Source organism: Gasterosteus aculeatus, chromosome 3, assembly GCF_964276395.1.
Source record: "Gasterosteus aculeatus chromosome 3, fGasAcu3.hap1.1, whole genome shotgun sequence".
NCBI classification, from domain to species: domain Eukaryota; kingdom Metazoa; phylum Chordata; class Actinopteri; order Perciformes; family Gasterosteidae; genus Gasterosteus; species Gasterosteus aculeatus.
Window position 1 is genome coordinate 16,902,738 of NC_135690.1, and position 70,013 is coordinate 16,972,750.

Genomic DNA, 70,013 nt, shown 5'->3' on the forward strand with positions numbered 1-70,013 from the left:
ACCCACACCTCCACCTCTTTCTCCACCACCAATCACCTCCATCTCATCCCCTTGTTCACATGTGAAGTCGTTCTGTGGATTATGGCTCCTCTCATTTCTTGGCACTGACATGTATTATCATATTAGTGGAGGATGACGTAATGCGTCTCAGGACATTTGTCCTTCACACACACTCTGTCCCTCCGCAGATGACGTCACTGGCTTTGTGTCCTAAAGGGTTTTTTTCACGTTTGATAACGTCGCCATCTGGTGGCGGTAGAGCGGTATTGATGAATTAAAGGGAAGAAAAGGAGTAAATAGGGTGGAGCGATGATTCCTGATGGAGTCCTGATGGATGTCCTTGGCTGTAGCTGTAGTCACGTGGTCTGTGGGGTCAGAGACGCAACGATGGAGCCACACAGTTCAGGTACGACTCGATTACTAATCAGGGGCCCACCGAGATGTTTGGGAGCTCGTTGCCAATGACGCGATTGTTGGAGGAAAGTCATCGATAATAAATAATCAATAATGTAAAACTTTTAACTATATTAAGAATTGTATTATTAATAATATATCATTTATAATGTAACCTTGATCCTACATGGATTCAGCCGAATGTCCGGTTTCCTCAAATTAAAATATAATCACAAAACTAAAAAGTTTAATATTTGAAGAATTTAAGATCAATCCCTTCGACCCGACAACAGAACAAAGGACAACAAATGTTTTATGACTTACTATAGTGTGACTTTTATGTTTTTTCATGCTATACTATGGAATTTTTCAATATTCATGTCAAAATATGCATCTGGGGGTTAATTGTATGTGTGAATGTTTGTGTCTGTGTGTCAGAGACTCTTCCTCCTCACGTCCTCCTTAACGTCTCTGAACAGACTGCAACAAACATCAAGTTTGGCAACCAGCTTTTATTTATTTAGCTCTTTTAAATGTTGCTTCTAGCTGCAGTTTATTGCACATATTAAGACCAACCTTGAGGTAGTTGGTCCTCTCGTGCAGAACTGTGGACCGAACACCGTTTACAAAAAAAAGGACAGACAAGAGAAAGAAAAAGTCACGCCTGAACAGTGGGACCACTTTTGTTTTGTGATGCAAAAAGTTGTGTGTCGTGTGTTGTAATGTTTCCAGTGTGAAGTGTTAGTTTGTGACCTGATGAATCTCTTGTGAAGAACTGGCTTAAGAAGCATTTACAGAGGAATAAATCTACCATGCGTGTGTTCACTGTGGTGTGTTCCTGGTGAAGATGGTGGTGTTCTCTGTGGGTCTGATCATCATGGTGTCTGCCGTCATCACTGTTCACCTCGTGGACTTCAAGAAGCACCAACAAAGAAATGGATGTCAAACACGTCACGCTGCCCGGGAGGAAAGCTCCCACTTAAAGGTCACCTTCTAAACCCGTGATGATGTTCCACTGACTCACAGCTGGTGGCAGCAACACACCAGGAGAAGAAAAGAGGAAGACGAGCGCAGAGCAGCAAACATGGACGCAAACTATTTAGGATTTAAAGGATTTATAAATTCAGCTTTGCAGATATTTCCTGGTGAAGGAAAGACATTAAAAACGTGGACTCAAAGATGCATTTTGGCAAGAAAAAACTTCATGGTAACATTTTTACAAGAAAGCAATAATCCATTGATTACACACAATATATCACACACACAAGACCATGTCAATGTGTGTTTGGTGAATGTCATCTTGAATGTTTAATCAAGACCAACTATATGTAAGCGAATAACTTTAAATATACCGTATAATACTGCATACGGTTCAATTTACAATGATAAAATACACATTGCCTATTTATCTGGATGTACGGTATTTATTGAACATAATTCTGTTCCGCAGGTTTAATTTTGTTTTTACCAAATTATCAATATGTGATGATATTAAAATAAAGACACTTGATACACTGATGAAAAAAATCGTTTCACATATTTGTCACAGTTGAAAAGATGAGTCCTTTTTTTGTCTGAAAAATAAAATAAAAATATATAACAGAAGCACCCTGCATCATGCAGCTTAAATCTCACCCATCAGGTGAAGCCTTAAAAGTCTAAATGTAATAATGTAGGAAATGATCAGATTAAAAGTGACATGAAGAATCAAACCAGGAACCAAAGCTGAAGCTTCCTGCAGGACAACAACATTTTTATTACTTTTCTAAGTTGACCTTCAATATAAAATATGTAATTAAAATATCTCCAACTGTGATGCTAAAAAAAGCTGCTTGTGTGTGATGCTTAGTAACATTTAATCATTGATTTTTAATCTCTCCAATGACACGTTTGTGTGGAGGAGAATCTTTCAGCATTAAAGCAGATCACATGAAATAAAACATAGAAAGCTTCAATAACGCTGCAAACTACCAGCAGAATTTGGGGATTTGGGAAAACCTTCCTCTTTAATTGTCAATCTTCTCCACCAATTCGTAGCCGGTCTACGGATCAGTCGGTTCAGCGGCAGACTGGACGGAGCTGTAGGAGGGACCTGAAGCGTCTGCTGGGCTCATGTTCTCCGGTGGTGCTGGTATCGCATTCGGACCTTTTACTAAGCACTGCAGGATAAATCACAAACGTAAGAAAAGGTTTCTTGCTGCTTCTTTGTAATGGAGCTATTTTCCACGTGGGGAATCATCTCCTGATGATTAACAGTCACTGATTTAATTACTTCTGTCTCTTTGTGTTAAAAATAATGAGTCTGTTTTTTCTAAAATGCATTAAACTGCTACAAAACACATATACGGTCTCTTTTCACAAAGAGTTCAGATGAATCTCTCGGGGTAGAAAGCACATCACACTGCAGCATGAGCCATAAATAAAGCAGCTAGAACTTTAACACCATGTAGAGTTGGTTCCTCTTTCACACTGTAAATGATACTTGTTCTGTGTCTCTGGACTTGTTCTCTGTGTAAAAGGAGCTTTTTAAAACAAGTAAGAAGCAGAAAACCATCGGCTCAGGAGGAAAGTGGCTAACTGGTGTGAGCCAACACGTGGAAGCAAAGGAGGGTCACGTGACCACGTAGTGGACGTCATGTGACTACCAACATGTGGCCTCATTTAAATCACATTGTTTCAGTATTTCAGACACCAGCGTGGGATTTGATCTCCGCACAACGAGTTTTTAAGGTTTTGACATGTTGCTGTCGGGCGAAGTGGGAAAATGTGGATGACGGACTGAGACACAAACAAACAACACGTGCACAGCAGGAAGAAACACGGCTGAAGAGGACTAATGGCCACAAGAGACCCGGTTTGGAACCACGGATCATCAGGTTCCTCCCAGCGGATCTGAGCACAAGCAGCAGGTGTGTGCACGCAGCAGGTGTGTGCACGTAGCAGGTGTGTGCACGTAGCAGGTGTGTGCACGTAGCAGCACGAAGCCACCTGGAAAACACCTTTGATTCTAAAAACATTTCTTAAATTTGTTTAAAAGAAAATACAACGCTTACCCGAACAACTTGTTGCAGAATAGCTTCCTTTTTCCGTTTTAAACCTGCAGGTCAGTGATGGAAGAAGAACAAACAGCCCTTTAAAGATCTGAACTGTTGTACATTTACTTTACTTGAGCTGCAGATAAAGTGACTCCATCTTTTGGGTGGTGTCTAATTTACTCCATCCTCAAACAGAAGCACATGTTGACGTGTTGGATTTGATGTGTTGGGATGTTTGTATCAAAACAGCAAATCATGACAATCCCAGTGAGATAAAAAGCACCTTTTGGTAAAATATCACATGTATATTTTAACAGACGTGTTTCCTGATCTGATGCAGTAAAAGACGTCCTGTGTTGTACAGATTGTTCAGCGCTCGGAGGCAAACTGTGATTTGTGATATTGGGCTATTTAACCAAACAGGTGGGTACATAGTTATGGAGGACTTGGAGACATTGAGTTTCTATGTAGAGGAAACAAAGAGGATTTTACAGATGTTGAGATTATTTGTTGGAACGTTTACTTGGACTTACTGATTAATCTCTTTCGATCAATACAAAGCCAGACGATTAGAACCACAACTATGAAAGTGAGAATCCAAGTAGTAATCACCCAGCCAGGGGGAGGGGGAGGATCTGTAAAACAGAACAAGAACCAGATCAGAAGAGTCTTCCTGGTTTAAATGACGCAGCACAGCTGAGAATGTGTCACATGTTCACAGCCTGATGTGCTTCTGACGGACTGAAGTTTGGATTGTGAAAACATCTTTAACGTGATCTATAGTAAGAAATCATTTAATTCCTCCAATTAAAACAGAATTTAGTGATGACATTTATAGTCATGAATGGTTGAAACTATAAAGCCTCGTTTATGCTTCTGCGTTTTCAGAGCGACGCTAGACCCCCTCGCGTGTCCCTTGCGTGTCTTTTCACACCTCTTTGCGTCCTTGCGTGTGTCGACCCATTTTTCTACGCTTGAGTCAAAAGCGACGCAGCCTCCCGCAGCGCAGCAGGCTGCGATTGGTCCGCTAACTACGTCCTTTAAGGAGTCTCACATTTCCGCTTTCATAGCACAACACCAACATTATTAAAACGAAGAATGTTTACGAGAGAACGGATCAGATTTAAGAACTTTTGACGGAAGAAACGTGTAAATATGACCGCTTATACAAGCCGTCATTGGCGGGTTGGATTCACGGAGGGAGATCGCCGCAAACGCCGGTTTGCCGGTCGAGAGGAACAAAGTTGTGGAGGAAAATACGGGACAAATGTGTCCGCGATGAAAAGCAGCAGTGTGGATGCACGGGGCAATAAAGTCTATGATAAATAAATAAACAGATAAATAAATAGACGTGACTCTCTAGGTCGTCTTCAACAAAACCACATTACTCCACCTGTTGTTCTGGCGGTGAATCGCTCTGCAACACACGCAGGACTTTTAGATCAAGCGTTCATGAATTGAAACGAGTGCGTCGACGCAACGACGCAGAAGAATGCGCCGGCCTTAAGGTGTGTTTTGTTAAAGGGGCAGAGGGGTCATTATTATCATGAAGTCGTCTCCTCTTTCAGTCTTACCAGTACCTGGGTAGCAAAGTTGTTCAGCAGGAATCAAGTCCTGGGTCCTGTGAACCTGGTTGTTATGGTTACAGATGATCACGTTGTTCAACAGGTAGACCTGGAGAGAAGCCCCAGAGGTCGTGACCTCTGATCGCTCTCCTCCCTCCTGATTGCAGACCCGGTCGACACATCTGAAAGTGCTGCTGATGTTTGAGTTGTGAGTCCTGCAGGTCACATGGAGGTCACATGACTCTGAGCTGCTGGAGTCCACTCGGTCCACGGTCAGTTTAACTGGAGACACTGGTCCTGAGGGGGGGGGAGGTTTCTGTGAAGAGTTTATGAAACATGGCGGCAGAAACTATCAGTGAAATGTTTACAGACTCACCTTGAACTGTGACCTTGTATTCAGATACTAGTTTGCCTCCAGTATCTGTTGCTGCTTCAGCAGAATAAACTCCACTGTCGACCTCTTGTACATTCTTCAATATCACAGAGAATTTATTCTCACCAAACTCAAACCCTCCAGTGACATTATGAAGGACAGTTGCTTCTCCACTAGGTTTAAATCTTACTAAATCGACTGTTTTATTGATTTTCCAGTCAACATATGAAACCCCCTCAGGAGGATCAGCATGAAGCTTGAGGAGCAGATCACGTCCCTTCAGCACAAACACAGGAGTCACAATGGTTCCTGTAAAAACAGTAGACACATGATACAATAAACATCACACACAATATGTGATGAATCATTCACTGCTGAATGTTCCTCCATCACTACACTTTATTTATTACACATTGAACCAGCGGTTCACCTTCAGCTCATCACTGCTTAACATGAAGTGACAGAAGTCTCTTCAAATGTCTCACGTCGTCTCTTCCTGAGGACACAGAGAAGCTTAACAGCAGAAACTAAACCCACTGAGAGCAAGTTGCTGCTCAAAGTTCTTCTTCTTGACGTGACAAAGTATTTCCATTCTGTCTCTTTGTCCTCTTTCCCTCCGTCTCACCACACTAATGTCCCCCAGCATCAGCTACACTGAACATGGACGACTTTAGAAAATAAGACGTCCACAGACTGAACGCTGAAGGAGTCAAACTCTGAGAGGAGTAAAGGTCAACATTTGTCTTGGAGGGAAAGAAGCGTTCAGCCCGTTTCAACAAGTGGTGAGAAAGTGTCTAAAAGCACCTGAATGTTTCCTCTGAATCACACACGTCTTCTGTTGGAACACTCAGAATATTCACTGAATACAACGTGGAGATTACAGAAGATTTTTAAATGAAAATAGTAAACTAATACTGAGACTATTTCCTGCCTCTGAGCTCCGTACAAGAAGAACAACACGAATCCTGATTAACCACAAAGAAACACAGAAAGATTCAAAAATATGTTTTTAACCCAACTTCTATTGGAGAAATAGTGCTGCGGTATAAAAGCTTTGACCCAAAATATATAAATCAAGTTCTCACCTTGTGCTTCACATAATGTGAGCAGAGAAGCAAAGAGAAGAACGACGCACGACCTCATTGTGCAGAATGGAAGCTGGACGATGAAACCAGGAAGTGAAGAAAGTTTCACTTCCTGTTTCTCCGGTTTGACTCACGAGGAAACAAAAGGAAACAAAAAAACACAAAAGTAAAGAGTGAAAGAAAAGAGTTTTTATGGATCCAGATCCGCTTGAGGACGCTTCTCTGGCGGATTGTGCGTTGCGGATGAAGGGTGGAGGTGAACTAAAGGGTGGAGGTGAACTAAAGGGTGGGGTCGCTTCTCTCGGAGGGTAAATGGAGGCGAGCTGGGTGGAACCAGCTGGACTAGTTGGTTCAGATCAGATAACGAGAATAGAAGCAACGACTCGTGAAGAGAAATAGAAACACGAGTTTCTCTCAATCCGCTGTGCGACAAAATGAGATAAGAAGCTGAAGGTGGAGGCCAGAGGAAGGTGGTGCTGAGCCAAAGCACCGAAGCTGGTGGAGGATTATTTGAAGGAAAACGAGCAGAAAGTTCAAAACTAAGACATAAAGAAGAAAAACATCATATCCGACTCAAGAATGTCGCTGGTCTTCTTTGGAGGAATCCAGGAGCGATTTGCACGAAAACGAGTTGAGATCAAAAGTGAACAATGTTGCTACAAAATGTCCGGAGAAGTTACTGGAAACGGGTCGATTCTTCTTCTTCTTCTGCTTCTTCTTCTTCTTCTTCCTCTTCTGCTCATATTTAATGGCGGACTGCAACCAACGTTTAGGTGCATGCCGCCACCTACTGTACTGGAGTGTATAGTCATGTCATTTAAACTCTACTCCACATCCCTGAGTCTTTTAAAAAGGTAATTCGAGCCTTCCTTGTAGTTCTTATTCCTTCTCCTTCTGATTCCAGTATCCCTACCAGATCCACTCTCTCCCTGCCTCCTGAACCTTATATTTAGGCACCTGCCTTTCCACTTCATTCAATTTACAGTTCAGTATTACATGTTCAGCATTTTCTTTAACCCCACAGTTTTCACAGTTCTCACTATTCCTTTTCCCCATTAAAAGCAATGTGCCATCCAGCCCTGTGTGATCCACTCTCAGTCTTGCCGTTGCAATTTCCTCACGCCTGGTATTTTCCATGTAGTTCTTTATGCTGACACTTTTTTGTATTTTATAGTATCTCCCACCTTTCCTGTCTTCCTCCCATCGTTTCTGCCATATTTCAAGACCTTTCCTTTTAACCACTGCTTTACCTTCGTCTTTTCTTGGTGGGATTGTAATTATAATTGCTTTAAGCAGTGCCTCTCTGGTCAGTCTATCTGCCATCTCGTTCCCTTTAACTTCCTCATGTGCTGGTACCCAACAAAACTGAATCTCTATGCCACCCTGATGCAATCTAAATAAGCTGTTAAACAGTTCTATTAGTAGATCTTCTCTTATTGATGTTAATGACTGCATACTTTTGATTACGGCCAAAGAGTCTGTGCACAGCACCACCCTATCAGGTCGAACCTCTTCTACCCACTGTAGTGCAATAATGACTGCTACTATTTCTGCTGTGTACACTGATAACCGGTCAGATAGTCTTTTAGAGATATGGATTTTAAATTCTGGTGTATATATTACATTATATTCCAACTCCCACACATTCCTGTTTATTCTTAGGTCTGTATAAATCTTTAAGTAATTATAGTAACTGTTTCTTATGTAGATGTTTGTTTTGACTCCTATATTTCCTCCATTCTCCATTCCCTTTTCTTTTCCAATATATTAATATCAACCTTTACTTCTGGAAAGAGCCATGGTGGAATTCTACTGACTGGGTTGGCCATGGTGAAATTTATGGCTTCCATTTCATATTCCCTCTCTCTCATTTCTCTCCCATCCAAACCCGAACCCCTGAAACTTTGTATACTCTCAACATTCCTGTATTGTTTCTTTTGCTGGGTTTTCTTTCCCACTTCCTTTCAATCTAATCCAATACGGCAGCGCTTCCCAAACTCAAGAATGCCCACTTTGAAATCTGAAAATCTTTCGCGGCCCAAACCTTTAATCACAACTCTGATCAAAACATGATGATTAAATGACAAGAATTTAACCAAAATCAAACATCCGTGAGCAAAAGTTGGTCTCCGCGAGGTATTTGCTCGCTTGTGAAACGTGAACTTCGTTGCTCGCGAGGAGAATCTCTGCTCGCGCTCGAAGGAGTTTTCTACGCGCTCGCTGTGGTTCTGTTTGACAGTGAGGTGGAGACGGTGCGTTCAGGGTCCGATCGATGCCGCGAGGTGCGTCCGCTCCCGCCGCCCCTTCGCCATCCACGCCTTAAATCTTTTTCTGCTTTTAGAATAACTTATGTTCCCCGTTAAGATGGTTGAGCTTCTGTAGAGAAAAGGGCGCCGTCTCTTGCTCTTTAATCTCATTAAATGCTCGGAGAGAACGACAGCTTTGTTTCTCCGACGCGCCCTGAAAGCAGCTCCGTATCTCACGCGCTTGAGCGCCGCTCAGCATCTCGCCGTCGTAGACGAGCTTTGGCGTGTTTGGCAGAGTGTACAACCAGTATGGATCAACCCATTAACCAATTGATCCATATATATAAGGCGCTCCGGATTATAAGGCACTGTCGTTTTTTGAGAAAATTAAAGGCTTTTAATTGCGCCTTGGAGTGCGGAAAATGCGGTATATTTACTTTAATACCACAAGAGGGCGCCCTGTTTGTTGAACAACGACAGACAACAAGAGCAGCCTTATTGTTTTATTAATCTGTCTGTTTAAATTGTTTGTGCTTCATCAACTAATGTTTCACATAACTAATGTGCCGCATCATAAATATTTTTATATTAATTTCAAACTTTTAAAAATTGAAAATTAAAAAACTATTTATTTATTGTAAATGACCAAACTTTGGGAATCGCTGCAATACGCCATCGCCAGTTTCTCTCTTCTTAATTCTAAATCTCTCCAGCTCACTGGGCGGTTTCTTAGATACTGTTTCCCCAGCTTTAGGAAAAAGGCGCTCACGCGACACGATGAGGCAGGAATGCTCATAAGATTACGTGCGAATACAAATAGATGTGGGTACTGTAGGATATAAGAAACAAATTGACGATCCGGTTCATAAAATTAATAAAATGCATATAGTTTACACCAGAATACACCCATGATTCTGAAACTGTGTGATCAATAAAGTAATGACAATATTGTAAAACCACTGTAATTCTGCAACTGTAATAGAATAATACCAATGTAGTTATGATTGTATTTGATGTAATGTAATCAACCTGAATGCATGCATGTAATACTTGCACCACAACTGATATTGACTAAGGATCATTCGAAATCCGAGTTACATTGAACTCACCAGAAGACCACTCCCAGAGGTGTGGACACTGACTTTCACACCTTTAAGCACTGTTATAAATACCTGTAGGAACCATTGTTCTCGAGTTCGCTGGTGGAGGCGACAGACGGGCACTAGGGAGGGTCAAAGGACTGACCTGGGGCCTGTTGGTCGCTGAGACCAGCGGCTCCTCAGCTGAGATGTTCTTTTTACCACAACGCCATCTCCTTTATTAAATACATTTGATTTTAAATTTTAACCTTTTGACCAGCGATGACCTCTGTCCGTCCGGCGTTTCTTCATTTTTGAACACAACAGTACACATGTTTGTGTTTGACCCAATATTTTAGCGGGTCTTCACTCCGATGAATGTTTGATTCAGCCAAATATCGGGTGGTCTCCACAATAAAAATAAACATCCATAATTCCACAATACAAATGACACTTTGCCTGCCTATTGCCAACCTTGTTAGAGGAAATCAAATTGAAGTGCTGCCTGTTAGGGATTTAAGCCAGAAGTGCACCCCTAGTCAGGGAATTTGTAGTACGTGTAATAATGTTTAGTGATAGAATTATAGTTTGTGTGATGTTAGATTAGTTATTACATTAACATGTTAGATGAAGTGAATACAATGTGAATCAAACACAGTTTATAGTCTTTTAAATCGTAGAAACACACTACACATTTACATTCTGTTACAATGTGATGTTAAAACCTGGGGACGGATGCCATTTGCCGTTCTTTATGGATTTCTCCCAATTTTATCCCCAAAAAGGGTTTTTTGGGAGTTTTTTCTCCTGTCAGGTAATAAATGAACAACTTAATGTAAGGCAGCCGACTGAGGCAAAGGTCTTGAGAATTGAACCACATGAACTGTTTTAGATCTTATGATGAAATGTGATGAACGGTGATCATTAATGATGGGTTGTTGTAATGAAAGTGTACTAGTTATAAGATGAAGACTTAAACGATGTATGCTTTGTTGGGTTCACTCATTGAGGCATAAAGCCACTGTATCTGCATTGAGTGCATTGGAATTTGAGGGACAGCTAGGACAGAGAGGTTTCAGGTTACAGCTGCAGCTTCACACCTCGACGTGAAGGGGACAATGGAGGAGGTGACCCTTTGGAGAAGAGGCCAATGACATTCAAATGCACCAAAGAAGACACACCTCAAGAGTTTTCAAAGGACCAAAGCGGGGAAAGACTGTTAGAACTTCTCCTGCAGCCGCGTTGATAAGTCACTTCAGACTTGCTCAGAGGATTCTCTATTTCGCGAAATATTCCACTGTTCGCTTAGTATTTCACTTTGTAATTGTAATCCCTATTACGTTGTTCAGTTATTAAATAACTTTTGATTTTTGAATTTAAACGAATTGACTCATTCGTGTCCTCGTTTCCGGCCGGGACGAGAACAAAGGATTGAGTCCTCCCTCGAGAGCTTCCGAAACCTTAACAGTTGGCGCCCAACGTGGGGCTCTCGTTGGGGGAAGGCGTTGCTGAGAGGTTTGACTGCAAGTACCACGGGTACAAACAAGGTAAAACCACCTTTTTCATGAATTCTGTGATAGGTAGGTTTAGGAAGATTTAGAGTGGTGCTGGCAGTCGGCCATGAGGCAAGGCCTTAGATGCTAAATACTAAAGGCTAGTACATTAATGACTTGGGTGAATATAATAAGCTGATAGTGAATAACAGTGGGGACATACTTTTGCAAAGTGAATGCGAATGGGAGCCGGCTTTTAGAAATTCCAAACACGCGCGTTTGGTGCGTTCAGGTACACACTTAGAGCGTTAGAAAAATCCAGGCGGCGAACTGGTCTGCTGAGACATAAAGACCAGCAGGATAAAATCATACAAGTAGACCCGTATGGGATTGGTTAGGGGGTTCGCATGAGGTGTGACGATGCGCATGTTGTCCACTAGGTTTCCCACAATAATTACGGCGTCTTTAGAGAAGACTCTTCTCTTCATTTCCCCTCTCTGTGCATAAAGTCCTTCACAATTAGGTATTGCAGGATTTAATAGATTGGGGGGGGGGAGCTTGCTCTACGGGATTGGCTTATGCGAAAATCCAGCGGCGACTGGTTGAGTTTATGGTTAAAGGTAATCCAGCGGCGACTGGTTAAAGGTAATCCAGCGGCGACTGGTGGAGGTTATAGTAAAGGAGAAATCCAGCGGCGACTGGTAAGATCTGCTTAACATTTTCCACCCTCTAGAAATCCTATGAATTAGGTATATAGGTTGTCTAGAAGGGGGTGGGTGGCGGATATGCGCTTTAGTGTAAATGATAGTGTATATACATCTGAATGCTGGTGTGAGTGTGAGTGAGTGTTAGTACGTGGTGCGTGAGTGTTTGAGTTGCGGGGTGCATGTGCTTGATTGATGTATGGATGTTCCAAATTATGTTTTAATACGTGTATGTGATTGTTTAACAGTGTATATATATGTATAGAATCCGAACCGGAGACTGATCATCTCCGGCGTCGGGTTGTAAAACCGTAGCATATTAAGGTGTTGGTGAGTAGTCCAACCCGGACCACGTGGGCTGCCTTGCTAGCGGCTAACGGGGTCTCATTGGTAATTCCACTGGGGAAATAGCGGGGCTAGCGGGGTGCTGATAGCTTGACCACGTTGTGGGTTAGCAGTTAGCTTGAGCCCATTGTTCTTTGCTACGCCGGCACACAGCGTTTTACGATCCATGTGCTGAGTTGTGAGGCACTTCCTCTTTGGTAGTTCTGTGTTCGATCTTCAGCTATCGGCTGAACAGCGCCACATGTGGTTGGAGTAAGTGCACATCGTGAGGGGAAGCCCCTGAGTGTGCCATCTGGTGGGTGTAAGAGGGAATTACAAGAGGGGGAGTTCAATTTCTTCACTTGCCGTGTTCGGACGTTGACTTTGATGCACATTTGCCTTTGCTTACTAGGATAGAGTTAAGATCGATAAGATAACTTGACGGATATCTGGGTTGGTGTTGACGTTTATTTGAAACATTAAAGTGCTGTAATGTTACGTTGAATTTGGTTTGTACTATAGTTCTGCATCGATTTTGGATTGAAATTGGAGGTTGACTTAATTTTGATGTGGTGCTTTTGAGGACCTGTTATGAATTGTTTGATTTCGATCCCTAATGTTTAACTGATTCCGGATTGACTGTTTTTGGATTGTCTCTGGGTTGGGGGTGGATCATTGTTTATATTGCGGTATAATCTCTGGCGGCATTTGTGGGGGAGTGCTTCTGCTCTACTTCCTGATTTATATTGCCGGCAGTTTGACTGTATCATCATAACTTTGATTAATTTTGTAACCTTGATTAATAATTTGGAGTAATTCATTTTTAGACATCAAGATTAACTTTATTGAAGTTTAATTTTTAGACTTTTGAATTTTGAATGAAGATTGTGTTTTGATTTGAGATATAATTAATTCTTTCTCTTTTTCCTCTATTTAATTGTACTCATAGTCTTTGGCATTGATCATTGATTATACTAATTTTTACAGTTCCGTGATTGATTTGATTTTGAGGTTAGAGGTAATGATAAGTTGATTTAACCTAGTGGTCTAACAAGATAGTTTAGTAAAGTACACGGCAGTTATTGGACTGATTTGATGTTGTAAATTGCCCTCCTTACTTTTTAGATTTGGTTATTTGTTTTACTGTGTCGATTCTGGTCGATGGTTCGATTTGACATTTCCTCGGACAGCTGTTGGAAGTGACTTGGTTTGGTTTTTCCTGCTGTTAGTGACAGAGTAACACCCAGGACAGAAGGGACAGCTTAGCGGTTGTTTAGAGTATTCCAGGTTGCATGATGGCTGCGCTTACGACTCAGGAACTGCTTGTCAGGGCCAGAGAGGAGGAAGCAGGTAGCTGTGAACATGGCCGTAAAACACCAAGTGAATACCAGGAGGCCGCAGAGGAGCTGTATATTACTTCAGGACTCCTGTCTATCAGAATACACGTGCAGAGGACCCATCCAAACAACGACAAAGAAGGAGAGGTTGCTGATGGAGGATGTCATCACAATAGGCATTGTATCCTGGTGAAGAAGACTCCAGACCGCTATGCAGACTATATTCTCCCTATAAGAAATGAGCCACCTGCAGCCTCCCCTGTCCCACAGTGCCCACTACTGAGGAAAGCCAATGGTTAGAGCGAGTTTGTGCCCTGGAGTCATCGGGACATGGAAGCGCTGGAGAAGGCACTGCCGCCATTGGGAGAAGGAGCTAACCCATGGATCCTGCTCTTTGAAAAATACACAATAGGTGATGAGTTGGCTCTTGGAGATATGAGAGCCTTAATAGCCCGTCTAGAGGGAACAGTCAACCTAAGAGCCTAAGAAGCAAGAGCGGGAACCACCAACCAAGAGGATGAGGCTCAATTTGATAAGGTCAGAGGAGTATTTTGGGCCACAATGCGAAACATCTGGCCTACAAAGCCAAGTATGTCCATCCTGATGGGTCTGAGTATGGAACAAGGTGAAGACATGTCTCAATATCTGAGGAGAGCAGAAACAGAATGGCATTTGGCCACAGGAGAAAGACACGACAATAACAAATCTACTGCAGTAATCTGGCGACACACTGTGCAGCAAGGCTTGCCCCAGGCTGTTCAAACAGCATTGGAGGGAGTAGTGGGACTGGACGACATGGATGAAAGCACATGGAGAGACCATCTAACCCACTTATACAAAATACAGAGAGCTGCGGAGACAAGGAGGCAAGAAGAACTGGGGACGATGACGCATCGACTCCTGAAGATCCAACTGGCAGCAGCAGATGCAGAAGCAACGAAAAGACAGAGAGTCAGGAAACAACTGTCGGTGAGAGATGAACAACCTCAATACCCTGTTCCTCCAGAAGCCACACATCCAACCGTAGGTCCAGCAGTGAGAAACCAATTGAGAGGATACCAGCGACCACCAAAGTACAGAGGCAGAGGACGTGGAAATAATAGGGGAAGAGGAGATGAATGCTACTTATGCGGACAGACGGGTCATTGGTCAAGAATATGTCCGACGAACATGCAGTTCAGTGCAGCTCCTCCACGGTCTTCCCGTCAAATGCAGCCCAGGCAGAACCAGAGGTTGGGCACACCCCAGCCTCCACCTCCCCATATGTGGTGACCACAGCAACAGATGCCACTTGCTTTGATGGAGACAAAGCAGACGAGCCCTAAACAACTAACTGGTGACACACCGACCCCCGCTGCTTTCCAACAACTCAGATAAGCACCCTCAGTCTCTACGGTTTACGACTCACATTCCAGGTAGAGGAGACTAGAGATTATACACTGCTGAGAGTGTCAGCTGAAACTAGACTTAAACCCGTAGGGAAGATTGATTTTAAAAAGGAAATCAGACATTGAAAATTAAGAGATAAGGTTGTGTAAGATTTAAATGAGGAATGAAGGTGATAAGGAATTAGGAGAGTTGTTGTATATATTGTCGATTTTTTGGATTAATGTTTGTAGTTTTTCGAGTTTTCTCCTGAATTCAGAGATGGGCGGTAAATTGTTGAGTGCTGTTATTAGGTGTATAGTGCACGATACACTTGATACAGTATCTTGATGATTGAAGCAAATGTCTGATCAAAGGAACATTTATAGCACCAGTACACGAAATATGGAAATTTGTTACAGACGGTCATCCTGTAATGTGCAAAAAGTAGTACACCCTTACATTTGGATACGCTAACCATGAGAGGTTGGTGATCTATCAGTAATGAATGAATGGATTGGATCAAACTAAGCATGAGCTGAGTTTGTGTTTGCAGGTAACAGACACGTCTCCCACCCTCTGCTTTGCTTTTGGGCTGAAGAGCAATAAAAGTGGAGATTAACACTGGAGGGTGGGGTCTGGAACAGATGGGTCTGATGCCAAGTTGATTTATTATCTCCTGATACTTTTTGGGATCAAGGGACTTACACTCTTCATTGTTGATTTATGACCCTGAAGGGTTTGGAGAACCTTTGTTGATATCACCGGGGTTTGGGGTTCACATTCTGATACATTGATTGAAGTTTTAGAGACTGATACTGCAAATGCTCGACCACTTGTGAAAGTGGTCACACTTTCACAAATTGACTGTAATGATGGAGGCCTTCAGTGAGGCCATCGAATGGTTTATTTTAATGGGGAAGTAAGCAAAAATGGGAAAAACAGGTTGAAGAGTTATGCAGTAATGCATAGGTTTTCAAAGGTGATGACACATCATGACAGAGCAAACAGGCTGAAGGTAAAAGGAGAAGAAATTGACTGTGAGAGTGAGAATGTGGGGTAACATTTTTGTGTATACTAGGAATGAGCAGATTGCTTTGAGGTTAGAATGAACAAAGAGAACTGGGTTGGTCAATTAGTTGATGAAGACATGGAACAGTCATACACTGTGAGGGTGAGACCTACAAGCAAGAACTCAAAGAGATCATTGAACGGGGACACGAAGGCAATGTTGGTGTTAATTTTTCATGAGTTGACTATGGGGGTCCATAATCAGTTATGTCGGAGATTTAAATTTCTATAATAAATGGCTCCTCAAATCGGTTGGAAACAAGGCCGTTTGAGAAAGGCAATTTTCCAAAACAATGTGTAAATACTCTAGGAGCAGATAAAGATATGCAGAGGCATTCTTTACGTCAACGCATCACATTCTTCATTCAGCTGAGGCTCTAATTCAAAAGCGATTTGCAGGAAGTGAATTTGAACAAGAGGGAACAGAACCAAAACAGCAAGAACAAAGAAGGGATTTCTCCTTCTGAGAAAGCAACATTTGTGAGTGTCATCCAGGTGCTAATTCTTCAGTTGTAGTAGTAGGTAGGTATGTGTGTTTATTATGTTCATTAGGGAACTCCTTCCACCATCAGGTGAACATCAGGAGTCAGGACAAATGATGACTTTGTTGGGAGTTTAGCTCCCAGTAAAAGAAACAACAGGCAGATGCTGAGATGCGAGTGAATTAGGGACGAGGATAGATTTCAAAGGGGATGCAGAGGTTGAAAGGGGATGGCGACTCATGGTCGAGGAGGGAGTGAGCAGACCTCCCTAAAACAACAACTGATAAGAGGAGGAATCCTGGGGAAGTGTCGGAGCCATAAAATCCATCCACAGGTTGTATTTCATCTCAGAGTCACCCAACAGGTTTAAGAATCACACACGGTTGGTATGGGGGGAATTATTTCACTATGATAAATTTACTGACACATTTTTCCTCGAATACATGTGCATGGCAATTGATAACTATGTTTTGCTTTTCAGTAGGAACAGGCGACTCCAATGCGAGACGGTCCAGATCGGCAACGACACCCAGTAGAAACGGCGTTGTGGGGGTTTTACGACGTTGTTGGATAAGCCAGGAGGTGGCCTGGGGGTGATTAGCATCACCAAAGGCTATGTGAAGGGATGCTTTTACACCTACCTCAACATGAGGGACTGGGGGAGAACAGAATACAACTAGAGTATCTGCCGATTTGGGAACATTATTGCATGCAGAGAAAAACACAATCATAAGATTCCAACCAACAGAGATGTGTAGATGACATAGATTTAAGGTGTTAAGAAGAACATACAGTCGTTCTATCAATGAAACAACTCACAAATTGATTAGAATGTTTTTAGGAAAACACTAGATGTTAGAGTTTAGCTACTCAAGTGGCATTTTTGGGATAACAGCAGACGATGGCCAATGCAGGAAGATCCAACCTGACTTTTCTTCCTGGAACGAATGTGTAATGACATTGCTCTTTCATACACAGACACAAGGACAGATGTGACACACAGATGATACAATTACTCCACATTAAAAGAAAACGCTAAAACTAGGAAATAAGTGGGTAAAAGGTTGAGTTCCAGTTATGTTTAAATATGCACACACTAGATGGTAGAACTTGTTTGCTTGAAGAGTTTGGTAAACCAGAAGAAAGAGCAACATGAATTGGGAGAACACACACACACACACACACGCACATCTAGACACACCTACACATACGCACACATAGCTGCACCGCTTGTGCTTCTCTATTCAACAGCCGATTGGGGAATCTTGTCCTAATGGGACCTCCGGTTAGCAGAGTAGTCTGCTCACAGGAACTGAGGTGATCCGAGGTCCAAGGAGGGAGCGTGAAGCTTAATCACACGTCTAGGATGACAGCTACGTGTCATCTGACCAAACCGCTGACAACAACAGATGTTCCAGCAGAGGAACATCAAGGAGGAGAAGTATAGGCACACATACAACGAAGACATCCACAAACACTGAGCTAATGTGACACAATTTCCAGATTAGAGAAGGAACGGGAACTGCTGGGACACTTGATAAACACATATGATAAAAATGTTCAGGATGCAAACATACGCCAACGATATTACAGTAACAGAACTTGAGGATTTTGAATTCAGAGCGGCTATTCGGTTGCAATGACCAATCATTACCAAGATAAAACTAAGTAGCATTAGACACATTCACGGGGAACATTTGGACAGAAGGAGGAGAGAGAAGTCCACCATTTCATAGAATTGTGCCTATTCAGATAACTACAGCATTGTCTCGGTTGAAAGGCATATATCATAGTAAGAATTGAAAATAAGAATTGTTTTTAGGAGGCTGGGAGTTCTTGTATGTGTTGTTTCTATTTCACTCCAAACAGAGCTGAGATCATTATTCAATGCAGGTGGATCCACACGACAACAAGTGGAGAGATGGTGTCCATTTATGGAGGGAGAGTAAACTATGAAGGGCAGGGTCTCAACAATTGACCCACTGGTTATGTTCTCCTCCTCAACATGTGTTTTCAACTTGAAGCATCACTGTGGCACCGCCACATATAGAGCAGTTATTCTGTTTGTTGATGTTATCCCTCCAGAAACAAACAGGAATGGGAGCATCAATTGAAAGACACATCCAGAGCTGCCCCTGGGGGGGGGGGTAAAATATATGTCCTATAGTGTTTTTCCTTTAGTTTCAGACACCTTGTCCCTATATAATGTGTTGATACGTGTTGAACTTTAAGCGACGGAGACCAGATTCACTAAGAGATCCAGGGGGACATCTTCAGGAGGGTTTCCAACAGCAGCCATGTGGGAGAAAGATTGAATAAGGAATTATGTGTTACAAACTACACCGATTCCTCAGGGGAAACTCACGGTTTACCAATGACACTGATGCGGTTAACAGTAGACACAGTTACTGGTAGTTAAGATCACATCACCAGGAATAAACACCACCAGAGAAAGCCTTAAGAAGAAAGACAGATCTACATTAGTCTGAAGGTCACATAAATAAGCGAAAAGGATGCTGAGAAGGTGCCAAGGAGGGTGCCAGATGATGTTGAATTCCAGAATCAGATCACAGCTGGGTGTGGATTAAGGCCCATAAGCGCAAGTGGAGTGATCCAAGGTGGACCGGTCCTTGGGAGGTAGTATTGGCAACGTCACACTCGGTAAAGGTGAAAGGTAAAGCGGGAGCCACTTGGCATCATCTCACACATTGTGCACCTGCTAAGGCACCAAGCCAGACCCATGCGGAGACCCGATTAAATACCAGGCAAGTTAATTCAGAGCCAAAAGACACAGGAGGGAACAAAGCAGCAGAAAATGTCTCGCCCACAGCGTAAGTATCAGTTGGTAGTAGGGAGTTCAAGTTCAGCTTGGGGAAGTGCAGCTGTTCACACAGGTGACGATGACATGACGTCTGTAAGTGATCTATCCCATCCCAGTCGACAAGATGTTTCCTTACCACCTAACATCCAAGCAGCAATCGCTCTCACGTTGACATTCAAGGAAAATATAACTGCATCTGTTCAATTTGATTATTGTGATATTGCAGCCTGCGGAGTCCAAGACCTCAGGTTTTGGAGGTCGGACCAATACTTGTGTTCCACCACCAACCGATGTGGACCAGGAGTCAGGTTTGGTAAGCCAGTGGAGCAGTACGTCTGTGACTGCGAGGAGGCAGAATGGAAGTTCGCACACACTGGTAGATGGAAGTCATCTAAAACTGGTCCTAAACCTGGGCTGCAAACCCGTTTAACGATGCGGAAAAACCGATATCCAGATTTGGCTAAATGTGGGGGGGGGTTGTGCAATCCACTAATAATCACATTAGAAAATCCAGAATTGGGGGACAGTGGACTATACGTGTTGAAAGGAGGGACATACGATATTGAAAGCCCACAAGGGTTGTTTAAGATTGTTGCTAAACCCTCTGCTAACAAACAGGAATCCACTGCTGATCAGGTTGGAGCTGAAGCTGACACTTCTTGGGAGGGTGTGGTAAGACGGGAAACTGGATTCTCGGAGTCTAATCTATGGCTCCAATGGGTACAGTATACTGCCACAAACATGCACAGTACAGATTGTATAGTGTGTTCTCAACCTAGGCCTATGCCCACTCCTATACGTTCCAGATTCAGACCAATAAGCCCTATATTCAAATGTATACTGGAGCTCTTTGTCCTGCAGACTCAGCCTGTCCACCATACTTGTTTAGAGTTCCAATGGGATTATCCGCCAGCTACCTTGAGCACGCCACCTCCATTTATGGTTCCAGATGGTACATTTGATTGCATAGTATCAGAGATAACGGGAGGGATAAAAGTAGGTGACATTGCAGGAGTAAACTGTACCACAGTTCAGTTTGCTAATGTCACTCGATATTCAAGTGTGTTGAATCAGACGATTTCCAGAGCCGACCTCTGGTGGTGGTGTGGAACTAAGGTTATTTATCCAACGCTGCCAGCTAATTGGACGGGTACTTGTGCATTAGTGCAGCTTATCATGCCATTCTATGTCTTTCCAGTAAAGGAGACCACATTTCAAGACTTGATTTCACCACATCCTCACGTCGCCAGGAGAGCGAAGAGATCCACTAGTCCTGCGGGCTCATTTGATAGTCATGTGTACTTAGATGCCATTGGGGTGCCCAGAGGGGTGCCTGATGAGTTTAAAGCCAGGAATCAAATTGCGAGCGGCATAGAATCCTTTTTCTTCTGGTGGGTGACAATCAATAAAAATGTAGACTGGATTAATTACATATACTACAACCAGCAGCGATTCATAAATTTCACCCGGGATGCCATAACAGGGCTCCACGAGCAGTTGGATAAGACTAGTTTGATGGCATGGCAAAATAGAATGGCACTGGACATGATCTTGGCAGAGAAGGGAGGAGTCTGTAGAATGTTTGGATCTGCCTGTTGTACTTTCATTCCCAATAACACAGCTCCTGGTGGCTTGGTGACCAGAACACAAGCCCCACTAACAGCTTGAACCAGCAGCTGGCAGACTGCTAAGGCGACGACAATCCTCTCACCAACGGGTTTGTCAGTATTATAGCACAACGGAAAAGTGCATTCCTGTCTGCGTTAACCCTTCTTGTGTTACAGTCATGATCTAGTCCACTACGGATGAAGCTGCATCTCCTGCATCCTTGGATTCCTGCAGGGATTGATCGATATTGTGTTTAGTGAGACTAGTATACAGGGAAATCGGTAGCGAGTAGATGATGAGGGACAATCACTGTTGACGGATGTGACTGTATGATAATTTTTCTGTCTTTGAGAGATGCTCACAGTGAACTGTGAGCAAGGAGGGAATTGTTAGGGATTTAAGCCAGAAGTGCACCCCTAGTCAGGGAATTTGTAGTACGTGTAATAATGTTTAGTGATAGAATTATAGTTTGTGTGATGTTAGATTAGTTATTACATTAACATGTTAGATGAAGTGAATACAATGTGAATCAAACACAGTTTATAGTCTTTTAAATCGTAGAAACACACTACACATTTACATTCTGTTACAATGTGATGTTAAAACCTGGGGACGGATGCCATTTGCCGTTCTTTATGGATTTCTCCCAATTTTATCCCCAAAAAGGGTTTTTTGGGAGTTTTTTCTCCTGTCAGGTAATAAATGAACAACTTAATGTAAGGCAGCCGACTGAGGCAAAGGTCTTGAGAATTGAACCACATGAACTGTTTTAGATCTTATGATGAAATGTGATGAACGGTGATCATTAATGATGGGTTGTTGTAATGAAAGTGTACTAGTTATAAGATGAAGACTTAAACGATGTATGCTTTGTTGGGTTCACTCATTGAGGCATAAAGCCACTGTATCTGCATTGAGTGCATTGGAATTTGAGGGACAGCTAGGACAGAGAGGTTTCAGGTTACAGCTGCAGCTTCACACCTCGACGTGAAGGGGACAATGGAGGAGGTGACCCTTTGGAGAAGAGGCCAATGACATTCAAATGCACCAAAGAAGACACACCTCAAGAGTTTTCAAAGGACCAAAGCGGGGAAAGACTGTTAGAACTTCTCCTGCAGCCGCGTTGATAAGTCACTTCAGACTTGCTCAGAGGATTCTCTATTTCGCGAAATATTCCACTGTTCGCTTAGTATTTTACTTTGTAATTGTAATCCCTATTACGTTGTTCAGTTATTAAATAAGTTTTGATTTTTGAATTTAAACGAATTGACTCATTCGTGTCCTCGTTTCCGGCCGGGACGAGAACAAAGGATTGAGTCCTCCCTCGAGAGCTTCCGAAACCTTAACATGCCACATCTCGGAGCGACCTCTCTCTGCCACAGGTTCCATTGGAAATTTGCTCTTTGCTACTACTACTACAACTACTAGTACTACTAATACTACAACTACTACTCCAACAACAACAACACTGAATTTGATTGTATCAAACAGACCAGCCCGAACCCTGTTTCCAGCCCATTTGAATCAAATATTGGGAAAAATCCCAGATTATTACAAAATTCCACACGTTGTAGATGTTAGAGCTAAAGTGCAGTAAATCAGGAATCAGGAAACATTTATTGGCCAAAATATGTCAAACATACAAGGAATTTGTCTTGGCGGTTAGTGCGCGACAGTAGACAGACAAGACAACAGTGCACAGGTAATAAAATAAAGTGGAGTGAAATGCTAATGCAATGGGTTAGTAAGAATAAGGCTAAGGCTATGGGTTAGTAAAAAAACAAGGGAATAAAGTTAAACAAATTTTAAATATTAAAAAGAAAAGTATTAGGCATAAAGTGCACTAACAAACAAGTAACAGACAAGAGACAAAGTGACAAGTGACAAAGTGATGAATTGCAGTTAAAGTGACATGTGCAGTATGAGGGGGAGTGACCGGTGGAGTGTTATAGTCAGGCAGTGGGGGATCAGGCTCTGTTGATGAGCCCGACTGCCGACGGGAAGAAACTGTTCGTGTGGCGGGAGGTCGTAGTCCTGATGGACCTCAGCCTCCTGCCAGATGGAAGGGGCACAAACAGTTTATGTCCGGGGTGGGAGGGGTCGGCCGTGATCTTTTTAGCTCGCTTCAGAGACCTGGAAGCGAACAAGTCCTCCAGGGACGGCAGATTGCAGCCGATCACCCTCTCTGCAGAGCGGATGACACGCTGCAGCCTGCCCTTGTCCTTGGCTGTGGCTGCAGCGTACCAGACGGTGATGAAGGAGCAGAGGATGGACTCGATGATGGCCGTGTAGAAGTGGACCATCATCGTCTTTGGCAGGTTGAGTTTCTTCAGCTGCCTCAGGAAGAACAACCTCTGCTGAGGTGATGGAGCTGATGTTCAGCTCCCACTTGAGGTCCTGGGTGATGATGGAGCCCAGGAAACGGAAGGAATCCACAATAGTGACGGGGGAGTCACACAGGGTGATGGGGGAGGGTGGGGCTCTGTTCCGCCGGAAATCCACAACCATCTCCACTGTCTTTAGAGCGTTGAGCTCCAGGTTGTTCTGGCTGCACCACGACACCAGATGGTCAGACTCCCACCTGTAGGCGGACTCGTCCCCACCAGAGATCAGTCCAATGAGGGTGGTGTCATCCGCAAACTTCAGGAGCTTGACGGACTGGTGGCTGGAGGTGCAGCTGTTGGTGTACAGGGAGAAGAGCAGAGGGGAAAGAACGCAGCCTTGGGGGGAACCAGTGCTGATGGTCCGAGAGGCTGAGACATGTTTCCCCAGCTTCACGTGCTGCTTCCTGTCAGACAGGAAGTCTGTGATCCACTTGCAGGTGGAGTCGGGCACGTGCAGCTGGGAGAGTTTGTCCTGCAGCAGAGACGGGATGATGGTGTTGAAGGCAGAGCTGAAGTCCACAAACAGGATCCTGGCGTAGGTTCCTGGGGAGTTCAGATGCTGGAGGATGTAGTGGAGGGCCATGTTGACAGCATCGTCCACAGACCTGTTGGCTCTGTAGGCGAACTGCAGGGGGTCCAGGAGGGGGTCGGTGAGGGACTTCAGGTGGGTCAGGACTAGCCGTTCAAAAGACTTCATGACTACAGAGGTCAGGGCGACGGGCCTGTAGTCATTGAGTCCTGTGATCCTGGGCTTCTTGGGAACAGGGATGATGGTAGAGGCCTTGAAGCAGGCTGGTACGTGGCATGTCTCCAGGGAGGTGTTGAAGATGTCAGTGAACACCGGAGACAGCTGGTCAGCACAATGCTTCAGGGAGTGAGGGGAGACGGAGTCCGGACCGGCTGCCTTACGGGGATTTAGTCTTCTAAAGAGCCGGTTAACGTCTCTCTCCAGAATAGAGAGGGTCGTTGCTGGTGGGGGAGGGGAAGGTGATATAGTTGAAGAGGCGTGAGCACCTGATGGGCTGGGGGAGGGAGGGGAGAGGGACTGCAGCAGGTTGGTGGAGCTGTGGGGGATGGGATCAGGACGTCTTTCAAATCTGCAGTAGAACTCATTGAGCTCGTCTGCCAGGCGGAGGTCATTCATGGAGTGGGGGGTTTTTGGCTTGTAGTTGGTGAGGTGTTTGAGGCCTCTCCAAACCGAAGCAGAGTCACTTGCTGAGAACTGTTGTTGGAGTTTCTCAGAGTACAGTCGTTTAGCGTCTCTCACCGCCTTGCTAAACTTGTATTTTGCCTCTGTGTACAAGTCTTTGTCCCCACTCCTAAATGCCTGATCCTTCTGCAGGCGTAGTGTTCTGAGTTCCGCTGTGAACCAGGGTTTGTCGTTGTTGTAACTCACCCTGGTGCATGATGGTACACAGCTGTCCTCACAGAAGCTAATGTAAGAAGTTACAGCCTCTGTGAACTCATCCAGACTGTCAGTAGCTGCAAACATCCCAGTCTGTGCAGTCAAAGCACGCCTGAAGATCCTCCAGCGCCTCACTGGTCCACTTCTTGAATTCCCTCACCACAGGTTTGCAGAGCTTTAGTTTCTGCCTGTATGCAGGAATCAGATGGACCATGACGTGGTCAGAGAGTCCCAGTGCAGCACGAGGGACGGCGTGATGAGCCCTGCTTACTGTGGTGTAGCAGTGATCCAGCGTGTTCTCCTCTCTGGTGGGCATTTAATAAACTGTCTGTATTTAGGGAGTTCATGGGTGAGATTTCCTTTGTTAAAGTCCCCGAGGACAATAACTAAAGAGTCCGGGTTGGTCCGCTCCACACGCCGTATCTGGTCGGCGAGTGTCCGCTGTGCCTCGTGCACGTTGCCCGCCGGCGGCATGTAAACACCGACCAGGATGAATGAAGCGAACTCACGGGGGGAATAAAAGGGTTTGCAGTGAATGAAAAAAGTTTCCAGATCAGGAGAACAGTGTTGTAGGATCACCGTTACGTCGTTGCACCAGCTGTTGTTGTAGTAGAAGCAGATTCCTCCACCCTTCGTCTTGCTGGAGAGCTCCGTGTCGCGGTCCGCTCGGAGCAGCTGGAAGCCCGCCAGCTGGAGCGCGGAGTCCGGTATCGATCCGCAGAGCCACGTCTCCGTGAAGCACAAGACGGAGGATGTAGAGAAGTCTCTGTCGCTCCTCATCAGCAGCTGGATTTCCTCCAGTTTGTTGCACGGTGAGCGCACGTTGGAGAGAAAGATGCCTGGCAGCGGAGTGCGAGAACCACGCTTGCGGAGTCTCACCAGCGAGCCGGCCCGTTTTTCTCTCCTACGGCGTCTCACCGCGTGACGAAAGGTGAGTAGAAACCAGAGGAGGATTTACTGGCCCCTGACCTTCTATGGTCAAAGACCTGCGCCTCCAAGAGAACCAGAACCCCCAGCAATCCCGGCCAATCCCCTCTATGCACCAGAGAACCCCAGTTGCACAGTTGCACTATATATATATATATATATATATATATATATATATATATATATATATATATATATATAGACAGTTACCACTGTCGCCTCTCAGCAACAAGGTCGTGGGTTCGACTCCGCCCAGTGGCCTTTCTGTGTGGAGTCTGCATGTTCTCCCCGTGTCTGCGTGGGTTCTCTGTGGGTTCTCCTGTCTCTCGCCCGGAACTGGCCCCCCACGACCCTGTGTGCAGGATAAGCGTTTTGAAGATGTTTAGCATAACAGTAAAGTAAATGCAATCATTTATAATATGAACATTTACTGTATATTTGAATTTGGTTTATATTTAGTAAATATTTAGGTAAAATCGATTTATATTTACTAAATATTTGAGTGAAATTGACTGTTATATACTAATAATCTTGATCAAATTGAATTTGATTTACTTAATAAAATTAGTTATATCAACTCACATTTTAGCACATTGTTAATTAATTCAACACATTCCCATTGCCATTCTGGACTACTACTACATTTATATTACAACACAAAAAAACTGTATTAAAACTAAATAGGCAAACCTAAACTTCTCAATGTGAATCTTAAAAATATATTTAACAAGTATTGAACAATAGTGATGGCAAAGTGAAGCTTTCTGAACCAGTGAAGCTTTCCAGCCAATTGTATCGGGAAAAGGTTCATTCATTCAATGCATCGCAAACTCTATGATGACCTCTGCTGTTGAAAACTTGTAGTGCAAATGTATCGAATAGCCCACCAGTATATTTTGGCCCAATCTCTGATTATGAAAAGTTGAACCAATAAATCATCTAATAAATACATGGATTCCTATATTAATACAACTATTGTTTTTCAGCTTTGAATTGTGTCCTTGTTTGTGTATTTCAATTCTCTGTACATTGAAAAGAAGTGGAACAAACACTTATCTATGTCTTTCTGCACCTTTGTGCATGTATGTTTGTGATCATACTAGCAGAATAATTAATAGAATATATATATATATATATATATATATATATATATATATATATATGTTATATGTAGGTAATATCATTTAAAATACCAGCAAGTGCTTCCTACTTATGACCTATGAACTGCACATGAAGTAGCAGTTCATGGCAGTCATATGTACACATAGTTTTGTGTGGTGGAAATATAATATTAGTATTAATCAACACGGCGACTCCTCGTAATCAACTGAGACGACAAACACAAATTACGTATGAAATTTAAAGACAGGAAATGATTCCATCAGTTAAATTCATCTTTACAAGGTAACTTTGTTTATCGTCTAGAGAAGTAAAGAAGCGAAACAACGTGTTTATTCTAATGGACAGAAACACACATTCAAAGTCCTAAAAGTCTGAAGAATTCTAACTTCAAACCTCCTCAAAAGAGCGGGAAAACGTAACGGGCCGAAAAGGCCTTTTCCACCCGATAAACGCTGCGCGTTGACTTGGTTTAGAGGAGTTACACACTGTTGGTGAGGCAGGAGACGGAGGGAAGGAGACGGAGGGCAGGAGACGGAGGGAAGGAGACATGGCGTGGCCTTAAGACACCAGCGCAGCTCGTCCCTCGTCCAGCTGCTCTCTGCAACACCTGCACGAGGGAGCAGGACTGATGTTCGGCTTGGCGTCGCTGGGCGTGAGGACGCTGGTCGGGACGTCCTGAAGGACTCGTGTTGCTCGTGAGGACGTGGAGGTGTGAGGACGTGTTTCCATCAGCATTTATTCTCCACGCTGCAACTCTTTACTTTATCCCCATGTATTGTTCACAGGTGGATTATGTTCATGTTGATTTACTGCTTTTCCCTTTTATTCGAGGAAAATTCAAATGTCCTTTTAATGTCATTTAACGTTTGTTTGAACATATTGTTTAATTTTCTTTTTTAAATGTATGTAATTATTTTTCCACAGTGTGACAGAAAATAAAAAGACAACAGCAGGAAATGTTCCTTTATTTGTCATTTATTTATCATCTGGAAACAAAAGAGTCAGATTTCGTATTTTCAGACTATTTGTGTTTCATCTCTGGAGTTTGATCCGTATTATTTATTCAGATCAAACGCTGCTGAGCCGAAGTGTGTGTCTGTGTTGTGTGTGTGTTGTGTGCGTGTTGTGTCTGTGTTGTGTGTGTGTTGTGTGCGTGTTGTGTCTGTGTTGTGTGTGTGTTGTGTGCGTGTTGTGTGTTGTGTCTGCTGTGTCTGTGTTGTGTGTTGTGTCTGTGTTGTGTGTCCGTGTCTGTGTTGTGTCTGTGTTGTGTGTCTGTGTTGTGTGTTGTGTGTCTGTGTTGTGTCTGTGTTGTGTGTGTGTTGTGTGCGTGTTGTGTGTTGTGTCTGTGTTGTGTGTGCGTTGTTTGTGTGTTGTGTGTTGTGTCTGTATTGCGTGTGCGTTGTGTGTGTGTTGTGTCTGTGTTGTGTGTATGTTTTGTCTGTGTTATGTGTGTGTGTGTGTTGTGTTGTGTGTCTGTGTTGTGTCTGATAGTGTGTGTGTTGTGTCTGTATTGTGTCTGTGTTGTTTGTTGTGTTGTGTGTGTGTGTGTGTTGTGTCTGTGTTGTGTGTTGTGTGTCTGTGTTGTGTCTGATAGTGTGTGTGTTGTGTCTGTATTGTGTGTGTCTTGTGTCTGTGCTGTGTGTCTGTTGTGTTGTGTGTTGTGTCTGCTGTGTCTGTGTTGTGTGTCTGTGTTGTGTCTGTGTTGTGTGTCCGTGTCTGTGTTGTGTCTGTGTTGTGTGTTGTGTGTTGTGTGTTGTGTTGTGTGTGTGTGTTGTGTCTGTGTTGTGTGTTGTGTCTGTATTGTGTCTGTGTTGTGTCTGATAGTGTGTGTGTGTGTGTGTTGTGTCTGATAGTGTGTGTGTTGTGTCTGTATTGTGTGTCTGTGTTGTGTGTCCGTGTCTGTGTTGTGTCTGTGTTGTGTGTCTGTGTTGTGTGTTGTGTCTGTGTTGTGTGTCCGTGTCTGTGTTGTGTCTGTGTTGTGTGTCTGTGTTGTGTGTTGTGTGTTGTGTCTGTATTGTGTCTGTGTTGTGTCTGATAGTGTTTGTGTTGTGTCTGTGTTGTGTGTGTCTTGTGTCTGTGTTGTGTGTCTGTTGTGTTGTGTGTTGTGTCTGCTGTGTCTGTTGTGTTGTGTGTTGTGTCTGCTGTGTCTGTGTTGTGTGTCTGTGTTGTGTGTTGTGTCTGTGTTGTGTGTCCGTGTCTGTGTTGTGTCTGTGTTGTGTGTCTGTGTTGTGTGTTGTGTGTGTGTTGTGTGTGTTGTGTCTGTATTGTGTGTGCGTTGTGTGTGTGTTGTGTGTTGTGTCTGTGTTGTGTGTATGTTGTGTCTGTGTTGTGTGTCTGTGTTGTGTCTGTGTTGTGTGTCTGTGTTGTGTCGTGTGTCTGTGTTGTGTCTGTGTTGTGTTGTGTGTCTGTGTTGTGTGTTGTGTCTGTATTGTGTGTGTGTTGTGTCTGTATTGTGTGTGTGTTGTGTGTGTTGTGTGTTGTGTCTGTGTTGTGTGTCTGTGTTGTGTGTCTGTGGATCGTGACATTTAAAACTCATGTGTCTTTTTCTCTTCTTCTTTGTCTCTTTGTCTCTTTTCCTGTCACTCTTTTTAATGTGAAATATTGTCCCGATGTCCTCTGGACGTCTTTCCTTCCTGCCGTCCTCGGTTCTCCTCGAGTCTCTTTGTTCTTTCCTCAAATCATCCCGTCCATCCTTCTCTCTCGTTAACACTGTTTCCTTTCCTCTTTGCCTCCTTCTCCTCTCCTCCCTCACTTATCTTCTCCTCTTCTTTCCTTTCCTTAGTCCATCCTCTCTCCTGTCCTCTCCTCCTCTCTCCTTAGTCCATCCTCTCTCCTGTCCTCTCCTCCTCTCTCCTTAGTCCATCCTCTCTCCTGTCCTCTCCTCCTCTCTCCTTAGTCCATCCTCTCTCCTGTCCTCTCCTCCTCTCTCCTTAGTCCATCCTCTCTCCTGTCCTCTCCTCCTCTCTCCTCTCTCCATCACCTTTCCTGAGTCCTCCATCACATCTTCTCCTCTCCTCATGTCTTCTCCTCAGCCATGCAGTCACTTTTCCTCCTCTACTTCTTCTCTCCTCTCCTGTTTTGCCTCCTATCTCCTACCACCTCCCTTCCTCTCCTCTCCATCTCTCTCTCCCTCTTCTGTGTCCTCCTTTCAAAATGTATCCTCTCCTCCCCCCCTACATCCTCTACAGTCGTCTATTTCCTCTTTCCTCACCTCTCTCACCCTTTGTCCCCTTTTTTCTCCCCCATTCCAGCAGTTCTCGTGTCCCTTTCTTCTGTTTTATTGGTTGCATTTGATTCTTTTGTTCCCTCGTTTCCTTCTTGACGTCTCCTCACCGCTCCGCTCTTTTTTCCTCCTGTCCTCAAATTCACGCATCGCTTCCAATTCACCTTTTCATTCTTCAGACCTTCCCCCTCTCTGCAACCATCTTACTCGTCTTTGTCTCATTTCTCCTCACCGTTGACCTCCTCAGTCCTTCTCTCCTCTGAAGGACAGGGGGAGAAAATGAGGACAAAGCCAAAAAGAAATAAGAGACATCTGGAAAAGAAAGAGCAGGACAGAAGACAGTCTCTCGTCTTTACTCAGTGTGTAACAGTGATCATCTTCTCCTCCTTCCTTCTGCTCTCATTGAGGAATAATGTCTGGAACAACCTTCATCACTGCACTCCAGACTCAAGGGAGAAGCCCCCCCACCACCACCACCACCACCACCCACACCTCCACCTCTTTCTCCACCACCAATCACCTCCATCTCATCCCCTTGTTCACATGTGAAGTCGTTCTGTGGATTATGGCTCCTCTCATTTCTTGGCACTGAGATGTATTATCATATTAGTGGAGGATGACGTAATGCGTCTCAGGACATTTGTCCTTCACACACACTCTGTCCCTCCGCAGATGACGTCACTGGCTTTGTGTCCTAAAGGTTTTTTTCACGTTCGATGGCGTCGCCATCTGGTGGCGGTAGAGCGGTATTGATGAATTAACGGGAAGAAAAGGAGTAAATAGGGTGGAGCGATGATTCCTGATGGAGTCCTGATGGATGTCCTTGGCTGTAGCTGTAGTCACGTGGTCTGTGGGGTCAGAGACGCAACGATGGAGCCACACAGTTCAGGTACGACTCGATTACTAATCAGGGGCCCACCGAGATGTTTGGGAGCTCGTTGCCAATGACGCGATTGTTGGAGGAAAGTCATCCATTGTTTTAGATCAATAATGTAAAACTTTTGACTATATTAAGAATTATATTAATAATAATAATATAATATAATTTATAATGTAACCTTGATCCTACATGGATTCAGCCGCATGTCCGGTTTCCTCAAATTAAAATATAATCACAAAACTAAAAAGTTGAATATTTGAAGAAATTCAGATCAATCCCTTCGACCCGACAACAGAACAAAGGACAAAAAATGTTTTATGACTTACTATAGTGTGACTTTTATGTTTTTTCATGCTATACTATGGAATTTTTCAATATTCATGTCAAAATATGCATCTGGGGGTTAATTGTATGTGTGAATGTTTGTGTCTGTGTGTCAGAGACTCTTCCTCCTCACGTCCTCCTTAACGTCTCTGAACAGACTGCAACAAACATCAAGTTTGGCAACCAGCTTTTTACTTATTTAGCCCTTTAAATGTTGCTTCTAGCTGCAGTTTATTGCACATATTAAGACTAACCTTGAGGTAGTTGGTCCTCTCGTGCAGAACTGTGGACCGAACACCATTTACAAAAAAAAAGAAAGACAGAAGAGAAAGAAAAAGTCACGCCTGAACAGTGTGACCACTTTTGTTTTGTATGTGATGCAAAAAGTTGTGTGTCGTGTGTTGTAATGTTTCCAGTGTGAAGTGTTAGTTTGTGACCTGATGAATCAATTGTGAAGAACTGGCTTAAGAAGCATTTACAGAGGAATAAATCTACCATGCGTGTGTTCACTGTGGTGTGTTCCTGGTGAAGATGGTGGTGTTCTCTGTGGGTCTGATCATCATGGTGTCTGCCGTCATCACTGTTCACCTCGTGGACTTCAAGAAGCACCAACAAAGAAATGGATGTCAAACCCGTCACGCTGCCCGGGAGGAAAGCTCCCACTTAAAGGTCACCTTCTAAACCCGTGATGATGTTCCACTGACTCACAGCTGGTGGCAGCAACACACCAGGAGAAGAAAAGAGGAAGACGAGCGCAGAGCAGCAAACATGGACGCAAACTATTTAGGATTTAAAGGATTTATAAATTCAGCTTTGCAGATATTTCCTGGTGAAGGAAAGACATTAAAAACGTAACTCAAAGATGCATTTTGGCAAGAAACAAACTTCATGGTAACATTTTTACAAGAAAGCAATAATCCATTGATTACACACAATATATCACACACACAAGACCATGTCAATGTGTTTTTGGTGAATGTCATCTTGAATGTATAATCAAGACCAACTATATGTAAGCGAATAACTTTAAATATACCGTATAATACTGCATACGGTTCAATTTACAATGATTAAATATACATTGCATATTTATCTGCATGTACGGTATTTATTGAACATAATTCTGTTCCGCAGGTTTAATTTTGTTTTTACCAAATTATCAATATGTGATGATATTAAAATAAAGACACTTGATACACTGATGAAAAAAATCGTTTCACATATTTGTCACAGTTGAAAAGATGAGTCCTTTTTTTGTCTGAAAAATAAAATAAAAATATATAACAGAAGCACCCTGCATCACGCAGCTTAAATCTCACCCATCAGGTGAAGCCTTAAAAGTCTAAATGTAATAATGTAGGAAATGATCAGATTAAAAGTCACATGAAGAATCAAACCAGGAACCAAAGCTGAAGCTTCCTGCAGGACAACAACATTTTTATTACTTTTTCTAAGTTGACCTTCAATATAAAAGATGTAATTAAAATATCTCCAAATGTGATGCTAAAAAAAGCTGCTTGTGTGTGATGCTTAGTAACATTTAATCATTGATTTTTAATCTCTCCAATGACACGTTTGTGTGGAGGAGAATCTTTCAGCATTAAAGCAGATCACATGAAATAAAACACAGAAAGCTTCAATAACGCTGCAAACTACCAGCAGAATTTGGGGATTTGGGAAAACCTTCCTCTTTAATTGTCAATCTTCTCCACCAATTCGTAGCCGGTCTACGGATCAGTCGGTTCAGCGGCAGACGGCACGGAGCTGTTGGAGGGACCTGAAGCGCCTGCTGGGCTCATGTTCTCCGGTGGTGGTGATTTCACATTCTGATCTTTCCAATTTTTCCCATAGACCTGCAGGATAAATCACATACGTAAGAAAAGGTTACTTGCTACTTCTTTGTAAAGGAGCTATTTTCCACGTGGGGAATCATCTCCTGATGATTAACAGTCACTGATTTAATTACTTCTGTCTCTTTGTGTTAAAAATAATGAGTCTGTTTTTTCTAAAATGCATTAAACTGCTACAAAACACATATACGGTCTCTTTTCACAAAGAGTTCAGATGAATCTCTCGGGGTAGAAAGCACATCACACTGCAGCATGAGCCATAAATAAAGCAGCTAGAACTTTAACACCATGTAGAGTTGGTTCCTCTTTCACACTGTAAATGATACTTGTTCTGTGTCTCTGGACTTGTTCTCTGTGTAAAAGGAGCTTTTTAAAACAAGTAAGAAGCAGAAAACCATCGGCTCAGGAGGAAAGTGGCTAACTGGTGTGAGCCAACACGTGGAAGCAAAGGAGGGTCACGTGACCACGTAGTGGACGTCATGTGACTACCAACATGTGGCCTCATTTAAATCACATTGTTTCAGTATTTCAGACACCAGCGTGGGATTTGATCTCCGCACAACGAGTTTTTAAGGTTTTGACATGTTGCTGTTGGGCGAAGTGGGAAAATGTGGATGACGGACAGAGACACAAACAAACAACACGTGCACAGCAGGAAGAAACACGGCTGAAGAGGACTAATGGCCACAAGAGACCCGGTTTGGATCCACGGATCATCAGGTTCCTCCCAGCGGATCTGAGCACAAGCAGCAGGTGTGTGCACGTAGCAGGTGTGTGCACGTAGCAGGTGTGTGCACGTAGCAGCACGAAGCCACCTGGAAAACCTGGAAACAACCTTGGCACAAGGTTTGGATTCTTATACATTTCTTAAATTTGTTTAAAACAAACACGTAATGCTTACCTTAGCAAGTGCTACCTGAGCAACTTGATATCCCTCTAGTGAACCTGCAGGTCAGTGATGGAAGAAGAACAAACAGCCCTTTAAAGATCTGAACTGTTGTACATTTACTTTACTTGAGCTGCAGATAAAGTGACTCCATCTTTTGGGTGGTGTCTAATTTACTCCATCCTCAAACAGAAGCACATGTTGACGTGTTGGATTTGATGTGTTGGGATGTTTGTATCAAAACAGAAAATCATGACAATCCCAGTGAGATAAAAAGCACCTTTTGGTAAAATATCACATGTATATTTTAACAGACGTGTTTCCTTATCTGAGGCAGTAAAAGACGTCCTGTGTTGTACAGATTGTTCAGCGCTCGGAGGCAAACTGTGATTTGTGATATTGGGCTATTTAACCAAACAGGTGGGTACATAGTTATGGAGGACTTGGAGACATTGAGTTTCTATGTAGAGGAAACAAAGAGGATTTTACAGATGTTGAGATTATTTGTTGGAATATTTACTTGGACTTACCGATTCTTCTCTTTCGATATATATAAAGCCAGACGATTAGAACCACGACTATGACAGTGAGAATGCAACTAGCCATCCACCAGCCAGGGTGAGAGAGAGGATCTGTAAAACAAAACAAGAACCGGATCAGAAGAGTCTTCCTGGTTTAAATGACGCAGCACAGCTGAGAATGTGTCACATGTTCACAGCCTGATGTGCTTCTGACGGACTGAACGTGATCTATAGTAAGAAATCATTTAATTTCTTCAATTAAAACATAATTTAGTTTTACCAACTTTCATCGTCATCACTTGTTGCCACTATAAGGTGTTTTTTGGGGCAGAGGGTTCATTATTATCAGGAAGTCGTCGTCTCTTTCAGTCTTACCAGCATATTTGGGGCAAAGTTGTTCAGCATGAATCAAGTCTTGCATCCTGTGAACCTGGTTGTTATGGTTACAGATGATCACGTTGTTCAACAGGTAGACCTGGAGAGAAGCCCCAGAGGTCGTGACCTCTGGTCGCTCTCCTCCCTCCTGATTGCAGACCCGGTCGACACAACTGAAAGTGCTGCTGATGTGAGAGTTGTGAGTCCTGCAGGTCACATGGAGGTCACATGACTCTGAGCTGCTGGAGTCCACTCGGTCCACGATCAGTTCAACTGGAGACACTGGTCCTGAGGGGGGGGGAGGTTTCTGTGAAGAGTTTATGAAACATGGCGGCAGAAACTATCAGTAAAATGTTTACAGACTCACCTTCAACTGTGACCTTGTATTCAGTCAGTAGTTTGTCTCCTGTAGGTGTTACTGCTTCAGCAGAATAAAGTCCACTGTCGACCTCTTGTACATTCTTCAATATCACAGAGAATTTATTCTCAGGAAACTCAAACCCTCCAGTGACATTATGAAGGACAGTTGGTTTTCCATTAGGATCAAATCTTACTAAAGTGACTGTTTTATTGATTTTCCAGTCAACATATAAAACCCCCTCAGGAGGATCAGCATGAAGCTTGAGGAGCAGATCACGTCCCTTCAGCACAAACACAGGAGTCACAATGGTTCCTGTAAAAACAGTAGACACATGATACAATAAACATCACACACAATATGTGATGAATCATTCACTGCTGAATGTTCCTCCATCACTACACTTTATTTATTACACATTGAACCAGCGGTTCACCTTCAGCTCATCACTGCTTAACATGAAGTGACAGAAGTCTCTTCAAATGTCTCACGTCGTCTCTTCCTGAGGACACAGAGAAGCTTAACAGCAGAAACTAAACCCACTGAGAGCAAGTTGCTGCTCAAAGTTCTTCTTCTTGACGTGACAAAGTATTTCCATTCTGTCTCTTTGTCCTCTTTCCCTCCGTCTCACCACACTAATGTCCCCCAGCATCAGCTACACTGAACATGGACCACTTTAGAAAATAAGACGTCCACAGACTGAACGCTGAAGGAGTTAAACTCTGAGAGGAGTAAAGGTCAACATTTGTCTTGGAGGGAAAGAAGCGTTCAGCCCGTTTCAACAAGTGGTGAGAAAGTGTCTAAAAGCACCTGAATGTTTCCTCTGAATCACACACGTCTTCTGTTGGGACACTTAGAATATTCACTGAAATAATACGTGGAAATTAAGGAATGAAAGAGAACTTAAGGAAGTATTTCCCTCGGAAGCTGAATGTGTTTATGTAAATTATGAAAAAACATTAAATAATCTTGTTAACTGGCTGAGAGCAATGATATTCTTCTACTAACATTTGCACAGTTCATCTTCAAACCTCTGATTCTTTATACTGAGACAACTTCCTGCCTCTGAGCTCAGAACAAGAAGAACACGAATCCTGATTAACCACAAAAAAAACTGTTCAAAAATGGAGAAATAGTGCTGCGGTATAAAAGCTTTGACCCGAAATATATAAATCAAGTTCTCACCTTGTGCTTCACATAATGTGAGCAGAGAAGCAAAGAGAAGAACGACGCACGACCTCATTGTGCAGAATGGAAGCTGGACGATGAAACCAGGAAGTGAAGAAAGTTTCACTTCCTGTTTCTCCGGTTTGACTCACGAGGAAACAAAAAAACACAAAAGTAAAGAGTGAAAGAAAAGAGTTTTTATGGATCCAGATCCGCTTGAGGACGCTTCTCTGGCGGATTGTGCGTTGCGGATGAAGGGTGGAGGTGAACTAAAGGGTGGAGGTGAACTAAAGGGTGGGGTCGCTTCTCTCGGAGGGTAAATGGAGGCGAGCTGGGTGGAACCAGCTGGACTAGTTGGTTCAGATCAGATAACGAGAATAGAAGCAACGACTCCGTGAAGAGAAATAGAAACACGAGTTTCTCTCAATCCGCTGTGCGACAAAATGCGATAAGAAGCTGAAGGTGGAGGCCACAGGAAGGTGGTGCTGAGCCAAAACACTGAAGCTGGTGGAGGATTATATGAAGGAAAACGAGCAGAAAGTTCAAAACTAAGACATAAAGAAGAAAAAAATCATATCCGACTCAAGAATGTCGCTGGTCTTCTTTAGAGGAATCCAGGAGCGATTTGCACGAAAACGAGTTGAGATCAAAAGTGAACAATGTTGCTACAAAATGTCCGGAGAAGTTACTGGAAACGGGTCGATTCTTCCTCTTCTGCTTCTTCTTCCTCTTCTTCTTCTTCTCTTCTTATTCTTCTTCTCTTCTGGTTTGAATCGTGTGTATTTGCACACCGCCACCTGCTGTCCGGAGTGCACATTCAGGGTCCACTGCTCAAATGCCGATTGTGAAATGTCGCACGTTCTAAAGTCCTGCGCAGTTTTGGTACATTTAGCATTATTATGTGAAAAAAAGCAAAAAGCGACAATATTCTCCTGTGCCCCCCCGCATGACTTCAACGTGGACAGTATGTGGCCCCCTTCCTAAAATGAGTTTGACACCCTGCTCTATAACAACAGCTGATTCATCCGGACTTGCCAGCTTGTGTTGCTGCGGCGTGAATTACCGTAAACATTGTAATGTTCAGTCGTCAAGTCTGACATGTAGAGTGAACATTTAATAACATATATTATTCAACAACTTTGTTGTGTTCGGACAAACATTATCATTGGAAAAGTTATTGCATGAATTAACATGAATTTCTCTCTAAATGTTTGAAAAAGTGACACGTGAATATTGTCATGCTTTTTTTTCATATAATAATGCTAAATGTACCAAAACTTGATTTTAGAACGTTCAACATTTTACAAACGGTGCCTCATAAAATGAACTACCGTTGCCCACTAGATCCTACGACTTGGTCCCGTCTCTTTTACAAACTGTATCAGTGGCCAAAACCTCCCTTTGTATGACTTTACATCTATGGATTTCTGTATGTTATCATAGTTCCTTCCTTTAGTTCCTTCACTGCCTCCCTTTACCAAATGGAATATTTAGTTTTTCCCGCCACATATGAACACAAACACTCTTTGGAGTCTCAGCATTAACAGCGATATTTCCAGCACCAAATCCTCTCAGGTCCTCCCAGATGACCCCTCTCTGATGGCCCCAAGATCATTGCTGTCATTTCAGCGCTGAAGACGGACAGTCTGTCATTAATTATTTAGCATATAGACCTATTGAATTCTGTTGTGAAAACCCACGTGCCCACTCCCATTGTTTTTCAATCCATCAGTGTATATTTGCAGGTATTTATAATACGTATTGTTAATGTACTCTTGAGTCTGATAGCCAATATCACACGTTTTTCCCATAAATTTTTCCCTCTGTTCTATTAGTGTTAGATCCACATTGTTTGCTGGAAAAATCCACGGCGGAACATTTCCCCACGTTACATTGGGACTAAACTCATACCCATTTAACCCAAACTCTTTCACTACTGATCTGATACTCCAACAAAACCTTTTCCCACTAGTTTCACTCAATTTGGCGTAGCTCATTTTGATGGGCTTAGAGGCAACTCGTCCATCTCTACCAGGAGTGTGTTGTTTAGGGTAGATTTAATGCTTTGTTGCTTTGTTATTAGATATAATCAGATATAACATATTGAACTATTGAACAGCTACACGTTACACATAACAATTTGATTTTTGTCTTATTAAACCTACACACTCTGAACAATTATGGTTTAAAGCAGTCTATTGGTAGTTAGTTAACATAATACCAAACTGTGGTGGAAATTTGTGGATTTAGCCCATGTGAGAAATCAAAAGTATCTTGAGCTTGCTTTGTGATTAAGTATTTATTACTAACTAGAATATAGGAAAAAGATAAAGAATACAGAAATCATCAGCACAAGTCGTAAGCACAGACAGAAGTCAAATGACTACAATTCAGCTGAAAAGGGACAGAGGTTCCTTCCCCCAAAAGGAGCAGGAAGATCTGACAAAGTTGAAGAGGAGAACAGGAGGTTTTATACACTTCAGGGAGGTTTGTGCTGCCTCAGGACAGGAGAGCCCACCCCTCAAGAGGAGTGTTGGAAAAGTACCAGATGATGTAGGGGTGACCCCGTGACCCTCCCTTTATGGACCCAGACAATCAACAACATCTAAAAGGTCAGCCAGGGCACGTATGGTTTCATCTGTGTCTTATCTCACCCTGGACTGCCTTAAGTCACCGGCTCACATCAAAGGTCACATTCCTGAGAGCCTCACCCCTCGCAGGCTCAACAATTTTCCCCCAACACAAACAAATCAACAATTATAGATACAAGCTAAGTGTAGGAGCCATTTATGTTGATTGTTGGTATGATATTTTGTTTGGATACATTTATATTAGTATTTTGGACATGTCACAGGCCGGCTCATAGCCTGTGGCAAGAATGAGGGGACACAAACACCAAGTATAGGCCAATCAAAAGAAGAGTTTATTATAAATCAAAAACTAGTAACTTTAAACAAAGAAAAGGAATGAGGTGTGCGAATGTCATAGTGTAAGGTGTATGTAAGGTGCATGGTTGAGTGAATCTGTATGTGTAAACATGACAACGTAAAACCTTCAGAGGAACAAACAAAACAGGAACATACCTGGAGGAGCCGAGACAAAAAAAAAGTGGTTAGAGGCCTTCTTATACCTCGAGCCCAGGTGGCTCCAATCGCTAAAGACCCTCCTCTGCCTGCAGGAGGAACCGCCCCTGCAAGGCCGAGGAGGAGCCGTGACAGACACTAGGTGGCAGTGATTGGTTCCACATGGTTGTATATAAGGGGCATAGGTGACAGGAAGTGGGGGACACAGATAGGGGGAGCACACACAGTTCTCACCACACCACAGACCATAGATCATAGACCACGAATTGGAGTCCACAGATCAAAATCAACCGGTATCTGTTTATACTATTTACTGCAATAAAACCACAAATCTCAACTGCAATAATCGTTGGAAAGTCTTTGTGTGTCTGCGTAATAACTTCACTCCTACCTGTGCACGATGGCAAAGATACATTAGTTGGAAAGAAGGCTAAAGGTACAGCAAAGCAAAGATTTCCAGTACACTAATAATAAGGTGTATATGCTATTTTATTGAACAGGCAACTTCAATTCAAGTCAAATAATGATGTGAGCGTCTCTGTCCAGTTGTCTGCAGGTTGTTGTGCAGCAGACTGCTGCCTGTGCAGAGCTGAGCGCCTGCTGCTGAAGTCACTCACAGTGCACTTTTGTCGCCATGCAGATGTTGTTTTTGTGTAATTTAGAGGGAAACTGCGTTGATTTTAGCATCAACAATTATAGGTTCAAGCTAATAATAATGCGGTCGACGAAAGCGTTCTTAAATGCAGCCTAGTGACTCAAAGACTCAGCTATTCAGACACAGCTTGAAAGTGAAGAACTGGAGGATGAAGTGACAAAAACAAGCAGAGGTGTAGGAGCCATACATTGGGTTTGATTATTCTTTTCTATTATTTCTTCTTTCCTTTTACATTGTTGGTATGTGCACGTGTGGTGTGACGTCATTGGTATCTACGACACCATAAGGGGGTGTGGTGTGTATATTAGCGTGTCTGTTCACCTGTGGGGGTCGGCGGATTGTTTGGAGCATGGCTGCAGGGTGAGCATGGGGAACAAACTATCTTTTGACCGTCATCGTCACCGTCACTGGGGTAATTATTGTCACTACGAAGTTTTATGCACTGTTGATCCTCTCTTGACCGATGAGAGGCATCTATCGAGTAAGTGATTGGCGTGTTTCTGCTGGTGAAACGGAGTAATAAACATGATGATAAAATACTTCAGTGCGACGCGTCTTGAGTATAATCTCCTCATGTCTTAGCCTGCTGTGGCTTTTGTTTTTTTGTGTATAAGCCGCTATAAGAGGCATACAAAGAATCCTTCCCCTCTTCTGGCTCGCAACGCCCCTGCGTGAAGGTATCCGGGAGATCACAGCCCCCTCCTCCGTACCGTGACTCAGAGCAACGAGGGAGGGGTCACCCCACATAGGGACCCTCACACATTCAATGTCTGTGTTAATGGTCAAACACCTGTTACATTAAAGCCATCGGGGCGAACGGAGGGAACGTGTTCGGACGCATGTTCTGTCATAAACAAAAATCACTGTCCAGTGCGCTGTGTCTTTTAGTCATTTTAATCCGTGCTCCACATTTACGCCACAATTACTAATGTCAATGTCCTTGCATCACATCACCTTTGTCGGTTACAAAAACCACAGCATAAGACGCCAACTCGTTTACACAACACGTTGACACTACGTCAAAAACCGTCTGCTTCCCATTCACACCTGTCCTCATTAGCAGACTCTCAATCCCTAAGAGGGAGAGAACGGACATGCGTTCCTGCAAGAACAGACTCAGGAGACGAACTCTGGAGTCCTGACTCACGGGCAGGGAACAACGGTCATTTCGGCAATTGGAACAGCAGCTGACTTGATGAAATCACCGTGTCAGCTAGTCTTGCTAATGCATTTTAATACAGTTCTTGACTTAAGTCTTACTATTATCAAGCTTTTTTTTACATTTTCTTTAATTAATTTTATATTAAAACCGGAAATTTGAAACCGGAAATGTGAGACTCCGGAAAGGATGTAGTTAGCAGACCAATCGCAGCCTTGCGGGCTGCAGGAGGCTTGCGTAGCTTTTGACGCTTGTCTGGAAAAATGGGTCGACGAACACGCAAACACGCAAGGGGCTCTTGCGTCTGCGTGTTCTTGTGTCTATCTGAAAACGCAGAAGCATAAACTAGATTCATTTGCGCTCTCAAATTTTGACATACATACATACGGATTTCTATGGTAATGTGCCACCCTGTGTTCAAATGTAGGAACTGCATGTCCCAATTCACCCAGTGATTCCCTCAAAAGAAACAAAAGCTGCATTATGGCTCCAACACCCCTTGAGTGGTCCAAAGGGGCCAGAAGCACAGAGCCTCCATCTGCTGGTGAACAAGATGTTTCACCACGTGTAAATCTCCAGGCTCCCCAGCGACCTACACCTGTGCACAGTCTCCATCTAGTGGACAACAAGAGGTATCACAAGAAGCAAACACATCACACCACCGGCACACCGGAGCCCCACGAGAGCAGTGACATGCAGGTGGACAGTGATGCGCGCTGAGGCTCGTGGCTGCGGAGGCTCTGACTCTTTAAAGGTCATGTAGAAGCCATTCCACTACATTTGTATTGTGCATAATGAAACTGCCTTTTCTGTTGATTTATTTGTGGTGATGTAATGATGACGTCAGGGGGCGTCGGCTATTTAAATGTCACCTGAGTAAGGCCAGGTGTGTTTTCTATTTCGAGAGCGGAAGGAGATACTATTTTTGACCGCATTACGCATTGAATTCTCCGTTTATTATGAGTGTGATTTAGGTTGTTTTTGCCGAACAATGAATAAAAGAATATTGAAGTGACAATACGAGCAAATGCGCGTTGATTTTACCGACCGCTCCTACAGGTCACATTCACAAATATATGAATTCAACAGAGAAGCATAAATGCACCATTCTACTGGCTGCTTCCACATTGACTGCAGGTTATGTTTCATGTCCGTATCGTATATTATTTTATAATACAGGTAGATGAAATCAAGCATTCTGATTGGTTGAGAGTGAGTCATGGGGTGTACCGCATTGAGCCATAATGCATTGTACCTGTTTACATTGACCTGAACACCCTGAGATGTATTATATTAGTGGAGGATGACGTAATGCGTTTCAATACATTTGTCCTTCACACACATTCTGTCCCTCCACAGATGACGTCACTGCCTTTGTGTCGCCGAAGCAGAGAAGTCGGAAAGGGTTTCGTTTTTCATGTTCGATGATGTCGCCATCTTGTGGCGGTAGAGCGGTATTGATCCATTAACGGGAAGAAAAAGAAAAGGAGCGGAGGAAATAAGAAGTCGTCTATTGTTTCAGATCAATAATGTAGAACTTTGAACCGTACTAGGCCCAACCACGGCCGCAGCCTGTTCCAGGCGAAGCCTCTCATTGTCGACCTTCAACTGGGCGACTTAATCCCTCAACTCTTGCAGCTCTTGCTCCATACTTACCCCAACCGTTTAAGGGGGGAACCCTACCGTTATGAGACGGGGGTGAAGAGAGAGAGCACCGGCTGCTGTTTTGCCTATGACACACAAAAACAAAGAAAACAAAAAGAAACAAACGAAGCACTGGACCACAAACGAGCAGATAAACAGAAAAAAAACAAAAAGCAAATCCAATTGAACACACGTATTGGCTTTTGAAATTTTCAAAGCCCTGCCAGCAACGCCAATTTGTGGCAGCACGAGATTACATAATCGCGCCAAGTTATGGCAATTTTACTACAGCGCCACCTTGTGGCAGAACAGGGACCAGCAACGCCACCCTGAGAGTTTCACCCAGAGAATACTAACTAATAAGGTCACGCAGGTAAGTATCACAAAAGATGCCAAAGACGTGGTTCAATGTACAAAAGGGAGTTATAAGTTTATTACAATGAAATACCAGGAGCCATAAAACAATTTAAAACACGCTCACAATCTCCACAACAAAAGGGGAATTAATGGGGGTAATAATGGTAAAAATAATAAACAAAATAATGAACGCTGAGGCTTACCAGTGGTTGTGGAGGGACACGAGGGCAGCGGGGGAGGTTTCAAGGAAAGACACTCGGGAACACAAAAACAAAATAGTGAGCACAGCAAAACAAATGAAAACGAAAGACCACAGCAAACGAGCAAAGGGACACCACACCACCGGGACACCACACCACCGGGACACCACACCACCGGGACACCACACCACCGGGACACCACACCACCGGGACACCACACCACGGGGACACCACACCACCGGGACACCACACCACCGGGACACCACACCACCGGGACACCACATCACCACCTTCGGCGTTCAGCTCTAAAAAGAATAAACAAACAACAAAACGTTAAACACGCGTACATACGACCGGGGTCACTCACCCGGTTATAAAGAAACAAAAATACACAACAAACTAAACAATAAAGAAAAAAAAGATAACTCCGTCGACCCAATAAGTCAAGGGGAAGATCGAACATCACGCTAAAATTGTTCATCCGGGTAAAGCCGTCCGAGCAGAACGGTGCAGGCGGTCCGGCCCAAAACAATTGAGGCAACGCAGTCCAAAAAACACATGTACGCAAACCAAGGGAGGCAGAAGGCGTGAAGGCAAAACAGCAGCTAGTTGGACTGCTAACGGTGGCCAAGATCCTCCGGTACGACCGCCCAGTCCCACTCGAACCGGTTACTGACGTCGCCGTGAAGGAGACAGCTCGGGCGATCACGCCGCTCGGCGAGCTTCGTGGCGGTCGCTCTGTGTTAGGGAGCTACGCGGCTCCGACAGCCGGGGATCTGTAGCAGCGACGAGCAACCACGCAGGGTGAGTGACGCGGAAGACTGACACACTTCCGTCACCTGGCCAAGAGGGCGACAGGAGGGAGGAGACTACTGTTGTTGTTTTTTTATACCGGTCAGAGCACAGAGCACAGAGAACTATATTTTAGCAAAGAAAAACATATTCCGTGCGCGCAGTTTACTCAGGTGTCCTCTCCACAAACTGGTTTTCGGCGCGCAGGCAGCCGGTGCTGCGCTCTCTCTCCACCTCTTCACGCTGCGCTCGCTCGACTTGCAGCAGCGTTGTATTTGTGCCACAAAACCAACCAATCAGAGAATTAAAGAAGGTCAATTGTGATTGGCTGTTGGTCTCCAATCACAACGCTTCCTAAAGAAGACGAAAACAAGTGATATTAGAAGTCCGGCTAGCCACCATCAGACATGACCGAAGCAAATGATGAGAACAGCAAGTGTTTTAATCCAGGCCATTAGCATTTAGCACGAATGCTGCAAACTTCAACAACTCGCTGAGCTTCTGCGACGCTGTAGGTAGTTCTACTAGCGTTGTGATTGGAGACCAACAGCCAAAAAGACACAGAAAAAATCTCACGGCACACCAACAACCGGAAATGATATGAAAATCAAACCCAAACATAGTTTCAGCATGAGCATAATATACTCTAAGAAATTAGGGAAACGCGTGTTCTATGTGCTTTATTAAACTTAACATCATCCTAATGCCAAGATGGCACAGGCTTTATGCCCAGGTATCTCTTAAGCCTAGTTTATGCTTCTGCGTTGTCCCTTGCGTCGCTTTTCACACCTCCTTGCGTCCTTGCGTGTGTCGAGACGTTCGTCGAAAGCGACGCAGCCTCCCGCAGCGCACCGGGCTGCCATTGGTCCGCTAACTACGTCCTTTACGGAGTCTCACATTTCCGCTTTCATAGCCCGACACCGCCATTATTAAAACAGAGGATGTTTACGAGAGAAACGGATCAGATTGAAGAACTTTTGTCGGAAGAAATGCGTAAATATGACCGCTTATTCAAGCCGTCATTGGCGGGTTGGATTCACGGAGGGAGATCGCCGCAAACGCCGGTCGAGAGGTGCACAAAGTTGTGGAGGAAAATACGGGACAAATGTGTCCGCGATGAAAAGCAGCAGTGTGGATGCACGGGGCAATAAAGTCTATGATAAATAAATAAATAGACGTGACTCTCTAGGTCGTCTTCAACAAAACATGTCACTCTGCCTGTGGTTCTAGCGGTGAATCGCTCTGCAACACACGCAGAACCATGAAGTGAAGCGAGTGCGTCGACGCAACGACGCAAACACAGAAGCATGCGCCAGCCAATCTCACTTTTTTAAATTGTCGCCTCAGCAAATCTGCCTATAAATTACTCTGCGTAGCGCCACCCACAGGCAGAGGGGAGTATTGAGCCTTCATACCACCAACAGCGCGACGACACACACACACAAACATAAGTTGGCTCTTTTTTTTCACCAATGAAGTGACAGTATGTAAAAAAAGTTTTTTTTCACGGCACACCTGACTGGTTGAAAAAACACTGCAGTAGAGTAACAGCCGCAGGGATGAAGCTGTTCCTGAACCTGCTGGTCCGGGAACGGAGCTCCCTGTAGCGCCTCCCAGAGGAGAGGAGGCCACTTCTGTTAGCCACTTCTTTCCTTCATGTCAGCTACTTTACGTTTTGTATACGTTTGTAAATACGTTTTGTATTTTTATATTGTAGATTTAAATTTTATTTATATGCAAACATTTTTTTCTGCCATTAGACGCTGCTCATCAGAATCATTTAATGTGCAGGATGATTTCTGAGAAAAGTTTCTTTTGCAGGTTCCTCTTTCTTTGACACGTTCTCTGTTGTCACGGAACATTTCAAATATGGACCTATAGAGGAAGTGGTCGTCTTTGCGAGTGCAGTGAGCTACCAAGATAAGTTAAAGGTGTTAAACTGAAGCAAAACGTCAACTAACACACACAGTACAGCACTTTATATTCATACAGTGTATTGACACAAATTATTGACATAATAATGTTTGGTCCTTTTTATTCTCTCAAATGTTGGTTTTGTTCCAGGGAGCAGAGATGAAAAGCTTCCTCTATGACACACTCACATGATATGAATAAGGCCTTTAAAGTGGAGCAGGTGAGGTACTTTGTGGCGTGGTGCTCGTCCTCTGGCTCACGTCCACTTGCTGTGTGCAAAAACCCAGGTGCTGGAAGTCGACCTTGGATGTAGATGATTATCTTTGGCACCACAAGATTAAAAAAACACCGACGCACAAAAATCTTGATTATCAGATGACTCAGAACAACATGTGACTATGTGAAAGAACACAGACTCTCTGTCGTACTAAAGTGGAACAATAATATAATAAATAATAGTTTTTCCAACAAAAAGAAGTAGATTTCTGAAAACATTGAGGGGAAGTTAATATGAATCTTATAAAGTTTGTTTTAGACTTTTTGAAGGGTAAAAAAAAATCTGCTTCCTGACTTGAATGAAAAAAAAAATTCCCTTTTGCAAAAAATTCATTTTTCTTTTCAACACTAAGAATTAGAGCCAAAGAATCAGTAGAACAATTTAAGTGATTAAATAAACGGTACCAAAATCTTATTAGGATGCTAAAATAAATGTTATAATAGGAAGCCTTAACAATACAAACACAATAAAAGTTGAAACACTTTTGTCAACAACGTTTTCTTCTTATTTAAACACATAAAGAAGCAGAAAAGGATCGAAGCTAGTAAACAATCACACAAGCTTTACTCGTGTTACTCCCTCAGTCTGCAGTCTGTGGAAATAATCACTTGTCTGATTTTCTAAATACATTCATGGCTTCTCTGATTAAAGCGTGAGGAAAAATAGTTTGGGTGAAGGACAAGGTGAAAGAAAGTCCACAGGTTTTCATTTTTTGAAATTGCAAAAACTTTAAAACATTTGTTCCACCTCTTTAAATGTTTCACTGAGGACGAGAGACATTTAAAGAGACGTCTTGCAACCATTGAGAGGTGATGAGCTGAAGGTGAACCGCTGGTTCAATGTGTAATAAAGTGTAGTGATGGAGTAACATTCAGCAGTGAATGATCATCACATATTGTGTGTGATGTTTATTGTATCATGTGTCTACTGTACAACAGATACGGTTACCATGTTTAGGTACACAGGACGGAAGCCTTCCCCCCCTCCTCCCTCAGCGCTCCAGTTTGTCCAGTAAGGTGAATTAGTGTCGCACCGTAACACATTGTATAATACTGCACACGGTTGAACACGGTTCAATTTACAATCATGATAAATACTCATTGCATATATGTCTGCATGTACAGTATTTATCCATCCATCCATCCATTGTCAAACCGCTTATCCTGCACACAGGGTCGCGGGGTCGCTGGAGTCATCCCAGCTTCGGGCGATAGACAGGGTACACCCTGGATTGGTCGCCAGCCAATCGCAGGGCTACACAGAGACACACAACCATTCACACTCACATTCACACACCTACGGGCAATTTAAAGTCCCCAATTAACCTGATCCCCAGCGCATGTCTTTGGACTGTGGGAGGAAGCCGGAGAACCCGGAGAGAACCCACACAGACACGGGGAGAACATGCAGACTCCACAGAAAGGCCACTGGGCGGAATTGAACCCAGGACCTTCTTGCTGTGAGGCGACAGTGCTAACCACCACGCCACCGTGCCGCCCCTTGTACAGTATTTACTTGTACATAATTCTGTTCAGCAGGTTTTGTTTTGGGTGGAAACTTAGAACTTGTTAAAGCTTCATACTGATCTTGTGTTCCAGTGATTAAAAGGTCTCGTGTTCCTCTCTGGTTTACTGTGAGTTTTTACCAAAGAATCAATATGTGATGTTATTATAGTAAAGACACTTGAAACACTGAATGATGACGAAATACGTTATGGAAAAATAAAACATTTAATGCCAATCAAGCTTTTTTCCTCTGTTGTTTCACACATTCATCACAGTTTTGATTTGATTACTTTTTTTTCTCCAAGTAAAAATACTTAACAGAAGCATCATGCAGCTTAAATCTCACCAATCAGGTGAAGCCTTAAAAGTCTAAAGTGTAAATCGTTGCTCTTTAGGAAATGATCAGATGAAAAGTGACATGAAGAATCAAACCAGGAACCAAAGCTGAAGCTTCCTGCAGGACAACAACATGTTTATTACTTTTTCTACATTGATCTTAAATGTTAAATATCTAATTACTAAGACCTTGAATTGTGATGCTAAAAAAAGGTACTTTTAAATGTGTGTGATGTTTAGTAACATTTAATGATTTTTAATCTCTCCAATGACACGTTTGTGTGGATGAGAATTTTTCAGCATTAAAGCAGATCACATGAACTAAAACACAGAAAGCTTCAATAACTCTGCAAACTACCAGCAGAATTCCAGGATTTGGGGAAACATTCCTCTTTAATCGTTGAAGGACCTGCCGGGTTTCTTCACCTCAGCGTAGAGGCTCTCTGACTGATTCCTGCCTGTCGCCGCGGCTGCCTGAGGAGATCGAGCGTGAAACTTCACCGAGCTGTAGGTGACGTCGTTTGTTGGGTTCTGAGGTGCAGATGTTTCGTCCTGCAGGATGAATCACATACGTAAGAAAAGGTTACTTGCTACTTCTTAATGGAGCTATCTTCCTCGTGGGGAATCATCTCCTGATGATTAACAGTCACTGATTTAAATACTTCGCTCTCTGTGGACAAACCTGGAAACAACTTTGACACAAAGTTTTGATTCTAAAATCATTTCTCAATTTTGATGTTAAAAGACGTAACGCTTACCTGAGCAGCTTCATAAATGACATTATCAACGCTCCTTCTTGAACCTGCAGGTCAGTGATAGAAGAAGAACAAACAGCCCTTTAAAGATCTGAACTGTTGTACATTTACTTTACTTGAGCTGCAGATAAAGTGACTCCATCTTTTGGGTGGTGTCTAATTTACTCCATCCTCAAACAGAAGCACATGTTGACGTGTTGGATTTGATGTGTTGGGATGTTTGTATCAAAACAGCAAATCATGACAATCCCAGTGAGATAAAAAGCACCTTTTGGTAAAATATCACATGTATATTTTAACAGACGTGTTTCCTTATCTGATGCAGTAAAAGACGTCCTGTGTTGTACAGATTGTTCAGCGCTCGGAGGCAAACTGTGATTTGTGATATTGGGCTATTTAACCAAACAGGTGGGTACATAGTTATGGAGGACTTGGAGACATTGAGTTTCTATGTAGAGGAAACAAAGAGGATTTTACAGATGTTGAGATTATTTGTTGGAACGTTAACTTGGACTTACTGATTCTTCTCCTTCGATCAATACAAAGCCAGACGATTAGAACCACAATTAGGATGAGAGTCAGAGCAGCAGTGCAAACAGCAATCACCCAGACAAGGAGAGGATCTGTAAAACAAAACAAGAACCAGATCAGAAGAGTCTTCCTGGTTTAAATGACGCAGCACAGCTGAGAATGTGTCACATGTTCACAGCCTGATGTGCTTCTGACGGACTGAAATTTGGATTGTGAAAACATCTTTAACGTGATCTATAGTAAGAAATCATTTGATTTCTTCAATTAAAACATTTTTCTACCGACCTTTATAGTGATTAATGGTTGAAGCTGTTTTATGATACAGGGAGATGAACTCCAGCATTGTGATTGAGAGTGATTGTTCCGTATCACTGCGCACTCAAAGTAACAGGTTAGCTTTTGCACAACCGTTAGTTGACATCTTAGCTTTTAGCTCGGTGGCGATTGCCCAAAAAAAAGACCCGGAAATCCCTCAAAGTGTCAGGCAATGCGAGCTTTCGCAAGCGGACAATTAAGGTAAAAGCAATAAGGTACTTGAGGGTGTACTTTGTCGTCCAATAATGTAACCGTTGGGGGTGTTGTTATTCATGAAGTCGTCTCTTTCAGTCTTACCAGTATTTGAGGAGCAAAAATGTTCAGTCGTATTGAAGTCGTGGGTCCAGTGAACCTGGTTGCTATGGTTACAGATGATCACGTTGTGCAACAGGTAGACCTGGAGAGAAGCCCCAGAGGTCGTGACCTCTGGTCGCTCTCTTCCCCCTTGAATGCAGACCCGGACGACACATCTGAAAGTGCTGCTGATGTGAGAGTTGTGAGTCCTGCAGGTCACATGGAGGTCACATGACTCTGAGCTGTTGTCCACTCGGTCCACGATCAGTTCAACTGGAGACACTGGTCCTGAGGGGGGGGGGGAGGTTTCTGTGAAGAGTTTATGAAACATGGCGGCAGAAACTATCAGTGAAATGTTTACAGACTCACCTTGAACTGTGACCTTGTATTCAGTCAGTAGTTTGTCTCCTTCAAGTGTTCCTGCTACAGCAGAATAAACTCCACTGTCGACCTCTTGTACATTCTTCAATATCACAGAGAATTTATTCTCAGGAAACTCAAACCCTCCAGTGACATTATGAATGACAGTTCGTTTCCCACTAGGATCAAATCTTACTAAAGTGACTGTTTTATTGATTTTCCAGTTAACAAGTAAAAACTTCTCAGGAGGATCAGCATGAAGCTTGAGGAGCAGATCACGTCCCTTCAGCACAAACACAGGAGTCACAATGGTTCCTGTAAAAACAGTAGACACATGATACAATAAACATCACACACAATATGTGATGAATCATTCACTGCTGAATGTTCCTCCATCACTACACTTTATTCATTACACATTGAACCAGCGGTTCACCTTCAGCTCATCACTGCTTAACATGAAGTGACAGAAGTCTCTTCAAATGTCTCACGTCGTCTCTTCCTGAGGACACAGAGAAGCTTAACAGCAGAAACTAAACCCACTGAGAGCAAGTTGCTGCTCAAAGTTCTTCTTCTAGACGTGACAAAGTATTTCCATTCTGTCTCTTTGTCCTCTGTCCCTCCGTCTCACCACACTAATGTCCCCCAGCATCAGCTACACTGAACATGGACGACTTAAGACGTCCATGTTCAGACGAAAATAAGACGTCCACAGACTGAACGCTGAAGGAGTTAAACTCTGAGAGGAGTAAAGGTCAACATTTGTCTTGGAGGGAAAGAAGCGTTCAGCCCGTTTCAACAAGTGGTGAGAAAGTGTCTAAAAGCACCTGAATGTTTCCTCTGAATCACACACGTCTTCTGTTGGGACACTTAGAATATTCACTGAATACAACGTGGAGATTACGGAAGATTTTTAAATGAAAATAGTAAACTAATACTGAGACTATTTCCTGCCTCTGAGCTCAGTACAAGAAGGAACAACACGAATCCTGATTAACCACAAAGAAACACAGAAAGATTCAAAAATATGTTTTTAACTCAACTTGTAGAAATAGTGCTGCGGTATAAAAGCTTTGACCTTGAAAACCAATCGACAACAAAATACATATAAAATAAAGTCCTCACCTTGTGCTTCACATAATGTCAGCAGAGAAACAAAGAGAAGCTCGACGCACGACTTCATTGTGCAGAATGAAAGTATGATGATGAAACGAGTGGAGAACTTTTTACTTCCCTTCAAAGCAACAACCAATTACTTCAAAGATTGTTAAAATGAAGCCATATATGTCTCTATGTGGTTGACTTGTAACTACCGTCAAATCATGACGTGGGCTCATATTTTAATATTAATGGTCTCTTCACAACATCAGCTCCGACTGCTCGTCTGTAGGAACTCTGTACGGCCACCAAACAAAATACTTTTGTATTAAACCAGAGAAATGTGTCCATCTGCACTAAACACTATAAACATTCCACAGCTTGATGTTAATTCAATCAAATATCATTTATCAAATACAAACGATTTCCTACATATTTAACTCCATCATCTTCATCAGTGCTTCATCATCATCACACATTTCCAGTAGAACATCATCACCACCTTTGACTCAAAGATCACTTTCACATCCTCAGCACTCACCTCTGGTCCTCATCGCGTCCTTGTTGCCTCGACGGGGAAATTTAATAGGATTCCACTAAATATTCGTTAATTCAATGTTAGTAATAAGAAATAGAAGTAGGGTTCCATGTCACACAGAGAGGAGAGCTTCTAATAATAAAGTAACTGCTGCAAACCACAATGACCTGATGTTTATATTCAGGTCGCAGACGTTTGAGACTTTTTCTACTTTTGTCGTTACTTTAAAGCTGCTGAGACACAAAAAGAAAATCCACATAAGCTTCGTTGGAATGAAACGTCTATTCAAATGTGTGTGACCGCTTCAAATTTAATGTTGTTTAATATCAAAGTGTTTTAGTCGCATCAAAAAGCTCATCTTCCTACATTAAGGTCCCAAGTTCAGCAGCTGATCCTCCAAAGGTGCAAATGTACATCAGGTGTTTATATGACATGATATAAAGTGCTAACTGTCAATAACAGACAAACCATCGACAGACTCAGTCGAGGCTTCAACACAAATATATTCAATCTGAAGTTTGTAGTTCTACATTAACAGAAAGTGCTTTATTTAACATTTTACAGTGCGTTGTCATTTTGTCTTTAACTCGAGGTCTTCTGTCGTTGTACAACAGGAAATATAAAAATACCATGAGAGTGTTTTGGGGTTTTGTGAAACTTGCCTTAACATCACTCATTTGTGTTTTTATATTATAAACAGAGAATTGAGAAGAAACTAAAATTCATAAGACTATAAATGTGTGGAGCATGTGTGTATTAATCATGATTATTTTATAGGAATTATTGTAGGTTGAACCCGTCTGTGTAAACTTACGGGTTATTCTCTTTTTGGTTTGACTTTTGGAAAAAAGGGGAGGAGCCAAACGAATCGGGTTCACCTGCAGCTCCCTGATTAGATCACTGTTTTATTTGTTTTGATGGGGAGGTTTACTGTGAAAATTAAAAACTCCACCTGCTATTGCCTTTGTTATAAAGTGTGTGTGTGAGGTGTGTGTGCACTCGCCACACTGAAATAGAAGCAGTAGCTGCAGTCAGCAGTGTGTTAGGCCTTCATATGAGTTACAGTCGTCCTCCATGTTTTATCTCCCCAGACGTCGTCCAGAGGTTCCATTCAGTCTAAAAGTGTCCGAGCTGTTTCCACGTGATGTTTCCTTCCACTCCGTCACCGTTCACACGTTGCTGATGCGAACACTGAGGGGAGTGTCTCTCGCCCGGCCTCGTTCCCCCCCTCTGTCCCGGTAGTTCTGCTCCAGACGGATCTTCTCTGGATCGGACACATCTGGCACGGGCCCGGCCCCGTTGCTCTGGTACGCGCGCTGCGGGCTGCACGGTTTGAAGACGGCCGCCGTCTTGGTCTTGGCCACTTTGTCGAAGAAACCGAAGTCCGCCACGTACTTCCCCGATGGGGAGAGGGAGACCACGGGGGGGAACTCGTAGCCCCAGAGGATCTCATCCGGCAGGTAGGAGGTGCGCACCTGGCAGGTGGCCGAGGTCGGCTCAATCGTGGCGCTCATGATCACCAGCAGCTCGAAGTCCGCCAACTCTGGATCCGTCCAGCCCCCACCTGGTGGAGGGGGGGAGAAATGTGATGGGGGTGCGTGTGAGGTGGCGAGTGTGAGTTGGATAATCCAGAGAGTCAGGAGAGGTGTTTCTGCACGGACTTATCTTTCCTGATCGACACGTCGAGCCGTAGTCCAGGGCGGTCCAAAAGGTCTCTCCGGTCGATTCTTCCTCTGGCAGTATCCAGCAGGTCCTTTTGAGGATTCCTCTCGTAGGACACCACAGGTCCAGCTACCAGCAATCTGCTGTTTTGTTTGTCCCTACAAATTCCCCGGTTTCCCCTGTCGCCCTCCGCGGCTTGGGAGAACTCCTCCAGCCAGCCGGATCATTACCTCTCCCTCCAGCGTGGATTCTATCTACCGCACCGCTCCTGCCGCCTGGACCCCTGTGCCTCTCTGCCTCTCCAGCATCTTCCCCGGCCACGGACCCCAAACTATTTAAGTCCCTCTGCTGCCAAAATAAAATCTTTTTATCCTCTGAATCGCCCTGCGATTGGCTGGCGACCAATCCAGGATGTACCCTGTCTATCGCCCGAAGTTGGCTGGGATGGACTCCAGCCCCCCCGCGACCCTGTGTGCAGGATAAGCGGTTTGACAATGGATGGATGGATGGATCCTCTGAATCCTGCTTTTGAGTTCAACCCTCTATCACCCCATGACACTCTGGAACTTAACGTCTCACTTTAAACTAATCCCCCCCACCTATATAACACGTCTCCGACCCAGACCAGTGGCCTTCTTCACCTTTGCGGCCGGGCCGGTCATGTCCTCTGGACCAGTGGGGATGACAGGAGCCACCTCACCCCCCCAGGAGGCATTAAAGTAAACCTGAATTAAAGGGAAGAAAAGGAGTAGGTGGAGCGATGATTCCTGATGGACTCCTGATGGATGTCCTTGGCTGTAGCTGTAGTCACGTGGTCTGTGGGGTCAGAGACGCAACGATGGAGCCACACAGTTCAGGTACGACTCGATTACTAATCAGGGGTCCACCGAGATGTTTGGGAGCTCGTTGCCAATGACGCGATTCCTCAAATTATAAAAAGTTGATTGCTTGTGGAAGAAATCAAGATCAATCCCTTCGACCCGACAACAGAACAACACACAAGGACATTAAATGTTTTATGACTTACTATATGTGTGACTTTTCATGATGTATTATATAACCCTCATGAAGTTAGGGCTACTAATACCAGTAGTGGGGGGCACGCTTGCGTTCCGCTCAAGGGAGCTATACCCACGAGCGAGGATTCACTTTTTTATCCTTCCAGGAGACGTGAAGGAAAGAAGCTCCTGTGTTTCGGTAAGAAATAATATAAAACATTCAGAATATTATCATAGCTTACATTTAATTATATTAAGACTGTTTTCCAACTAGACATCCAGACAGCCAGTTGAGAGTGTCAACTGACATAATCCCATCAAATAATTGCAAACTGGAAGTCACTGTTAGCATTACTAGCATCATGCTAGCGAACCTGGGAGAGAATTAATTGTTTTTAGGTTATTATTTGAAACGTTATCTCTTTGGAACCAATCGGAGTAGCAACGGAGTGGTTATCAGTGTTGCTGGCAGCCTGTTACCATAGTTAACACCGTGTTTAATTTTATAGAGTAAATGTTAAACCCCCACACTGGTGCTCACTGTATCGTGGAGAAAACATCGAGCCTAACCGCTGATGTCTTTGCGTTGCAATTTGGAATGTTATAGGGTGCGTTATTTACAGTTCAGCCATGCAGCTTATGCTAAGTAGCAGATGGCAATGGTTTGCTATGCAAGTGCATTGCAGGCGCATAGACTCTAAATAGCCTAAGCATATCTTAAATTAAGTTCAAGTTATACTGAACTGAATGAGATCTCATGTAAGAACTAGAATTAGAAAGCACACTGATTATTCTGCCAATGTATGTTTTGTATACCATTTTCTCCGGAGCTCATGTGCCGTGTTTTCCGCACAATAAGGCGCATAAGATACTGCAGTCTATCAGCGCAAATCACTGTCAAAATTCGAGAGCGCAAATCAGGTTGATGCGCGCGCGTAAATCAAACATCCGCCAGCAAAAGTACGTCTCGCGCAAGGTATTTGCTCGCTTGCGAGACGTGAACTTCGTTGCTCGCGAGGAGAATCTCTGCTGGAGACGGTGCTTTCAGGGTCCGATCGATACTGCGAGGTGCGTCCGCTCCCGCCGCCCCCCTCGCCATCCACGACTTAAATCTTCGGCTGCTTTTAGATTAATTTATTTCCCCGTTAAGATGGTTCAGCTACTGTAGAGAAAAGGGCGCCGTCTCTCGTTCTTTAATCTCATGAAGTGCTCGGCGAGAACGACAGCTTTGTTTCTCCGACGCGCCCTGAAAGCAGCTCCGTATCTCACGCGCTTGAGCGCCGCTCAGCATCTCGCCGTCATAGACGAGCTTTGGCGTGTTTGGCAGAGTGTACAACCAGTATGGATCCACCGATTAACCAATCTGTTCGTTTAAATTGTTTGTGCTTCATCAATTAATGTTTCACATAACTAATGTGCCGCATCATACATATATTTAGATTAATTTCAAACTTTTCAAAATTGAAAATTAAAAACTTTTTATTTATTTATTGTAAATGACCTCTCGCGGCCCACACTTTGGGAATCGCTGATTTACATTATAAGTTGTTGATACAAATGTGTATGTAAACATTTACTCTTTACTCCCTGTTATCCACGTCTTTCATTCATGTCAGTTACTTGTTTTGTTTCTTTATATTGTATGTTAATATTTTATTTATGTTCAAACATGTTTCTGCCATTAGACGCTGCTCATCAGAATCATTTAATGTGCAGGATGATTTCTGAGAAAAGTTGCTTTTGCAGGTTCCTCTTTCTTTGACACAGTTTCTATTTTCAGAGGGAACATTTTAAAAGAAAGGAAGTGTTTGTCTTTGCGAGTGCAGTGATCGACAAGATACGTTAAAGGTGTTAAACTGAAGCAAAACCGCAACTAACACACACAGTACAAACAACATTTTATATTCATGTAGTTTATTGACAATAATGTTTGGTCCTTTTTATTCTCTCAAATGTTGGTTTTGTTCCAGGGAGCAGAGATGAAAAGCTTCCTCTATGACACACTCACATGATATGAATAAGGCCTTTAAAGTGGAGCAGGTGAGGTACTTTGTGGCGTGGTGCTCGTCCTCTGGCTCACGTCCACTTGCTGTGTCCACAGTCTGTAGATTTAACGTCATGTCCAGGAAACGGGGTTAGTCAAGTTGTCTCGTGTCTCGTGATTTCCTGTTTTATTTTGAAAACGAACCTCCCTCTCGTTTCAACGCGATGTGATCCTGTGAATGAACCAGTGAGCAGCTTGAGAAGCTGAATGTGTGTGTTGTGGACTGAAAGATGACGTCTTAATTTGTATTTAAAGACCATGAATAACATTCTGATTGTGAAGACATTTAAATTTGTGGGAAAAAATAGTTTAAAAAAAAACATTTGGCGGCCCCCTGTTGAAGACCTGTTATAATTGTTGACTGGAAAATCAATAAAACAGTCACTTTAAGAATTGCATCTAATGGAAAACCAAATGTCCTTCGTAATTCCACTGGAGGGTTTGAGTTTCCTGAGAATAAATTCTCTGTGATATTGAAGAATGTACAAGAGGTCGACAGTGGAGTTTATTCTGCTGAAGCAGGAACACTTCAAGGAGACAAACTAGCTGAATACAAGGTCACAGTTCAAGGTGAGTCTGTAAACATTTCACTGATAGTTTCTGTCGGATGAGATCCTCTGGGGCTACGAGTTCCCCCCCGTGGTCTCCCTCTCCCCATCGGGGAAGTACGTGGCGGACTTCGGTTTCTTCGACAAAGTGGCCAAGACCAAGACGGCGGCCGTCTTCAAACCGTGCAGCCCGCAGCGCGCGTACCAGAGCAACGGGGCCGGGCCCGTGCCAGATGTGTCCGATCCAGAGAAGATCCGTCTGGAGCAGAACTACCGGGACAGAGGGGGGGAACGAGGCCGGGCGAGAGACACTCCCCTCAGTGTTCGCATCAGCAACGTGTGAACGGTGACGGAGTGGAAGGAAACATCACGTGGAAACAGCTCGGACACTTTTAGACTGAATGGAACCTCTGGACGACGTCTGGGGAGATAAAACATGGAGGACGACTGTAACTCACATGAAGGCCTAACACACTGCTGACTGCAGCTACTGCTTCTATTTCAGTGTGGCGAGTGCACACACACCTCACACACACACTTTATAACAAAGGAAATAGCAGGTAGAATTATTAATTTGCACAGTAAACCCCCCCATGAAATCAAGGATAACAAAATTGATCTAATCAGGGAGCTGCAGGTGAAGCCCCATTGTCTCGTTTGGCTTCTCCCCTTTTTGTCAAATCAAAAAGAGAATAATCTGGTTAACACAAGTTAACACAGACGGGCTAGAACCTACAATACTTTCCCTAAAATAATCATGATTAATACACACATTTATAATAGTCTCATGATTTTTTGTGTCATGTCAGTATATAATATAAAAAACACCAATGAGTGATGTTAAGGCAAGTTTCACAGAACCAAAAAACACTGCCATGATATTTAATTTCACAAAGACAAAATGACGATAATCTGTAAAATGTTAGGTAAAGCGCTTCCTGTGAATGAATAACTACAAACTTCAGGTTGAATATATTGTATTTCAGTTTGTCAGTTATTGACAGTTAGCACTTTATATTATATTTGCACCTCAGCTGTTGAACTTGGGATCTTGCTGTGGGAAGATGTGCTTTTTAATACAACTAAAATACTTTCATATTAAATATCATTCCAACAAAGCTTATGTGGATTTTCTGTTTCTGTTTCTCAGCTGCTTTAAACTAACGACAAAAGTGGGAAAAGCTTAATTTCAAACGGCTGTGACCTGGATATGAACGCAGCAGTTACTTTATTCATAGAAGCTCTTTCTGTGTGACATGGAACCCTACTTCTATTTCTTATTACTAACATTGAATTAACAATGAATATTTAGTCGAATCCTCGTTTTTCAGTGGAGGCAACAAGGACGTGCTGAGGATGTGAAAGTGATCTTTGAGTCAAAGGTGATATTCTGATGGAAATGTGTGATGATGATGAAGCAATGATGAAGATGATGGAGTTAAACATGTGGGAACTTGTTTGTTTTTGTTAAATGACATTTAACTGAATTAAAAACTGTGGAATGTTATTAGTGTTTAAAGTGCAGAAGGACACATTTCTCTGGTTTAATTAGAGTATTTTGTTTGGTGGCCGTACAGAGTTCCTACAGACGAGCAGTCGGAGCTGATGTTGTGAAGAGACCATTAATAATAAAATATGAGCCCACGTCATGATGTGACGGTAGTTACAAGTCAACCACATAGAGACATATATGGCTTCATTTTAACAATCTTTGAAGTAATTGGTTGTTGCTTCGAAGGGAAGTAAAACGTTCTCCACTCGTTTCATCATCATACTTTCATTCTGCACAATGAAGTCGTGCGTCGAGCTTCTCTTTGTTTCTCTGCTGACATTATGTGAAGCACAAGGTGAGGACTTTATTTTATATGTATTTTGTTGTCGATTTGTTTTCAAGGTCAAAGCTTTTATACTGCAGCACTATTTCTACAATAGAAGTTGGGTTAAAAATGTATTTTTGAATCTTTCTGTGTTTCTTTGTGGTTAATCAGGATTCGTGTTGTTCCTTCTTGTACTGAGCTCAGAGGCAGGAAGTTGTCTCAGTAAACAATATGAACATACTATATATATATTGTATTGATATTTTCCATATTTACACACACACATTCAGCTTCCGTTTGCGGATTCCCGTTTGAGGGAAAGCTTTCTTTCGCCGTTTCATCTAAAAACCTTCCATATGCTGTTATTATCGTACCGTCCCAACAGAAGATGTGTGTAATTCAGAGGAAACATTCAGGTGCTTTTAGACCAGGGGTCTCAAACTCGCAGCCCGCGGGCCAATTGCGGCCCTCGGGACGATATTTTGTGGCCCCATCCTTAATATGAAAGTGTAATGTTAGTGCGGCCCGCAAGTTTTATACTGTAACCCCACTGTCAGCTGCTGTGTGGGACATGTTATGATGTTCTGGTTTCCTACTGTGTGCTTGTCCAGTGAACGTGGCATGCATGTGACTGACATGGGGGGCGGGTCGTGTGTGTCGGCCGAGGTGCAGAGAGCAGGAGGGTGAAATTCAGTTTCCTGCCCTCTTTCGCGCAGGTGATCATGTGACTAACCGTTAGCATCGCTCGTTTAATAAAGTTTTCCTTTACGACTCACACTAACAACACATGAAGCATCTGACGTCACCGACGAGCGTCTCCGTCCATTACTACGCAGCTTCGATTCACGTAACTTCACGTTTGGCTATAAAGGAATTCCACGGTCACATGACCTTAGGTCTCCCCCGCTGAGTTAAAGGAGGACTAGTGTTGTAGTCTCATTCGGACCGATCCCCCAGGGTGGGGTTCAATGACTGCTTTTGAAAGTGAGTGTTAAGTTGTGTTATTGTCGACCATGCCGTTCGGACGCTAGTCTGGCCCGCGTTCGGTTGAAGTGGGCTGCATCTGGCCCGCAGCTGATTTGAGTTTGAGACCCCTGCTGTACAACCTGTTTTAGACACTTTCTCACCACTTGTTGAAACGGGCTGAACGCTTCTTTCCCTCCAAGACAAATGTTGACCTTTACTCCTCTCAGAGTTTAACTCCTTCAGCGTTCAGTCTGTGGACGTCTTATTTTCTAAAGTCGTCCATGTTCAGTGTAGCTGATGCTGGGGGACATTAGTGTGGTGAGACGGAGGGAAAGAGGACAAAGAGACAGAATGGAAATACTTTGTCACGTCAAGAAGAAGAACTTTGAGCAGCAACTTGCTCTCAGTGGGTTTAGTTTCTGCTGTTAAGCTTCTCTGTGTCCTCAGGAAGAGACGACGTGAGACATTTGAAGAGACTTCTGTCACTTCATGTTAAGCAGTGATGAGCTGAAGGTGAACCGCTGGTTCAATGTGTAATAAATAAAGTGTAGTGATGGAGTAACATTCGGCAGTGAATGATTCATCACATATTGTGTGTGATGTTTATTGTATCATGTGTCTACTGTTTTTACAGGAACCATTGTGACTCCTGTGTTTGTGCTGAAGGGACGTGATCTGCTCCTCAAGCTTCATGCTGATCCTCCTGAGAAGTTTTTACTTGTTAACTGGAAAATCAATAAAACAGTCACTTTAGTAAGATTTGATCCTAGTGGGAAACCAACTGTCATTCATAATGTCACTGGAGGGTTTGAGTTTCCTGAGAATAAATTCTCTGTGATATTGAAGAATGTACAAGAGGTCGACAGTGGAGTTTATTCTGCTGTAGCAGGAACACTTGAAGGAGACAAACTACTGACTGAATACAAGGTCACAGTTCAAGGTGAGTCTGTAAACATTTCACTGATAGTTTCTGCCGCCATGTTTCATAAACTCTTCACAGAAACCTCCCCCCCTCAGGACCAGTGTCTCCAGTTGAACTGATCGCGGACCGAGTGGACAACAGCTCAGAGTCATGTGACCTCCATGTGACCTGCAGGACTCAAAACTCTCACATCAGCAGGACTTTCAGATGTGCCGACCGGGTCTGCAGTCAGGAGGGAGGAGAGCGACCAGAGGTCACGACCTCTGGGGCTTCTCTCCAGGTCTACCTGTTGAACAACGTGATCATCTGTAACCATAGCAACCAGGTTCACTGGACCCACGACTTCAATACGACTGAACACTTTTGCCCCTCAAATCCTGCTGAACACCTTTGCCCCGAACATGCTGGTAAGACTGAAAGAGGAGACGACTTCCTGATAACAGGTTGTAGTTTCAGACTTTCTGTGTTGTAAAGAAACGATTGTGTGTTTTCTGAGTGAATTCTGAGTTCTTTGCGTCTCTAAAGCTCCTCGTCAGGGACGCAGGGGTTAAATACAAACTCAAGCAGAAAGCACAGACGTGTTGTGTTTGTGATGAATCCACCTGTGGTGTGTTTCAGGTTCCGTGTTCCTGGTGAAGATGGTGGTGTTCTCTGTGGGTCTGATCATCATGGTGTCTGCCGTCATCACTGTTCACCTCGTGGACTTCAAGAAGCACCAACAAAGAAATGGATGTCAAACACGTCACGCTGCCCGGGAGGAAAGCTCCCACTTAAAGGTCACCTTCTAAACCCGTGATGATGTTCCACTGACTCACAGCTGGTGGCAGCAACACACCAGGAGAAGAAAAGAGGAAGACGAGCGCAGAGCAGCAAACATGGACGCAAACTATTTAGGATTTAAAGGATTTATAAATTCAGCTTTGCACATATTTCCTGGTGAAGGAAAGACATTAAAAACGTGGACTCAAAGATGCATTTTGGCAATAAAAAAAACTTCATGTAAAAATCATAGTTCACCTTTAAAACAAATGCTGATAATCCATTGATTATACACAATATATCACACACACAAGACCATGTCAATATGTTTTTGGTGAATGTTATCTTGAATGTATAATCAAGACCAATTATATGTAAGCAAATAACCTTAAATATACTGTAATACTGCATACGGTCCAATTGACCAATAAATACACATTGCATATGTGTCTGCATGTACAGTATTTACTTGTACATAATTCTGTTCAGCAGGTTTTGTTTTGGGTGGAAACTTAGAACTTGTTGAAGCTTCATACTGATCTTGTGTTTCAGTGATTAAAAGGTCTCGTGTTCCTCTCTGGTTTACTGTGAGTTTTTACCAAAGAATCAATATGTGATGTTATTATAGTGAAGACACTTGATACACTGAACGATGACGAAATGTTATGGACAAATATATTTCTTAAATTCTCTGCTGTTTCACATATTCGTCTCTGTGAATTCCTCTTTCCACCAAACAAATACAATGGTTAGAAAGTCAAAATGACATAAAAGTTGAAATTATAAAAACAATTATCTCGTAATTTTCTGTTTTATATATTTGTCACAGTTAAAACATTTAATTCGTGTTTTGTTTTTTAAAATAATAAAAATATAAAACAGAAGCATTTCTTGCTTTTTCTACGTTGATCTTAAATGTAAAATATGTGATTACTAACATCTCCAATCGTGACACGTTTGTGTAGAGGAGAATATTTCAGCATTAAAGCAGATCACATGAACTAAAACACAGAAAGCTTCAATAACTCTGCAAACTTCCAGCAGAATTCCAGGATTTGGGGAAACATTCCTCTTTAATCATTGACGGACCTGGTAAAGGGTTGGGCCTTATAGGAGAGGACCGAGCCTTCTGATTGGACAGTCTGTCTGTCTGTCTGTCTTTTAAAAGGAAATGATACAGGTCTCTCAAGCGTCACGCGCTCCCGCCACACATCCTGAGGAATCGGACTCCGGTCCCCGAGCCGAGTCGGCAGCAGCCCCCGCGGCGTTCACCGGCAGTAGCGTCCGCGGCCCCCCCCCCCCCCCCCTTTATTTACTTTTATTTACAACACCTAAATATATCTTAACAAAACACCGGTAAAACAATGGTGAAACACTAGTAGGACACTTTTGAGACACTCGTAAAACATCGTCATCTCTCTGTGACTTTCTGCTGCGTCACTTCCCCCCTCATCAGACTCTCAGTCCCGCCAATGATATGTTGATTGACAGAATATCTAGAAAGCGGCATTTCTCAGATTTCAGAATCCGATGCAAATAGTTAAGGCGTCACGGTAATTTGAATCCTCCATGTCACTTTCCGTCGCCGGCGAAAGGCTTCGGATTAAGAGGGTTAAAAGACAGACAGTCCGTCTGTCCAATCAGAAGGGTCCGTCCTCTGCTATCTGCTATAAGGCCCTCCCCTTTCCGTGAGGAGTTAATGTCGTTGTGTTTTCCTATTTGCTGTTGTGTTTTTCCCTTCAGGGCCACCGTACATTTCCACCTATCACAGCTCCCCCTCCCTCCCCACGAGCCGTCCAGCCTTCACAGCAACGCAACTTGCGAACGCGTCCGAAGTCAGCAAACAATGGCGTCTGGTAGTGACGACGCTCCGCTTCTACTGTTGGTGAAATGAGTTTAAAGTTTCATGGCGTGCATGATTAACGTTGAATAAAGCTTCAGGAGATGTAACAATGCACCGTTGAAAGTAGAAGAGGAAGAGGTCTGCTATTAGCACACAGAATGAGGAACAAATGGCAGGAAGGTCAAAAGGGTCATTCTCGCAAGCAGCTGACAAAACCCCTCAAATGGAAACATTCTGAACTTCTGTTTAATCATTTCTTAGAAAACGACGCCAGGTTTTATAACTAAAAATGTAAATGTTGCAGTAGGTGGAAGGAAGCAGCTTTACCACTCGTCCTTTCTACCATTTGCTCTAAAGCCTAGTTTATGCTTCAAGCCCCCCTTGCCTCCTTGCTGCCTTTTCACACCCCCTTGCCTCCTTGCTGCCTTTTCACACCCCCTTGCCTCCTTGCTGCCTTTTCACACCTCCTTGCGTCCTTGCGCGTGTCGACGCATTTTTCCAGACTAGCGTCGAAAGCGACGCAAGCCTCCCTCAGCGCACAAGGCTGTGATTGGTCTGCTAACTACGTCCTTTACGGAGTCTCACATTTCCGTTTTCACAGCACAACACCGTGAAATATTGTCCCAATGTCCTCTGGACGTCTTTCCTTCCTGCCGTCCTCGGTTCTCCTCGAGTCTCGTCTTTGCTCTTTCTTCAAATCATCCTCTCCTCCCTTATCTTCTCCTCTTCTTTCCTTTCCTTAGTCCATCCTCTCTCCTGTCCTCTCCTCCTCTCTCCTCAGTCCATTTCCTTTCCTGAGTCCTCCATCACATCTTCTCCTCTCCTCATGTCTTCTCCTCAGCCATGCAGTCACTTTTCCTCCTCTACTTCTTCTCTCCTCTCCTGTTTTGCCTCCTATCTCCTACCACCTCCCTTCCTCTCCTCTCCATCTCTCTCTCCCTCTTCTGTGTCCTCCTTTCAAAATGTATCCTCTCCTCCCCTCCTACATCCTCTACAGTCGTCTATTTTCTCTTTCCTCACCTCTCTCACCCTTTGTCCCCTTTTTTTCTCCCCCATTCCAGCAGTTCTCGTGTCCCTTTCTTCTGTCTTATTGGTTGCATTTGATTCTTTTGTTCCCTCATTTCCTTCTTGACGTCTCCTCACCGCTCCGCTCTCCTCCTCTCACACCTCAAACCCTCTCCCCTTCCCTCAAAAGTTGAATATTTGAAGAAGAATCCTTTCGACCCAACAACAGAACAACCCACAAGGAGATTAAATGCTTTATGACTTACTATAGTATGACTTTTCATGGTTTATTAAATCATACCATACTATGGAGTTTTTAAATGTATGTCAAAACAGGCAATATATTGTATATGTAAGACACACCCTCCTCCAGCCACTGAACATTTGCACTGTTATTGGATTTACGGGTCTGTTTTTTTGGGCAATCGCCACTGAGCTAAAAGCTAAGATGTCAACTAACGGTTGTGCAAAAGCTAACCTGTTACTTTGAGTGCGCAGTGATACGGAACACTCACTCTCTATCACAATGCTGGAGTTCATCTCCCTGTATCATAAAACACCTTCAACCATTAATTACTATAAAGGTCGGTAGAAAAATGTTTTAATTGAAGAAATTAAATGATTTCTTACTATAGATCACGTTAAAGAAGTTTTCACAATCCAAACTTCAGTCCGTCAGAAGCACATCAGGCTGTGAACATGTGACACATTCTCAGCTGTGCTGCGTCATTTAAACCAGGAAGACTCTTCTGATCTGGTTCTTGTTCTGTTTTACAGATCCTCCCCCTCACCTTGGCTGGGTGATTACTGTTTGCGTTGTCATTCTTATTGTCATCCTAATTGTGGTTCTAATCGTCTGGCTTTATAATGATCGAAGGAAAAGAATCTGTAAATCCAAGTAAATATTCCAACAAATAATCTCAACATCTGTAAAATCCTCTTTGTTTCCTCTACATAGAAACTCAATGTCTCCAAGTCCTCCATAACTATGTACCCACCTGTTTGGTTAAATAGCCCAATATCACAAATCACAGTTTGCCTCAGAGCGCTGAACAATCTGTACAACACAGGACGTCTTTTACTGCATCAGATCAGGAAACACGTCTGTTAAAATATACATGTGATATTTTACCAAAAGGTGCTTTTTATCTCACTGGGATTGTCAGGATTTGCTGTTTTGATACAAACATCCCAACACATCAAATCCAACACGTCAACATGTGCTTCTGTTTGAGGATGGAGTAAATTAGACACCACCCAAAAGATGGAGCCACTTTATCTGCAGCTCAAGTAAAGTAAATGTACAACAGTTCAGATCTTTAAAGGGCTGTTTGTTCTTCTTCCATCACTGACCTGCAGGTTTAACACAGAAACATGAACTTTTTCAGGAAGGAGCTGCTTGGTTAAGCGTTACGTTTTTAAACTAATTTAAGACATTTTTAGGATCCAAACTTTGCACCAAGGTTGTTTCCAGGTGGCTTCGTGCTGCTACATCCTCACATCTGCTGCTTGCTTGCGCTCAGATCTGTGGAAAATAGAACCATTAAGAAGTCTCAAGTCACCTTTTCTTACGTGTGTGATTTATCCTGCAGAACGAAACATCAGCACCTCAGAATGAGAACTCCACCTTCAGCTCGGTGGGACTTCATGCTGGATGGATTCAGCTGGAGAGCTTCTACGCTGAGGTGGAGAAGCCTGACAGGTCCGTCAATGATTAAAGGGGAATGTTTTCCCAAATCCTGTCATTCAGCTGGTAGTTTGCAGTGTTATTGAAGCTTTGTGTGTTTTAGTTCATGTGATCTCCTTTAATGCTGAAAGATTCTCCTCCACACAAACGTGTCACAATTGGAGATTTTAGTAATTACATTTTTTACATTTAAGATCAATGTAGAATAAGTAAGAAATGCTTGTTTTATATTTTTATTTCTTATTTTAAAAAACAAAATGAATCATGTTTCAACTGTGACAAATATATAAAACAACACAATTAGGAGAGTATTGTTTTTATAATTTCAATTTTTATCTTATTTCGACTTTCTAACCATTCTATTTTTTTTGGGTGGAAAGAGGAATTCATAGAGATGAATGTGAAACAGCAGAGAATTTAAAAAATGTATTTTTCCATAACATAGTCATTCAGTGTATCAAGTGTCTTTACTATAATAACATCACATATTGATTCTTTGGTAAAAACTCACAGTAAACCAGAGAGGAACACGTGACCTTTTAATCACTGAAACACAAGATCAGTATGAAGCTTCAACAAGTTCTAAGTTTCCACCCAAAACAAAACCTGCTGAACAGAATTATGTACGAGTAAATACTGTACAAGCAGACACATATGAAATGTATTTATTGGTCAATAGGACCGTATGCAGTATTACAGTATATTTAAGGTTATTTGCTTACATATAATTGGTCTTGATTAAACATTCAAGATAATATCCACCGAAAACACATTGACATGGTCTTGTGTGTGTGATATATTGTGTACAATCAATGGATTATCAGCATTTGTTTTAAAGGTGAACTATAATTTTTACATGAAGTTTTTTCTTGCCAAAATGCATCTTTGAGCCACGTTTTTAATGTCTTTCCTTCACCAGGAAATATCTGCAAAGCTGAATTTATAAATCCTTTAAATCCTAAATAGTTTGCGTCCATGTTTGCTGCTCTGCGCTCGTCTTCCTCTTTTCTTCTCCTGGTGTGTTGCTGCCACCAGCTGTGAGTCAGTGGAACATCATCACGGGTTTAGAAGGTGACCTTTAAGTGGGAGCTTTCCTCCCGGGCAGCGTGACGTGTTTGACATCCATTTCTTTGTTGGTGCTTCTTGAAGTCCACGAGGTGAACAGTGATGACGGCAGACACCATGATGATCAGACCCACAGAGAACACCACCATCTTCACCAGGAACACGGAACCTGAAACACACCACAGGTGGATTCATCACAAACACAACACGTCTGTGCTTTCTGCTTGAGTTTGTATTTAACCCCTGCGTCCCTGACGAGGAGCTTTAGAGACGCAAAGAACTCAGAATTCACTCAGAAAACACACAATCGTTTCTTTACAACACAGAAAGGCTGAAACTACAACCTGTTATCAGGAAGTCGTCTCCTCTTTCAGTCTTACCAGCATGTTCGGGGCAAAGGTGTTCAGCAGGATTTGAGGGGCAAAAGTGTTCAGTCGTATTGAAGTCCTGGGTCCAGTGAACCTGGTTGCTATGGTTACAGATGATCACGTTGTTCAACAGGTAGACCTGGAGAGAAGCCCCAGAGGTCGTGACCTCTGGTCGCTCTCCTCCCTCCTGACTGCAGACTCGTTTAGGACATCTGAAAGTGCTGCTGATGTGAGCGTTGTGAGTCCTGCAGGTCACATGGAGGTCACATGACCCTGAGCTGTTGTCCACTCGGTCCACGATCAGTTCAACTGGAGACACTGGCCCTGAGGGGGGTGGGGGTTTCTGTGAAGAGTTTATGAAACATGGCGGCAGAAACTATCAGTGAAATGTTTACAGACTCACCTTGAACTGTGACCTTGTATTCAGCTAGTTTGTCTCCTTCAAGTGTTCCTGCTTCAGCAGAATAAACTCCACTGTCGACCTCTTGTACATTCTTCAATATCACAGAGAATTTATTCTCACCAAACTGAACCCTTCCAGTGACTTTTCCTTCTCCACTAGGTTTAAATCTTACTAAAAGGTATTTTTCATTGATTTTCCAGTCAACAAGTAAAACCCCCTCAGGAGGATCAGCATGAAGCTTGAGGAGCAGATCACGTCCCTTCAGCACAAACACAGGAGTCACAATGGTTCCTGTAAAAACAGTAGACACATGATACAATAAACATCACACACAATATGTGATGAATCATTCACTGCTGAATGTTCCTCCATCACTACACTTTATTTATTACACATTGAACCAGCGGTTCACCTTCAGCTCATCACTGCTTAACATGAAGTGACAGAAGTCTCTTCAAATGTCTCACGTCGTCTCTTCCTGAGGACACAGAGAAGCTTAACAGCAGAAACTAAACCCACTGAGAGCAAGTTGCTGCTCAAAGTTCTTCTTCTAGACGTGACAAAGTATTTCCATTCTGTCTCTTTGTCCTCTTTCCCTCCGTCTCACCACACTAATGTCCCCCAGCATCAGCTACACTGAACATGGACGACTTTAGAAAATAAGACGTCCACAGACTGAACGCTGAAGGAGTTAAACTCTGAGAGGAGTAAAGGTCAACATTTGTCTTGGAGGGAAAGAAGCGTTCAGCCCGTTTCAACAAGTGGTGAGAAAGTGTCTAAAAGCACCTGAATGTTTCCTCTGAATCACACACGTCTTCTGTTGGGACACTTAGAATATTCACTGAAATAAGACGTGGAAATTAAGAATCATTTTTAAATGAAAACTGAAACGGAGAAAGAAAGCTTTCCCTCTGCAAATGGAAGCTGAATGTGTATATATTGATAGTAATATAGTATATACACATAGTATACTCATACGGTTTACTGAGACTATTTCCTGCCTCTGAGCTCAGTACAAGAAAGAACAACACAAATCCAGATTAACCAGAAAGAAACAGATAGTTCAAAAATATGTTTTTAACTCAACTTGTAGAAATAGTGCTGCAAGCTTTGACCTTGAAAACTAATCGACAACAAAATACATATAAAATAAAGTTCTCACCTTGTGCTTCACATAATGTCAGCAGAGAAACAAAGAGAAGCTCGACGCACGACTTCATTGTGCAGAATGAAAGTATGATGATGAAACGAGTGGAGAACTTTTTACTTCCCTTCAAAGCAACAACCAATTACTTCAAAGATTGTTAAAATGAAGCCATATATGTCTCTATGTGGTTGACTTGTAACTACCGTCACGTCATGACGTGGGCTCATATTTTATTATTAATGGTCTCTTCACAACATCAGCTCCGACTGCTCGTCTGTAGGAACTCTGTACGGCCACCAAACAAAATACTCTAATTAAACCAGAGAAATGTGTCCATCTGCACTTTAAACACTATAAACATTCCACAGCTTGATGTTAATTCAATCAAATGTCATTTAACAAATACAAACAATTTCCTACATATTTAACTCCATCATCTTCATCACTGCTTCATCATCATCACACATTTCCAGTAGAACATCATCACCACCTTTGACTCAAAGATCACTTTCACATCCTCAGCACTCACCTCTGGTCCTCATCGCGTCCTTGTTGACTCGACG

At 43.1% G+C, this 70,013-nt stretch overlaps 6 protein-coding genes and 3 long non-coding RNA genes across 11 annotated transcripts in view; 4 read left to right on the forward strand and 5 right to left on the reverse strand.

Moving 5' to 3' along the window:
• Positions 1-1,491: 1,491 nt before the first annotated feature.
• On the reverse strand, positions 1,492-6,595 carry LOC120815262 (uncharacterized). Its single transcript, XM_078099833.1, has 4 exons — positions 6,452-6,595; positions 5,370-5,675; positions 5,009-5,290; positions 1,492-4,063 (listed from the first exon to the last, which is right to left on the reverse strand). The coding sequence occupies exons 1-4, from the start codon at positions 6,507-6,509 to the stop codon at positions 3,948-3,950; spliced, it is 762 nt and encodes a 253-aa protein (XP_077955959.1). The 5' UTR covers positions 6,510-6,595; the 3' UTR covers positions 1,492-3,947.
• Positions 6,596-6,625: 30 nt separating this feature from the next.
• On the forward strand, positions 6,626-37,076 carry LOC144405560 (uncharacterized). The gene is made up of 2 exons (XR_013467211.1): positions 6,626-6,725; positions 36,668-37,076. It is a non-coding gene; the product is annotated as an uncharacterized LOC144405560 (long non-coding RNA).
• Positions 10,287-22,243, forward strand: LOC144405561 (uncharacterized). The gene is made up of 2 exons (XR_013467212.1): positions 10,287-17,993; positions 18,269-22,243. It is a non-coding gene; the product is annotated as an uncharacterized LOC144405561 (long non-coding RNA).
• On the reverse strand, positions 32,029-36,674 carry LOC120814467 (uncharacterized). Its single transcript, XM_078099832.1, has 4 exons — positions 36,422-36,674; positions 35,246-35,551; positions 34,879-35,166; positions 32,029-34,614 (listed from the first exon to the last, which is right to left on the reverse strand). The coding sequence occupies exons 1-4, from the start codon at positions 36,477-36,479 to the stop codon at positions 34,499-34,501; spliced, it is 768 nt and encodes a 255-aa protein (XP_077955958.1). The 5' UTR covers positions 36,480-36,674; the 3' UTR covers positions 32,029-34,498.
• An 11,123-nt stretch (positions 37,077-48,199) lies between the features above and the next one.
• The window catches only part of LOC120815120 (uncharacterized), a 106,929-nt gene continuing 85,115 nt past the window's right edge, over positions 48,200-70,013 (reverse strand). Inside the window, exon 9 of the mRNA XM_078099818.1 lies at positions 48,200-48,877. Coding sequence (XP_077955944.1) covers positions 48,719-48,877 — 159 coding nt within the window. The 3' untranslated portion in view covers positions 48,200-48,718. The remainder of the gene's footprint in view (positions 48,878-70,013) is intronic.
• LOC120814867 (CD48 antigen) lies at positions 49,898-51,848 on the reverse strand. Its single transcript, XM_078099834.1, has 3 exons — positions 51,706-51,848; positions 50,590-50,895; positions 49,898-50,508 (listed from the first exon to the last, which is right to left on the reverse strand). The coding sequence occupies exons 1-3, from the start codon at positions 51,761-51,763 to the stop codon at positions 50,123-50,125; spliced, it is 750 nt and encodes a 249-aa protein (XP_077955960.1). The 5' UTR covers positions 51,764-51,848; the 3' UTR covers positions 49,898-50,122.
• Positions 59,177-62,517, forward strand: LOC120814977 (CD48 antigen). 2 transcript variants are annotated; one of them, XM_078099824.1, is made up of 4 exons: positions 59,177-59,315; positions 60,886-61,191; positions 61,269-61,580; positions 61,792-62,517. In XM_078099824.1, the coding sequence occupies exons 1-4, from the start codon at positions 59,258-59,260 to the stop codon at positions 61,959-61,961; spliced, it is 846 nt and encodes a 281-aa protein (XP_077955950.1). In that variant the 5' UTR covers positions 59,177-59,257; the 3' UTR covers positions 61,962-62,517. The 2 variants fall into 2 exon arrangements, with proteins under 2 accessions (XP_077955950.1, XP_077955951.1); XM_078099825.1 differs by lacking the exon at positions 59,177-59,315 and adding an exon at positions 59,585-60,269.
• LOC144383032 (uncharacterized) lies at positions 65,193-68,390 on the forward strand. The gene is made up of 3 exons (XR_013467210.1): positions 65,193-65,668; positions 66,373-66,482; positions 67,617-68,390. It is a non-coding gene; the product is annotated as an uncharacterized LOC144383032 (long non-coding RNA).
• Positions 66,994-70,013, reverse strand: part of LOC144405555 (uncharacterized) — a 26,940-nt gene continuing 23,920 nt past the window's right edge. For both annotated transcript variants that reach the window (XM_078099819.1, XM_078099820.1), the window contains exons 4-6: positions 68,304-68,594; positions 67,913-68,224; positions 66,994-67,701 (exon numbers count right to left, since the gene is read on the reverse strand). In XM_078099819.1, the coding sequence (XP_077955945.1) occupies positions 67,532-67,701; positions 67,913-68,224; positions 68,304-68,594 (773 nt within the window). In that variant the 3' untranslated portion in view covers positions 66,994-67,531. The remainder of the gene's footprint in view (positions 67,702-67,912; positions 68,225-68,303; positions 68,595-70,013) is intronic.

Bases quoted from the DNA above. Each gene is read 5' to 3' on its own strand.
- LOC120815262 (XM_078099833.1), bottom strand. From the start codon at position 6,509: ATGAGGTCGTGCGTCGTTCTTCTCTTTGCTTCTCTGCTCACATTATGT. The intron at 5,676-6,451 runs GTGAGAACTTGA...CTGTTTTTACAG, and splicing joins CACATTATGTGAAGCACAAG to GAACCATTGTGACTCCTGTG. The intron at 4,064-5,008 runs GTACTGGTAAGA...TCTGTTTTACAG, and splicing joins TGAACAACTTTGCTACCCAG to ATCCTCCCCCTCCCCCTGGC.
- LOC120814467 (XM_078099832.1), bottom strand. From the start codon at position 36,479: ATGAGGTCGTGCGTCGTTCTTCTCTTTGCTTCTCTGCTCACATTATGT. The intron at 35,167-35,245 runs GTGAGTCTGTAA...CCCCCCCCTCAG, and splicing joins ATACAAGGTCACAGTTGAAG to GACCAGTGTCTCCAGTTGAA. The intron at 34,615-34,878 runs GTAAGACTGAAA...TTTGTTTTACAG, and splicing joins ACTTTGCCCCAAATATGCTG to ATCCTCTCTCTCACCCTGGC.
- LOC120814867 (XM_078099834.1), bottom strand. From the start codon at position 51,763: ATGAAGTCGTGCGTCGAGCTTCTCTTTGTTTCTCTGCTGACATTATGT. The intron at 50,896-51,705 runs GTGAGGACTTTA...CTGTTTTTACAG, and splicing joins GACATTATGTGAAGCACAAG to GAACCATTGTGACTCCTGTG. The intron at 50,509-50,589 runs GTGAGTCTGTAA...CCCCCCCCTCAG, and splicing joins ATACAAGGTCACAGTTCAAG to GACCAGTGTCTCCAGTTGAA.
- LOC120814977 (XM_078099824.1), top strand. From the start codon at position 59,258: ATGAAGTCGTGCGTCGAGCTTCTCTTTGTTTCTCTGCTGACATTATGT. The intron at 59,316-60,885 runs GTGAGGACTTTA...CTGTTTTTACAG, and splicing joins GACATTATGTGAAGCACAAG to GAACCATTGTGACTCCTGTG. The intron at 61,192-61,268 runs GTGAGTCTGTAA...TCCCCCCCTCAG, and splicing joins ATACAAGGTCACAGTTCAAG to GACCAGTGTCTCCAGTTGAA.